General features: G+C 51.1%; 1 protein-coding gene across 3 annotated transcripts; it reads left to right on the forward strand.

The window, feature by feature from the left end:
- Positions 1-6,800: 6,800 nt before the first annotated feature.
- ESRP2 (epithelial splicing regulatory protein 2) lies at positions 6,801-38,165 on the forward strand. Of its 3 annotated transcripts, none has more exons than XM_075576940.1 (17): positions 6,801-6,914; positions 7,817-7,959; positions 9,148-9,276; positions 22,110-22,223; positions 22,501-22,615; positions 23,086-23,184; positions 23,572-23,626; positions 25,618-25,728; positions 26,911-27,043; positions 27,417-27,459; positions 27,551-27,852; positions 28,360-28,581; positions 29,265-29,451; positions 30,945-31,131; positions 31,672-31,837; positions 35,796-35,904; positions 36,901-38,165. In XM_075576940.1, the coding sequence occupies exons 2-16, from the start codon at positions 7,825-7,827 to the stop codon at positions 35,883-35,885; spliced, it is 2,088 nt and encodes a 695-aa protein (XP_075433055.1). In that variant the 5' UTR covers positions 6,801-6,914; positions 7,817-7,824; the 3' UTR covers positions 35,886-35,904; positions 36,901-38,165. The 3 variants fall into 3 exon arrangements, with proteins under 3 accessions (XP_075433055.1, XP_075433054.1, XP_075433056.1); XM_075576939.1 differs by having other exon boundaries at positions 29,265-29,463; positions 36,901-38,164; XM_075576941.1 differs by lacking the exons at positions 35,796-35,904; positions 36,901-38,165 and adding an exon at positions 33,687-35,698 and having other exon boundaries at positions 29,265-29,463.
- The last annotated feature ends 33,924 nt before the right edge of the window (positions 38,166-72,089 follow it).

Genomic DNA, 72,089 nt, shown 5'->3' on the forward strand with positions numbered 1-72,089 from the left:
GTGCGGGGGTTACCTGAGTAATAACACAGCCCAGGGTATTAGTGCGGGGGTTCCCTGAGTAATAACACAGCCCAGGGTATTAGTGCGGGAGTTACCTGAGTAATAACACAGCCCAGGGTATTAGTGCGGGGGTTACCTGAGTAATAACACAGCCCAGGGTATTAGTGCGGGGGTTACCTGAGTAATAACACAGCCCAGGGTATTAGTGCGGGGGTTACCTGAGTAATAACACAGCCCAGGGTATTAGTGCAGGGGTTACCTGAGTAATAACACAGCCCAGGGTATTAGTGCAGGGGTTACCTGAGTAATAACACAGCCCAGGGTATTAGTGCGGGGGTTACCTGAGTAATAACACAGCCCAGGGTATTAGTGCGGGGGTTACCTGAGTAATAACACAGCTCAGGGTATTAGTGCGGGGGTTACCTGAGTAATAACACAGCCCAGGGTATTAGTGCGGGGGTTACCTGAGTAATAACACAGCCCAGGGTATTAGTGCGGGGGTTACCTGAGTAATAACACAGCCCAGGGTATTAGTGCGGGGGTTACCTGAGTAATAACACAGCCCAGGGTATTGGTGCGGGGGTTACCTGAGTAACTGGAACCCTACCCAAGTCTCAAAATCTGATTTAAATGCAGGGGGTGGGGGCACTGGGTGTTCTTTCCAAATCCTAACTATTCATTTAAATTAGAATTCATTATACACAAAGTCTAAAGATTGAAAGGAGCAATTCCACTTAGCATGCAAAAACTAAGTGTTGACTGGCTTCTTTGGACAGATTCGAGCCACCTTCACGGCTACATTGTAGTTGTGGGAAAGGAATGTTTTGTTTTTCACTGGGGTTCCAGTGGGATCCATTGTCATCAGTTGCGTGTTGTGCTGCACTTTTAGCTGTTTGGTCACGATCACTATAAAACGAGCATAGGAATAGAAGTGGTAAACTTCTCTGCAGTTTCCACATAGAGAAAAAGATTCGGTAAAGATTGTACAAACAAAACCCACAAATATTCTGATTTCCAAAGCGTTATGAGCGCTGGCAGTAAACGGGTAATTGTCCTTTGTTGTTGAGGTGGATAATTGACAATCAGAAGATGAGGTGAGACGCCGGTGTTGACATCATAACACCTGGACAGGAGAGGTCTCTCTTGTGATGTTAAACTTCTCTCTTCTCATGTAAATGCTTCGGTCAGTACAAACACCATCACAGACTCACTGTGACCCTCTCCCACATATTCTGCGGGCTGCCAGCTGGAAACTGAACATCTCATGGTCACCCAATACCTGAGTGCCTTACCAGAGAGGTCAAGCGCCACTTAACCCTTTCAACGCTGGAAGGCATAAGGGCCGCTAAAGTGGTCATAGCGAAAGTGTCTTGTAGGGTCAATGTTTGCAGCGAAAGGGTTGACAGTGGGAAAGATGTTGGGTCGATACCAAGGCAGACCTGGCAAGGGGTGATGATCATGCTCATCACATCCACAGGGAATGCAAGCTGCACTCAAGCGATTACTGTATCGGTGTAACCCCGTACTGCCCGCTGTAACCCCGTACTGCCCGCTGTAACCCCGTCCTGCCCGCTGTAACCCCGTACCGCACTCTGTAACCCCGTACCGCACTCTGTAACCCTGTCCTGCCCGCTGTAACCCCGTACTGCCAGCTGTAACCCCGTACCGCCCTCTGTAACCCCGTACCGCCCACTGTAACCCCGTACCGCCTTCTGTAACCCCGTACCGCCCGCTGTAACCCCGTACTGCCAGCTGTAACCCCGTACCGCCCGCTGTAACCCCGTACCGCCCTCTGTAACCCCGTCCTGCCCGCTGTAACCCCGTACCGCCCTCTGTAACCCCGTACCGCCCGCTGTAACCCCGTACCGCCCGCTGTAACCCCGTACCGCCCGCTGTAACCCCGTACCGCCCGCTGTAACCCCGTCCTGCCCGCTGTAACCCCGTACCGCCCACTGTAACCCCGTACCGCCCTCTGTAACCCCGTACCGCCCTCTGTAACCCCGTACCGCCATCTGTAACCCCGTACCGCCCTCTGTAATCCCGTCCCGCCCGCTGTAACCCCATCCTGCCCGCTGTAACCCCGTACCGCCCGCTGTACCCCGTACCGCATGCTGTAACCCCGTCCTGCCCGCTGTAACCCCGTACCGCCCTCTGTAACCCCGTCCTGCCCGCTGTAACCCCGTCCTGCCCGCTGTAACCCCGTCCTGCCCGCTGTAACCCCGTCCTGCCCGCTGTAACCCCGTACCGCCCTCTGTAACCCCATCCTGCCCTCTGCAACCCCGTCCTGCCCGCTGTAACCCCGTCCTGCCCGCTGTAACCCCGTCCTGCCCGCTGTAACCCCGTCCTGCCCGCTGTAACCCCATACCGCCAGCCCCCAACGCACAGGGGCGAGAGTGTTCTCTGTGAGAAATCTGGTGTTGTTTTAAATCATTTTTTATCTTGGGGTTGGGGAAGGTCGAAGGACTAGAGACAATCGCAGCGAGGGGGTACAGTACCCCTATTGCAGCACAATAAATTATAGGGTCCCTGGCAGCTAATCTCCTCCACTCCCCCCCCCAATCTCCTGCTCCCCCCCTTAACCTTCACCCCCCCAAACCCTGCACTCCCCGCCTCCATCTGCCCCCCCTAACCTCCTACACCCCCTGCTAACCTCTAGCACTCCCCCCTGTGCTCCACCTCCTCTCTCTCCCCCCTGTGCTCCACCACCTCTCTCCCCCCTGTGCTCCGCGCCCTCTCTCCCCCCTGTGCTCCGCGCCCTCTCCCCCCCCCCCCGTGCTCCGCGCCCTCTCTCCCCCCTGTGCTCCACCTCCTCTCCCCCCCCCCCCCCAGTGCTCCGCGCCCTCTCTCCCCCCTGTGCTCCGCGCCCTCTCTCCCCCCTGTGCTCCGCGCCCTCTCCCCCCCCCCCCCCGTGCTCCGCGCCCTCTCTCCCCCCTGTGCTCCACCTCCTCTCCCCCCCCCCCCCAGTGCTCCGCGCCCTCTCTCCCCCCTGTGCTCCGCGCCCTCTCCCCCCCCCCCCCCCCGTGCTCCGCGCCCTCTCTCCCCCCTGTGCTCCACCTCCTCTCTCCCCCCCCCCCCCAGTGCTCCGCGCCCTCTCTCCCCCCTGTGCTCCACCTCCTCTCTCCCCCCCCCCAGTGCTCCGCGACCTCTCTGCCTTTCGTGCATGTCACTGACTGGCGGCAAAGAATCAGCTCCTGTAAAAGTGCAAACAGGAACAAAAGGAGAAAAAACTCGTCCTGGTTACAGATTAACTACAATGTCCTTCCCGAGTCTATATCCCACGGGGTGTTACAGGAGGAGGCACCACGGAGACCCCACCCCCTCCATTTGAAAGATAACACAGATACAGTAACAAGGAAACAGAAACCTACATTTATATAAACCCAGGACTGTGTGAGCCTGTCCCGGATACTCTGCTCTCAGGTCACCTTACATTACATATACACCCAGGACTGTGTGATCCTGTCCCGGATACTCTGCAGTCAGGTCACCTTACATTACATATACACCCAGGACTGTGTGATCCTGTCCCGGATACTCTGCAGTCAGGTCACCTGTACATTACATATACACCCAGGACTGTGTGAGCCTGTCCCGGATACTCTGCACTCAGGTCACCTTACATTACATATACACCCAGGACTGTGTGAGCCTGTCCCGGATACTCTGCAGTCAGGTCACCTGTACATTACATATACACCCAGGACTGTGTGATCCTGTCCCGGATACTCTGCATTCAGGTCACCTTACATTACATATACACCCAGGACTGTGTGAGCCTGTCCCGGATACTCTGCAGTCAGGTCACCTTACATTACATATACACCCAGGACTGTGTGATCCTGTCCCGGATACTCTGCATTCAGGTCACCTTACATTACATATACACCCAGGACTGTGTGAGCCTGTCCCGGATACTCTGCAGTCAGGTCACCTTACATTACATATACACCCAGGACTGTGTGAGCCTGTCCCGGATACTCTGCAGTCAGGTCACCTTACATTACATATACACCCAGGACTGTGTGATCCTGTCCCGGATACTCTGCAGTCAGGTCACCTTACATTACATATACACCCAGGACTGTGTGAGCCTGTCCCGGATACTCTGCAGTCAGGTCACCTTACATTACATATACACCCAGGACTGTGTGAGCCTGTCCCGGATACTCTGCAGTCAGGTCACCTTACATTACATATACACCCAGGACTGTGTGATCCTGTCCCGGATACTCTGCAGTCAGGTCACCCTGCATTACATATACACCCAGGACTGTGTGAGCCTGTCCCGGATACTCTGCAGTCAGGTCACCCTGCATTACATATACACCCAGGACTGTGTGAGCCTGTCCCGGATACTCTGCAGTCAGGTCACCCTGCATTACATATACACCCAGGACTGTGTGAGCCTGTCCCTGATACTCTGCAGTCAGGTCACCCTGCATTACATATACACCCAGGACTGTGTGATCCTGTCCCGGATACTCTGCAGTCAGGTCACCCTACATTACATATACAACCAGGACTGGGTGATCCTGTCCCGGATACTCTGCAGTCAGGTCACCCTGCATTACATATACACCCAGGACTGTGTGAGCCTGTCCCGGATACTCTGCAGTCAGGTCACCCTGCATTACATATACACCCAGGACTGTGTGAGCCTGTCCCGGATACTCTGCAGTCAGGTCACCCTACATTACATATACACCCAGGACTGTGTGAGCCTGTCCCGGATACTCTGCAGTCAGGTCACCCTGCATTACATATACACCCAGGACTGTGTGAGCCTGTCCCGGATACTCTGCAGTCAGGTCACCCTGCATTACATATACACTCAGGACTGTGTGAGCCTGTCCCGGATACTCTGCAGTCAGGTCACCCTGCATTACATATACACCCAGGACTGTGTGAGCCTGTCCCGGATACTCTGCAGTCAGGTCACCCTACATTACTTATACACCCAGGACTGTGTGATCCTGTCCCTGATACTCTGCAGTCAGGTCACCTTACATTACATATACACCCAGGACTGTGTGAGCCTGTCCCGGATACTCTGCAGTCAGGTCACCCTACATTACTTATACACCCAGGACTGTGTGATCCTGTCCCTGATACTCTGCAGTCAGGTCACCTTACATTACATATACACCCAGGACTGTGTGATCCTGTCCCGGATACTCTGCAGTCAGGTCACCCTGCATTACATATACACTCAGGACTGTGTGAGCCTGTCCCTGATACCCTGCAGTCAGGTCACCCTACATTACTTATACACCCAGGACTGTGTGATCCTGTCCCCGATACTCTGCAGTCAGGTCACCTGTACATTACATATACACCCAGGACTGTGTGATCCTGTCCCGGATACTCTGCAGTCAGGTCACCCTACATTACATATACACCCAGGACTGTGTGAGCATGTCCCGGATACTCTGCAGTCAGGTCCCCTTACATTACATATACACCCAGGACTGTGTGATCCTGTCCCGGATACTCTGCAGTCAGGTCACCTTACATTACATATACACCCAGGACTGTGTGATCCTGTCCCGGATACTCTGCAGTCAGGTCACCTTACATTACATATACACCCAGGACTGTGTGATCCTGTCCCGGATACTCTGCAGTCAGGTCACCCTGCATTACATATACACCCAGGACTGTGTGAGCATGTCCCGGATACTCTGCAGTCAGGTCCCCTTACATTACATATACACCCAGGACTGTGTGATCCTGTCCCGGATACTCTGCAGTCAGGTCACCCTGCATTACATATACACCCAGGACTGTGTGATCCTGTCCCGGATACTCTGCAGTCAGGTCACCTTACATTACATATACACCCAGGACTGTGTGATCCTGTCCCGGATACTCTGCAGTCAGGTCCCCTTACATTACATATACACCCAGGACTGTGTGATCCTGTCCCGGATACTCTGCAGTCAGGTCACCCTGCATTACATATACACCCAGGACTGTGTGAGCCTGTCCCGGATACTCTGCAGTCAGGTCACCCTGCATTACATATACACCCAGGACAGTGTGATCCGGTCACTCCTGTGTTGGGCTGCGTTCACACGGCGCGGTCAGCACAATCAATTTAAATCTGTCCGGCCACGCTCACGTGGCGCGCGCCTGTGGGCATGCACGTACGCTCGCGGGTGCTGGGCGCTTGCCGAGACAGATTAAATTGCGTTTGAGGCGCGCTGAGGGGTCACATGACTTCAGCCAATCAGCGCCAGTCACTGTTAGGCCACACCCCACGCGCGCAGTTACAGAAGAAGTTGCCGGGCACCCGAAGCTCATGCTCGGAGAGTTGGTGACGTCACCGCGCTCATGAGCGCGCTCAGCGGCAGCGTGGCCGCAGCCTAAGCATGTAAAGAGGGGGAAATAACAATTTTTAATAAAATAAATAACAAATATAAAGGTAAACGGGATACCTTTAATGGCAAGTTTCTAGGACCACTCAAACATTTACCTGAAGGGGGGCCTGAGTGATCCCAGGAGCTTGCACTCTTCCTGAACAGCTAGCCATACAAGGAATCCCTTCCAGTTAACTTTTATTACAAAAAAAAGCCTTTCTCCCCCCCTGTTCCTTTTCACCTACAACTCCCAGATTTAAAGCCACTTCCTGGAGACACAGGCGAGATGGGAGGGTCTCCCCGGGGGGCTTTAAATCACCCAGACCTCCCACCTGCAGTGCATCCAAAAACCTCCCTCCAATCAGGTGAGACTCTGCCTACACCTTTCCCCAGCAGCCAATAGGCAGCGGCCCCTGGGCCTGGCTGGGTCACGTGAGCCAAATCAAGGCCAGGTAACCTGTGGAAAGAAATACCTGTGACATCACAGGTGGCAGAATGTGTGGGTTTGATAATTGAACGCTCAGCCATTGCTGCGAGGAAGCACTGCAGACACAGGTACATGTATTCTCCTCTCCAGCTCTCCTACCCTGAAAACACCTTTCCACACGGCAATCGTTAACCTCTTTGCTGCCAGAGAGGCGTAGCGTTGCTGGGCCTCACTGGCAGCGAAGGGGTTAAAATGATCACCTGCGTTTCCATGCTTTCTCCCTCCCCCCCCCCCCCCCCCCCAGCGACTCCAACCTTTCTCCTTCACGCTCTCGTCCCCGGAACACAGACACACACACGCGGGGCTTTTCTTCTGCTCTCGGGAACAGCGAAATGGGTTTTTGTTGTTTGGTTAAACGTAGCGTGTCTCAGACCCGGTTCATTTTGGAGGAGGAACCGGAAAGCCCGATGTCCAACTTTTTTTCCCGTGGTGTGAGATTCAAACGCGAGTGATTCGCAAAGTCGGAGGAATTGAAAAGCATTAAAAAATTAAAAGCATGCTTGTTTTTTAATGCAGATTTTTAATATCCCTTTCTCCCCCACCCCCCACCCAAATCACTAATTTTGTAAAAATGTTACTTGCCAAACAGTAGACTACTGGTTTTTAATTAACATAATGTGCATTATTCTCACGATATCCTGTGTTTTTTTTTATTTTTGTTAACATTGGTATTCAGGACACCATTTTTTTTCCAGAAATCCATATTTATTCAAATTTGCATTTTTATTTAATTTTTTAAAATATCTACACTTTATTTTTTATTTTTTTCCCAACCAATACATTGACATCAAGAAACCGCTGCTTCCTTCAACCTTATCTTTCCCAACCTCTCTTGAATGTATATATTCCCTATTTCTGTGTGCTTCTTATCCTCCTATATACATCGTTTCCCCCCCTTCTCACCGGGACGGGGCGAGGTGTTTGGACTCGGGTGTCTCCTCTCATGTTTGACCTGTGCTTTTGATTCCAGCTGTGCTAATGGCAGCGTCACACAGTGATTCTCTGGTGGTGTTATTTGGGGCAACAGCTGGTGACAATGGGTCTAGATTGGGCTCGGATGAGAGGGAACTCATTCTCTTGGTGTGGCAAGTTGTGGATCTAAGCAGCAAGAAGGTACGGCTAAGGGTTGGTTACCTCTCCTACCAGATGCCCTCGTCCTCCTCCCTCCCACCCCCCCCCCGGGCTGTTTTTAGAGGCTGTTCTATTTCAAAAACATCATTATCTGGCCTCTTACGCCGCTTACCCCCTTTGCTGGCGGTGAAGGGGTTACGTCGGTAAACTCGCCGGGCCCGCAGCGGACTTTCCTTGGCTTTGGAGATGGTTTAATACATGGACGGCCAACTCCAGGCCTCAAGGGTCACCAACGGATCAGATTCTCAGGATATCCCTGCTTCAGCACAGGTGGCTCAATCGGAGGCTCAGTCTTTGACTGAGCCACCCGTGCTAAAACTGAGGCTGATTGAGCCACCTGTGCTGAAGCAGGGATATCCCTAATACCGGGCCTGTTGGTGGCCCTTGGGGACTGGGGTTTGCTTCACCACAAATACAGTTCACGGTTAATAACACAGGCCTCCTTAAATCTAAAAGCAGCCCTCACCCCCTTCCCCCCCCCCCCCAGGGGTGGAACAGCTCCTCACCAGATCAGTCTTTTCACAAATTAGCCAATAGGCAACACACTTTTTTTATTTTGTTTTTTATTTTGAGGGTGAATTAAAAACCCCTAAATTGGACTCTCTCTGTATTGCACCTGCTCGCTGACGACGTGGTCCCGAATAACACGCCGGCTTCACGCTCCGCCCCAGTGGCGTCTTGACGTGAGACCTTTTTATTATCTAAAGGAAAAAGCCGAGCAAAATTGTAGTAATCGCTCCATTTAGAAAAATGTTATTTTGTTGCCAAATCCTAAATTTGCCGGCGTCTGTTTTAACTAAATAGAAAAGATCCGGCTGATTTTTATTTTATTTTTGAACCATTAATTCAATATGTACTCCTTAATTTGTAATCTAGAAATATAGACGCCTGTGTTTTTATGTCAAAGAAACCCCGTCTCTTTTTTTAATATATTTTCGAACCGCTTCCAAAAAATAAACGTATATTGCCAGTGTTTGCCGAGGGATAAAATTGCAGCGTGAGTTGCCGGTTGGAATTGGTGAAATGGACTAGTCTGGTTTGGAAGTTGATTCTTTCGTGTGTGCGCTGGTGATGATGATGATGATGATGACGCGGTTCTTCTTGGTCGTGTATAAAGACCAGCGGTGTTTTTGTTCCCTCTCCGGTTCGCTATATAGTTGTGTGTTTCAGACAGGAACGTTGCACAAAGCGCTGGTGAAGGCGGATAATTTGGACCTCACGGAAGAATGCCGAGAGGAGACCGGCCTGACGTCCGAGGGGTTAAGCAAAGCGGATCCGTTAGACAGAGTCCTGCAGCAGGTAAAACTTCCTTAGATTCATACATTGTATCACCTGTAAAAACAGTGTATCTGCAGAGTCGTGTTGTGCAATTTGATGACAACATGCAGTGTAAAGTGGTACTAAGTATCGCACTTCTAAAGATCCTTTGGTATACCCCATGGAGACGCCTCTTGGTTTCTATGTAATGTAGGGTGACCTGACTGCAGAGTATCCGGGACAGGATCACACAGTCCTGGTTGTATATGTAATGTAGGGTGACCTGACTGCAGGGTATCCGGGACAGGATCACACAGTCCTGGGTGTATATGTAATGGAGGGTGACCTGACTGCAGGGTATCCGGGACAGGATCACACAGTCCTGAGTGAATTGTTACCTCCTGACTCTGGTCAGTATTGTGATATATTGTGTGTGTGTGTGTGTGTGTGTGTCTTTTTGAGGTGACACCTACATTTTAAGCAAGTGGAGGGAATCCGTTCCTGCATCCATACCTAGAAGTTACACTTTGATATCTGACCTGGTACAGTCAGGGGAAACTCCTGTCATTGTGTGAGGGTTTACAAAATGTGTCCTGGCCATCATTATCCTATTTATACTGTCTAATACGGGTGTTCCCCACCTTAATAACACTCTGCTCCCCCTGCCTAGAAATGTGTCCCCCGAACCCCTAATGAATAAACCTTATTGGCGACCCCTCAGACTGTCGCTAACACTGTGTGACTGATCCCAGGCAGTATATAGTGTCCTGAGCTCGTGGGGGGGACACACGCATAATAATCCCCCAAACTGCCCCTCAGTGTGTGCAGGCAGCATTGGGAGGGCGGGGGGTACAGCTGTCACTCACTGCAGGAGCTTCCAAAGTCACGTCCCACAATGCTTTGCTGCTGTGGATGCAAAGCATTGTAAGGAGCGACTTTGGAAAGGGACAGCTACACCCCCCACGCTGAGGTGCCATTTGGGGCCTTACTAAGTGCGCAGTCCCCTCGCTCGGCGCTGTTCAGTGCGCTGCGTGCTTATGTTTTCCTGTTTGGTTATTGTAACTTTCTATATTATAAGCGGACAACAGAAGCGGCAAATTGTATGGCAAAACAGAAGTATGGCAAAGTGCCTGCATTGTATTGCAAGTGTAATGTGTATTGTGATCCCACAAAGGGTTATTTATTTTTTAACCTGTTCGCTGCTAAAATACAGAACCCCCATTCTTCTTCTTATTTTCTCTTTATGATGATTCGTATGAAAACGTGAGGCAGCAAACTCATTACTTCCTGCACCCCCAAAAATATGGCCAGAGCGTCTTCATAAAAGCAGTGGTGCTGGGCCAGGCAGGTTTCCGCAGCTGCCACGCCTGTTCATTTCAGTGGCCGAGCTTTCCGTGTCTCATTTTAATACAATATTTGTGCTCAAAATGGGAAAGTGAGACTCTTCTTGACATAACCCCTGTCAGCTCGCAGGAGTGGAGCTGCTTGGAGATGATGGAGAGCCGTGGTTCTGTGCCACGGGGACCTTCCCTGCTCGTGGGCGCCGAGCAGAGACCGGTTTAGTGGGAGTGAAGTGGCTTGTGAAGCCTCTTGTTGGGGGGGATTAGTGAGCCCCTCCACCGGCCTGGTTGCATTTGAATGGTGGGAGGGCCCTGTTGTTGTCATGTTGCCGGCACACCCTTTTGTTGGCGTGGCTGGCTCGGCGCTCTTGAAGCTCGCTGGGGCGGAAAAACAGGTTTGGGAGTCTCGCACAATCCCAAAGAAGGGGAAAAATGGCCACGTCGTGAGTGAAAGGCACGTTAATCACCATGAGAATTAACCCCGTCACTGCTGGCAGGCTCTCGCACTGCAGGATACATCTCTGCTCGGTTTGTTTCTATTCCTTACATTTTACTAATGAACCGAGATCTGGACTAAAAACTGCACCTCAAATATCCCCCTCCCCAAGAGACCCCTACTGAAGGTTTGTTTTATTCCCCTCCTGCGTTTAAAAATAACATAAATACTTGTGCGTTTACGCTGCGCGCTGGCAGTGACGGGGTTACGCTTATGAAGCCGGCTGCTTTTCCGAACCAGAATTCATTCACTTTAATGCCCCGGTTTAGATCTATGAATACTTGCCTCTGCGGCGCCCCCTGTCGCCTCCGCGCTGCCCCCCCCCCCCCCCGCCCTGTCGCTCAACAGCTTAACGATAATCAACGTCCCAGAGGGGAAGGATCAGGAGAAGATCGGGGCCCCTGAGTTAGACTCGGAGATGGGAATCGTTGAGCGTGTGTGTGTCGCAGGATGTCGCGTCGCTTCACGAAACCTTTTTAATCCAGACCCTGAAATAGGGCGTTTGGGTTCCTCACTGGTAAAAGCGAAACCGCGCGTTCAGGGCGGAAATGTGGCGATTTTTGCAAAATGTGCGAAATGCGCAGACCGCAAGGTTAGACTCGCGCCACCCGGAGCCTCCGTTACTGCGCTTATAAAGATGACGCTAGTTACCGGAGAGTAAATACACGCTAATGGCGCAATCCTGGAGCTGTGGCGGAGTATGGCGACGTCGGGAGGTTTTGGGGTGTTTCCTTGTGTTGGTAATTAGGCGGAAGAGGGCACAGCCCGGAGTCGGAAAACGCCTGAAAAAAAGAGCGTTGTCATCATTTTTTTTACATGCCCTCTAACCCCCCCCAGACATGGCGCTGTGGAGAGTGGGGGAGGGGAGCTGCAGGTTGCTGCTTGTCTGCCTCTACTCTGCGCAGGTGAGGGGGGGGAAAACACTCCCCCCCTCCCCCCCTTTCCCCCCCCCCTCCCCCCGAAACCTATGAGTTTAACTCCTAAATAAAACAACCGTTTGTTACAAATCCCTGTTTTTCTTGATCTCTGCATTACCGTGGTAACCGGAAGGTTCTGGGCCCTGGAGAGAGGTCCATTCTAGAAGGATTCAGAAGTTGTGCCCCCCCCACCCCCCCTCAAAAAAAAAATCCCCAGAAATGTCATTTCTTCAACTTTTTGGGAAATGGCTAATTCCCCACGATGAAGTTTATCATTCTTTTAAGCGCACCTGTTACAAATTATTTACAATGCATCTTTTTAACGGTGAATACCCGTGGAACAAGCCTTGTTTAGGCGCTGGTCTCTGACGTGGGAGCCCTGACAAATTAAAGAATGGAGACAGCCACAAGACACCCCAAAAAATAATATCTATATCTCCCTCCCATTGTAGTACGATCCCCGTATTATAAACACAATGTGCGAATTACAACTACCAAAATATTACTGTCCCAAGCGGCAGGAAAATCTAGCGGGCCCGACCCCTTTTATAGAGAGACTCTGGGTGAAGCAATCCCTGACTAGTAAGGGAGGGGTGATAACCTCTCTGGCCTGAGGGGGGGCTGGAGGTCAGGAGGTTAGAAGGCAGATAAGAGGGGGGGATTGGTCAGGCTATTTTGCCTTGTGCCGACCTCTTTCCCTTCATTCACACCTCCAAGAAGCAGCATCCTGAGGGGATGAGGGGCACAGAAGGGTTACTGTGTGAATGTATTTTGTTGTTGATGATAAAACTAAGAAATCTAGGTAAATCTGGGCGTGGGATGGGATGGGGATTGGCGTGGGATGGTGTGATGGGATGGGGATTGGCGTGGGATGGTGTGATGGGATGGGGATTGGCGTGGGATGGTGTGATGGGATGGGGATTGGCGTGTGATGTGGTGTGATGGGATGGGGATTGGCGTGGGATGTGGTGTGATGGGATGGGGATTGGCGTGGGATGTGGTGTGATGGGATGGGGATTGGCGTGTGATGTGGTGTGATGGGATGGGGATTGACGTGTGATGTGGTGTGATGGGATGGGGATTGACGTGTGATGTGGTGTGATGGGATGGGGATTGACGTGTGATGTGGTGTGATGGGATGGGGATTGACGTGGGATGGGGATTGACGTGGGATGGTGTGATGGGATGGGGATTGGCGTGGGATGGGATGGGGATTGGCGTGGGATGGGATGGGGATTGGCGTGGGATGGTGTGATGGGATGGGGATTGGCGTGGGATGGTGTGATGGGATGGGGATTGGCGTGTGATGTGGTGTGATGGGATGGGGATTGGCGTGGGATGGTGTGATGGGATGGGGATTGGCGTGGGATGTGGTGTGATGGGATGGGGATTGGCGTGTGATGTGGTGTGATGGGATGGGGATTGACGTGTGATGTGGTGTGATGGGATGGGGATTGACGTGGGATGGGGATTGACGTGGGATGGTGTGATGGGATGGGGATTGGCGTGTGATGTGGTGTGATGGGATGGGGATTGGCGTGTGATGTGGTGGGATGGGGATTGGCGTGTGATGTGGTGTGATGGGATGGGGATTGGCGTGTGATGTGGTGTGATGGGATGGGGATTGGCGTGTGATGTGGTGTGATGGGATGGGGATTGGCGTGTGATGTGGTGTGCTGGGATGGGGATTGGCGTGTGGTGTGGTGTGATGGGATGGGGATTGGCGTGTGATGTGGTGTGATGGGATGGGGATTGGCGTGTGATGTGGTGTGATGGGGATTGGCGTGTGATGGGATGGGATGGGGATTGGCGTGTGATGGGATGGGATGGGGATTGGCGTGTGATGGGATGGGATGGGGATTGGCGTGTGATGGGATGGGGATTGGCGTGTGATGGGATGGGGATTGGCGTGTGATGTGATGGGATGGGGATTGGCATGTGATGGGATGGGGATTGGCGTGTGATGGGATGGGGATTGGCGTGTGGTGAGATGGGGATTGGCGTGTGGTGAGATGGGGATTGGCATGTGATGGGATGGGGATTGGCGTGTGGTGAGATGGGGATTGGCGTGTGATGGGATGGGGATTGGCGTGTGGTGAGATGGGGATTGGCGTGTGATGGGATGGGGATTGGCGTAGGATGGTGTGATGGGATGGGGATTGGCGTGGGATGGTGTGGTGATGGGGATTGGCGTGTGATGGGATGGGATGGGGATTGGCGTGTGGTGGGATGGGGATTGGCGTGGGATGGTGTGGTGAGATGGGGATTGGCGTGTGATGGGATGGGGATTGGCGTGTGATGGGATGGGATGGGGATTGGCGTGTGGTGGGATGGGGATTGGCGTGGGATGGTGTGGTGAGATGGGGATTGGCGTGTGATGGGATGGGGATTGGCGTGGGATGGGATGGGGATTGGCGTGTGATGGTGTGATGGTGGGATGGGGATTGGCGTGGGATGGTGTGATGGTGGGATGGGGATTGGCGTGGGATGGTGTGGTGGGATGGGGATTGGCGTGGGATGGTGTGATGGTGGGATGGGGATTGGCGTGGGATGGTGTGGTGGTGGGATGGGGATTGGCGTGGGATGGTGTGATGGTGGGATGGGGATTGGCGTGGGATGGTGTGATGGTGGGATGGGGATTGGCGTGGGATGGTGTGGTGGGATGGGGATTGGCGTGGGATGGTGTGATGGTGGGATGGGGATTGGCGTGGGATGGTGTGGTGGGATGGGGATTGGCGTGGGATGGTGTGGTGGGATGGGGATTGGCGTGGGATGGTGTGGTGGGATGGGGATTGGCGTGGGATGGGATGGGGATTGGCGTGTGGTGGGATGGGGATAGGCGTGGGATGGTGTGGTGGGATGGGGATTGGCGTGTGATGGGATGGGGATTGGCGTGGGATGGGATGGGGATTGGCGTGGGATGGGATGGGGATTGGCGTGGGATGGGATGGGGATTGGCGTGGGATGGGATGGGGATAGGCGTGGGATGGTGTGGTGGGATGGGGATTGGCGTGTGATGGGATGGGGATTGGCGTGGGATGGGATGGGGATTGGCGTGGGATGGTGTGATGGTGGGATGGGGATTGGCGTGGGATGGTGTGGTGGGATGGGGATTGGCGTGGGATGGTGTGGTGGGATGGGGATTGGCGTGGGATGGTGTGGTGGGATGGGGATTGGCGTGGGATGGTGTGGTGGGATGGGGATTGGCGTGGGATGGTGTGGTGGGATGGGGATTGGCGTGTGGTGAGATGGGGATTGGCGTGTGATGGGATGGGGATTGGCGTGTGATGGGATGGGGATTGGCGTGTATCACAGCCGGGCGGCTGCGGACAGGTCAGTTTTTGCCCAGGTGGGTATTTGTAGGGTGGTTGTTTACAGGCGGTGGTCCTGTCCAGGTGCGGTGGCTGAGGGGGGGTTCTCCTATTAATTACTGTGGGGGGTTCTGGAACCCAGAGTGCTTACTGGGTCAGGAGCGGCGGTCTGCATGATTCGGGGGTCACTGGTTTGGGGTTACTTGCTGACCAGGTCCAGGGATGTGGTATATGGTTAATAAAAGGGTTGAGGTGTCTGGTTATTGGGGTTTAGGCGTTGCACGGCTCATGGAACTGAAGGGTACGCAGGTCAAGGGCATTTGGTACCGAAACATCAAATCTCTAAGGCCAGGTTGGCTAACGCCAGTCCTCAAGGGCAGGTATTGGGGATATCCCTGCTTCAGCACAGGTGGCTGTCTGACTGAGCCACCTGTGCTGAAGCAGGGATATCCTGAAGACCTGTTGGGTGGAGCTGGAGTTGGCCACTCCTGGTCTAAGGTGTCAGCTTGCTATATTTTGTATCAATTAGTAGTATTTTGATATTTAGTTATTCTTTGGTTTGTTTTTACCTATTTTAATATTGATTATTTTAATTACATTGTGTTGAATATTTTGGTGGCTGTCGTTGTTACTCTGTTCTTTGATTATGTTAGTGCTGTTACGGGGGGGATTGAGAGAACGCGTCTCTTTAAAACCTCCTGTCGAATCAATAATAAAAAAATGCAGACTTTCTCCGTTTCCCTAGTGTGGGCTCTGCGATGAAACGCTCGTCTTTGTGATCATTCGTATCTTTGCTGGAAGCCATTTTTAAAATCTCCATCTACAATTATCAGAAAAACAGGCTCGTTTATTATATATAGCTATCTAATCTGTCGTGCTATCTAATCTGTCGCGCTATCTAATCTGTCGAGCTATTTTAAAGGAACAGGATGGTATTGGATCACACACTTTTGTTTATAAAATTGTAAGAAAAGGCCAATAAAACCTAAAGACGTTATAATGGGATAAATGCAGACGCAGGGAATAACTCTGCACTGGGGCCTGGTCCTAGATTGATGGGGCACGGACATTATCCCGTTAAATAATGGGTTCACCTGTGCCCGCCTGGTCCTGTACCCCCAATGTGTGAGCTGCATCAGATTTAACCCCTTCTGCGCTGTATGTTGCTGGCACTGGAAGCCGTGTCATAACCCTTTGGACGCCCAATGTCTCGCGGCCTTGTGCCCTGGTCCCCGAGCGCCGTCTCTCCGCCTGTCCCCCTGTGTGCAGGTGGGAAACAATGGCTGCACAGTCGGGCTGCTTATCTTGTTATCACATGGTCGGGTTACCGGCTTCACCTGCATGCAAATGTCAGGTAACTAGAAATGTGAGCGTAAAGCAGGGACTTCTGGGGCACCTGTGGGGGCTTGCTAGGGGTCCTGCACCCCTCTTCTCCTCTTCCGCCCCCCCCTGGCCTCACTAGGGGACCCCCCCCCCACCCCCGGTCTCACTAGGGGACCGGCTGGGGCACCTGTGGGGGCTTGCTAGGGGTCCTGCACCCCTCTTCTCCCCTTCCCCCCCCCCCCCCCCTGGCCTCACTAGGGGACCGGCCCCCCACCCCCCTGCTGGGGGGCCTCGCTGTGTGTATGGGACGTTTCTGTCCTAATCGCAGCCCCCACGGTCTGTGAAAGCACTCAGCAGTTTACCGTCCCAGGGAAACGCGCCTGTGACAAATTCTTTTTGTGTGACATACGCCTCCCAAATCGCTGTAGGGTCCTGGTCCCTGATGACAGCCGCGTGCAGGTTGTATTTTCTGTGGGGTTTCACTCTGTGCTTTTTGGAGTTTAAGAAATAAAATATTTTAACGAGGGTGAAGGTGTTAAATGGCTGAGTGCTTTCCCCCCTGCTAATCTAATCCACCAGGGATTTAAATCTCTCCTGCTGTGCAGTCTGGGAATATTACACCCCTTATCTCCCTGAGCAAAGCTCCTCCCTATTCTGATTGGGTACTGTGCTGTACAACCCTAACCCCAAGAGCTTACAATCAAACACACACGCTCGCTTTACCCAGCACCACCATAAACTCGCACTCGCTGCGGCCGCCTCTGTAAGACTCCCTATTAGTGCGTGGTGACTTTATCCATCCCTGGATATGGGGCACTTGGCCTATGAGCTGACACTCTAGGTCTCGGCTTGTGCTGGTCAGTGACACGGACAGCCAGAGCTCTGCCCTTGCGAAGGCTGTAGGGACACTGCCCTATTAACCCCATCACTGCCAGACGAGCCAGCCGCCCCCTGGCTGGGAAGGGGTTCATGGTGCAGTTCACAACTATGTGGCGGCGTGGCGTGTTGTGTTGGCGTGTTGTGTTGGCATGGCGTGTTGCCATGTTTATACTTTCACTTCTGTGGCAAATGATGGTGGGATAAGGTGTTGCATGGCTGACTGCTTTCACTATACTATTGCCCGTGTCTATGAGGCTGGGGGCAGTTGCCCTCTGTGACCCCTCCTGGAAGCTGCTGTGAGCCTGTTGGGGCAGATCCTGCGCTCTCGGCATGTCTAGTGATGATCCTAAATCAGAGACATCCCCCCGCCCCTGCCCCAGGGGTGCAGGGAGGTCCCAGGAATGTGTCCCAAAAATGCACCGCTGTATACAGCGGTACAAAGTATCACTGAATGATGCGACACCACGCACATGAAGCACATGAAGTTGGGGAGTCGTGTAGTATGGGTGACAGGCGTCCTGTGTGAAGACCCAGCCCACAATGCAGCAACAAACCCCCCCCCCCCCCTCCTCCTCCCCACCCAAATCCGGCTCATCCTGTTCTTCACATGTGCTGCTTAACCTGTTCCCTGCCGGAAAGAGGCCATGTCTTGTGTATAGCTAATAATACATTCATTAGCGGGGGATTCGGAACCTGTCTGGGCTCTCCTGTGAGTTCTGGTCCCACCCGACATACATTGGTGATACGTGTCATAGAAAGCGCTCAGCAGTGCAACACCTCCTCTGCTCTTAACGGCAGCTCCGGTTCTTTCCAGACGCGTTGGGCAGCTTTATACTGATCCAAGGGGCAAACGTGTGTGTGTGTGTGTGTGTCTGTCTCTGTCTCTGTCTCTGTCTCTGTCTCTGTCTCTGTCTCTGTCTCTGTCTCTGTCTCTGTCTCTGTCTCTGTCTCTGTCTCTGTCTCTGTCTCTGTCTCTGATCAGGGTATGGAGTAACGTGCTGAGGCGGTGTCCGTGCCGTGGGGATGTGGACGTCTCTAGGATCGCCGGATGGTTTTCCACAGAGATGATGATGATATTATTATTATTATTATTCTGTCTCTGGGAGAATAATTACAATGTTTATAGTGACTTTGCTGTAATTGGGTCTGCAGATTTTATTAGAAAGCAGACGGGTTTGGTGGGGCCAGTCTGTGTGGCCAGTCTGTGTGGCCAGTCTGTGTGGCCAGTCTGTGTGGCCAGTCTGTGTGGCCAGTCTGTGTGGCCAGCCGTGGCCCGAGTTGAAGGGACCATGCCTTGTCCCCGGATCTCGCCTGTGTCTACATTCCCTGTCAATATTTGATGTGTCACAAAGGACCCGGCCGCTCCCTGCCGCTCTGACAGGCTCCGATATCCCGATATCCCATTAATGGCGCGTTTACGTCCACGCTGCGGCATCGTCCATCACTATGGTCATTCTGTTAGACTTTCGCCCGTTATTTCCCCGTCTCTCGGAAAGACCTTCTCCAACCGTTCTCTTCCGGGGACTTTTTAAAAAGTGCCCAATTCTGTGTAATGGGTTAAACCTCAAACCTCTAACCCAGCGGTGGGGCAACTCTCGTCCTCAAGGGCCACCAACAGGTCAAGCTTTCAGGATATCCCTGCTTCAGCACAGGTGGCTATCGAAGACTGAGCCACTGATTGAGCCACCTGTGCTGAAGCAGTGGAGCAGTAGAAGATTAAGCCACCTGTGCTGAAGCAGGGATATCCTTAACCTGACCTGTTGGTGGCCCTTGGGGACCCGAGTTGTCCACCCCTGCCCTAGGGATAGAGCGTACGTGTTTATCGCCGAGCAGTCTCCGTCTATTTATTTAGTGTGGGTGAGTAAGAAAGGTGTGTTCCTTTACTACCTACAGGTACAGTATGCACAGGTGAGAGGTCTGGAAATATTAACCAGCCGTGTTTATCTTCCAACAGCCAAGGGATAGGACGGGCTGTTAACCCTTCCACCACCCCTCTCCTGAGGCACTTTAGTAGCCAATTAGAACCCGGGGGAATGAAGGGGTCTGGTTCTGGGGGGGGGGGGGGGGGCACAAGTGAGATTTGGGGGCTGTAACGTAGAAATGTTCCATTCAAAAGTGTCTTATTTTGTCTTCAGAGTGAGCACCTATTGAAGTGTAAGAGTGGGATCCCTAAAATGTGTGAGCCTCGCTAAACCGTATTGACAGGTGTGTAATTATATAGGGTTTAGCGGCCTTCAAACTGTGACACTCGCACGGACTCACCTTCTCCCCACTCGTCACTTATTTGGGGCTGATAAATGTCCGGAACTTATAGAAAGAGCAGCTAAAAGTGTGGTGTGTGTGTGGTGTGTGTGTGGTGTGTGTGTGGTGTGTGTGTGGTGTGTGTGTGGTGTGTGTGTGGTGTGTGTGTGGTGTGTGTGTGTGGTGTGGTGTGTGTTCCAGTTGTAACAATCAGACCCCACAAAATGACACCCTAATACGGGCTGGTGTCAGTAGCTGTGGTATCTGTCGCTGATTTTCCGGCATTCTGACCCTAAAGCGGCGTGTTGGGTCTGAGACGGCACTGCGTCAGTTTGTGAGCTGCTCCAGCATCTTATTAAATTGCGTAAGCGCACATTGCAGGGGGAGTGCTGCGTGGCTGAGTGCTTTTGCTGTGTAGTATCGGAGGCGCAGGTCGGTGAGCATGCTGCACACAGGCGTGACCCCAGGCTAGAAAGCACATTTACACAGGTATGTGGGAGGGACCGTGCCAGGTGTGTGCAGGAGCCCCGGAAGACTTTAACCATTACACTGCTGGGCCAATTTCTCTGGCCTACAAATTCAGCCCCGGAAAATGAGCTGGTCTCCCACTGTCTGTAGTGCCTGAATGGAACATTCTAACAAGTGGCTGAAAGGTGTGGGGGTGGGTCATTCTGTCTCCACAGCAACGCTCTGCACCAATCGTGTCCTGAGCTGAGCTCGGAGCACCTGTTGCAGTGAGATAAGAATTTCCTTAACTGGAGCAGGATGCTGCGTTCCGATTGGTTAAGGCCTCTGCCCTCGCGCAATGCTGCGTTCTGATTGGTTAAGGCCCCAGCACAATGTATAGTTTATAACAAAAGACAAAATTATCCAATACTACCTCCAATGTGACACAATACATAGTTAAATACTTCAATGTTAGTATTCTCATGAGTAAGGGTCATTTAGTTAAACCCTTTGGCCAAAGCGTTCTAAGCCTGCTGCTGGGTTCTGGGGTTAGAGATTGCTGGGATTGTGTATATATATATATATATATATATATATATAATATATATAATAATATTATTATTATTATTATTATTATTATTATTCCCGCAGCTGTACTCTCTGCGCTTTACACATCTTTTGTGTTTAAATATCACCTCTATGCTGACGACACACAAATTTACCTTTCAACACCCGACCTTCACCTGCTGTACAGACCAAAGTTTCTGAATGTCTCTCTGGAATATCATCCTGGATGGCCCTCCGCCGACTTAAACTTAACTTGGCAAAAATAGAGCTCCTTATACTTCCTCACAAACCTGGCCCTACTACCTCCTTCCACATTACTGTTGGAAATATGATCATTCACCCAGTAGCCCAAGCACGCTGCCTAGGGGTCACACTCGACTCCTCTCTCACATTATTCTCTCGCGTTCAAAACGTTTCTAAAACCTGTCGCTTTTTCCTCCGCAATATCACTAAGATACGCCCTTTCCTCTGTTGCTCGACTGCTAAAACTCTGACTCAGGCCCTCATTCTCTCACGTCTTGATTACTGCAACCTCCTGCTGTCCGGCCTTCCTGCCTCTCACCTGTCTCCCCTACAATCTATCCTAAACGCTGCTGCCAGAAACACTCTACTCTTTCCTAAATCTGTCTCCGCATCTCCCCTCCTGAAATCCTTCTCCTGGCTTCCGATTAAATCCCACATCTCACACTCAATTCTCCTGCTCACTTTTAAAGTTTTACACTCTTCTGCCCCTCCTTACATCTCAGCCCTAATTTCTCGCTATGCACCATCCCGACTCTTGCGTTCTTCTCAAGGATGTCTTCTTTCTACCCCCTTTGTATCTAAAGCCCTCTCCCGCCTTAAACCTTTCTCACTGACTGCCCCGCACCTCTGGAATGCCCTTCCTCTCAATACCCGACTAGCACCCTCTCTATCCACCTTTAAGACCCACCTTAAGACACACTTGCTTAAAGAAGCATACGAATAGCACTGTGGATATTCTGAACACACGATACATAAAGCTTGGCCCCCTGCAGACGCACTTACCAGAACTCCCTCCTACTGTCTCTATACGTTCCCCTACCTACCAATTAGACTGTAAGCTCCTTGGAGCAGGGACTCCTCTTCCTTAATGTCACTTATGTCTGAAGCACTTATTCCCATGACCTGTTATTTATAATATTTGTTATTTATATGATTACAACATGAATTACTACTGTGAAGCGCTATATAAATAAAGACATACAATACAACAGTGCAGGGAATTATAATACACAAATTGCAACAAATAAGATCAGACAATAGGAAAGGAAATCCCTGCCCCGGAGAGCTTACAATCTAAGTGGTACTGTATCATTTCTTCCTCCCCTTGCAGTTCACGCAGATTGTGTACTCGGACCTGCGAGCTCTGGGCAGAACTTCTTACACTCTCTGCACCAATGGACAACTTCTCCTGCGCCAGGTTCTGCACCCAGAGGCTTCCAAAAAGGTAGCGTTTCCCCCCCCCCTTATAATTGGGCGTTTGTCCCTGCACACTTCTTATTTATACGGTTTAAGAAAGCAAAGCAAGTCAAATCGGAGGGAGGCGGCGGGAAGCGCGCCGGGGAGGGAGGCGGCGGGAAGCGGGCCGGGGAGGGAGGCGGCTCGTCCAAGTGCTTGAACGCACTCGACCAGTTCTCCCACTTCAGAGACCAGTATTTTCTAAGTTTTTTTTTTTTTTTTTTGGTTTTTCTTCTCTTGCACATTGTATTTCTCCGCTATCGCAGAATTTCCTCCTGCCGGACGGATTCTATTCCTTTTATGACCTGGGCAAGGAGTTTAACGAAGCGTGTCCGGATTCTGCCGCCGTGAAGGAAGAAACCATCAAATCCATGGCGGATTGTATCCTTGGCGCGGAGGGAGGGGGTCAGCGGGTCACGGCATGTACCTCGGACAGCCTGTGTATATCGTCTTATTCTGGGTGTGTGAACCTGACCCCATATAGGCTGTACTCGTAATATTGCCCCGCCAGCACACAGAGGGTTAATGGTTCGCTCCCCTGCCGACCCCTTCCGAATAATATGACCACACCCTCTAATTTTATATCTGGACATGCTGTTCCAATCTAATGTGGGGTTTCTGGGTCACGGGGAAGAATTTGTTTATCCTATTGGAATCCACGGATTACGTATCTGCTTCTGGACGAATCCGGTAACCGCCGCGCCCAGCCACACCTCGCCAGTGGGCGCCCCCCTGATCCATACAGCATTTTAAAAGGGGCAATTTGCGACTATTTGCCGGGATGAGAAGTGGCGGGATATTTGGGGAATTGCACCTTTTTAGGGGATAAAGTCCCTTTACTAACAAGACAGATATGGAGATTGCGGTGGATGACGCAGATAACGACTTTGGCGTCTGGCAGGTGACCGCCATGGTGAATATCGTCCTGACTCTCCTGCTGGAGCCGTACAGTAAGTGAAGTAGATATATTTCGTTAATGGCTCAGCACACCATATTATACCGGAGGGAAAAAAGGAATTCTAAATGCAATTTATTTTAATATTCAGAATACACTAGTAGAAACAGAATTTATTTAATGTGTTGTATTTATTATTTAATAGTGTATTGTTTTTACTATGTATTATATTCTTATGCATGGTCTTATTATATTATATATTTAGATTGCGCACCGAGGTTTGTTAGAACTGCTGTAGGATTTGGCACGTTACAATACTATATCGCTGGCGTTTGTATAGAAGTCCGTCTCTGTGCGATTCGCGGTGCTTGTTTCCGGTGATACATCCAGGCCCCGTGTGTTTTTGGGGACACTTTTCACCAATGTGTTTTATTTTCTGCAGGTCACACTTTTTTCGGCCCGGAGACTGTCAAATATAAATATGAAACGGGACCCTGGTAAGTGACGTATTTAACCTTTTTATATACGCTCCGTGAATTTGGGCAATAATAACCTGCGTTACCTTGAACACAAACGTTTCTGCAGCAATTAATGTTCTATGAATGTAACTGAACATCCGTCTTGTTAACCTACATACCGCGATATAAGGCTGAGATTATAGTGGGCGCGTGTGCCACGGAGTGCATGGCGTCGCACACGCCCGTCGCCCGAACGATGGGTGAACTGAGCTTCCAGCGATTTGGGGAGGCGTGGCAGACGCGTCACCAGGTTGGTTAGCCCTCATTGGCTGAACCGCTCACGTGACGCAGCCGCCGCGCGAATAGACGAAATAATCTGCCTTTTTAAAAAAATCGGCCACGTGGTCGCTCTGCATCGCTTTGCATCGCTTTGCATCGCTCTGCATCGCTCTGCATCGCTTTGCATCGCTTTGCATCGCTCTGCATCGCTCTGCATCGCTCGCACTATGGGCGTCCTCATAGCGGTCCTGCATTTTGTTCACGACGCGAGCACCATTGCACCCGCTGTCGCGCATACTATAATCTCGGCCTATGGCAGTGTGTCTCTGTGGAACAGGTCTCTGCAAAGCTTCGCAGGCCTCTGTATACTTCTATTCCTTTTTATTTACAATATTGCTTATAGTTTTTGTGACATCCTCCTGTGTTTTTAAAAATTTTTGTTTTTTATTGTAGGTCATTTTAAATATGGCCGCCGCTGCGATTAGTTGTTTACTGTTTGTGGCAGCCACACCATAAAAAGCAAACGGATACGCGGCAGAATTGGAAAGGGTCCGGTTATTTAGTGGCACTTGGGGGGGAAAAAAAGGGAGATATAACAAATAGAAATAAAAAAATCATCTCTGCTTCAGCACAGGTGGCTAAGTCTAAGACTGAGTTGAGCCACCTGTGCTGAAGCAGAGATCCTGAATACCGGATCTCTTGGGCCTTGAGAACCCCCCTGCTGTGAGTGACAGGTGCTCTGCCCCCACATATGTTGCCTCTTATCCTAATTGTAGCATGTGTAGTATTTCCTCGTTCCACGTGGCGCTGGTGAAGAGTAAACACACCGCGGGGTTAATAAGTAACTGCTCTCGTGTATTACACCGCGGCCGATCTGTTCCCCTCTCACTCTGAAGCCGCGTTGCAAACGGAACGGGCGATTATTAGTTGTGTCCTGTTTCATTTCGGTTACTCTGTCTGGACACACAAGCAACAACGAAATATTAATAATATTAGAACAAAACGGGCTGTTCGTAAAGAGATTATCCAGCAACAAACCAACGTGGAACATACAATCGTTGCTAATTAATTCGTTCTTTCCTTAATGACTCATATTTTTCCAGATTTATAAATCAAAAATAACTAGCTTTCTAATTTAAAGAAGCAATATCCTACGTGTTTTATTTTTAAACTAAAACTGTTCTGTAGTATTAGATAAAACTTGCTACATTTTGTTTCTTGTTTTTTGTTTTAATCAACTATTAATATACTGAGCATCCTGTGATTTCTCTAGCAGGCTTTAGCTCACCTCCCCAGCAGTGCAAGATCTTTGCAACACTTTCCTGTTTTTGGATAATTTGTTGCCAATGTTCCCATCAGTTTGAGCTGCAATCTGTAACAATAGATAAGGATGCCTTGGTAATAAGAATACATTGGATCTGCTGAGTTACACTGACTGAAGGGTTGATTGCAAAGGCAGCCATTTAGTGAACCCTGGAAAACAGGATCTTTGCTGATCGATCATTTGAGAACCAATCGATCAGCAGCTTTTCGTTTTCAATAAAGGTAATCAAAGGCGGCATATATTACAACAACAAAAATATTTATTTTGTTTTAAGTGCCGCTTGGATTGCCTTAGCCGTTGAAAAGTTTTGCCTTGCTGGGCCGTCACTGGGAAGTGTCGCATGGGTGAGCGCTCCCACGCCTGGGGTGTTGGGGTGTTTTTCATGGTGTCCCCGGGTGTCTGACTCTGCGTTTTCCTCCCTCTGCAGCAGTAAATCGGAGCTGGTGGACAGCGAGACGGTTATCCGTGCCCGTGGCTTACCGTGGCAGTCCTCTGACCAGGACATCGCTCGCTTCTTCAAGGGGCTCAACATTGCCAAGTAAGAGGTCCAATTCCCCCGTCCCCCATCAGGGAGACAGGTGGGAGCCTTGGGCCGCGATTTATAGTGGCCACAGCGGCGCACGCCAAAACAATTACCTGCATTCCGTGAAGGGGCGCATAAAGCGCGCGGGGGCGTGACGGAGAGGCAGAATCCTCCATGCGATGGCCGCGTGACGTCGGCGTCACGTGAAGCGGTTCAGACAATCCTGGGGAACCGCTCGCGTGACGTCATGGCACACGCCCCCTCTTGCCTCCTGCCTAAAGTGCAGGTTTTGCGCGAGTGACGTCGCGCGCGCGCCCTATAATCGCGTCCTTAAATGTGTGGATGTGACCAAAAGTGGTTTGCTCTCTTTCCCCAAGATACCTGGGAAATGAGCTCATCTGCATATGCAAATTTGCTTATTTCCCAGCTGTGCTCACCGATCTCTCTCCCCGAGTTGTATAGATGAATGTTTTGGGGGAGATGGGTAATCTGCTAAATGAGTCCCCCCCCCCCTCTCTGTGCGCTCCCGAGCAAAAACATTATTTCAGGGTCTTAATTAAAAAGTTCATCATATGAAGGCAGTGGGGGCTCCAACAGTCCTGGAATGATTTTGCATCTTATCATAAGTGAATCCTAAAGGTGTGGCTGGTCTATGAAGTGGGTGTACTGTGAGTGATAAAGCACTGTGTTGTGTGAAACGCGTAGGAGGGTTCAAACCTTTTTTTTTTTTGTAATGTTTTGTATGTGTTTTTTTTATTCGCCGGTCTCCCCGGGCATTGCGCTGCCGTGTGCATTTTTTTGCATACTTTGTTGCTGCTTGGATCTTAATTTAAAAAGGTTTTGGCTGCAAAAAATGTTCGCGCCTCAAATTTTTTTAAAAAAAAGGCACATTTCGCCACTCGCGAACTTGCCCGAAACTTTTTGCACATCTCCCAGCGGTGCCTGAAACAGGAATATTATAGGGGGCGCAAATACCTCACCCGCCGCGCCGTGCGGAGCAAGGAAATCCTCTCCGGCGCAGAATGGGTTAATAAGATTTCCATGAATAACGGAGGAAAAAATAATAATCTGTAACGCGGAGCGTTACAAGTCCGACCTTCTTCCGCTGAAAGGTCGCGTTATGAATTAAACGGGTGTGATTAGCTCTGGACGGTAATGATTATTCTACGTAACGTCGTCTCTCCCCGTCGTTCCCAGGGGCGGCGTCGCTCTGTGTCTGAACGCGCAGGGCAGGAGGAACGGCGAGGCGCTCGTACGCTTCGTAAACCCCGAGCAGAGGTGCCTGGGTCTGGAGCGGCATAAACATCACATGGGGAGTCGGTATATAGAGGTAACGGGGCTTTATTATGGCGTTTTGGGCACTGCAGGGAGTGGGAGACCATGAAATGAAAGTTGAAAGCGTCGCCTCGGCGAGCCTAATGTGGGGGTGATTTGGTGTGAATGTCCTACTAAAGTCTTGAGGGCAGGGGTGGCCAACTCCAGTCATCAAGGGCCACCAATAGATCAGGTTCAGGATATCCCTGCTTCAGCACAGGTGGCTCGATCTTGATCGAGCCACCTGTGCTGAAAATGGGATATCCTGAACCTGGCCTGTTGGTGCCCTTGAGGACTGGAGTTGGCCACCCCATGCTGTAGGGTTTGTTTGGTGCATTCTTTTATGAACCGACTTGTAAGGTCCTCTTGTTCCCTCGTCTTCTCCACAGGTTTACAAAGCAACAGGTGAAGAGTTTCTAAAAATCGCGGGAGGTGAGTCATAAACGTATGTTCGGCCCCAGAAGTAATGGCAATAATGGTGATGCCAACCTAGCACCTTCACACAACCCTGTCCTCCTTCCAGGGACGTCGAATGAAGTCGCCCAGTTCCTGTCCAAGGAGAACCAGGTGATTATCCGAATGAGGGGTCTCCCGTTCACGGCCAGTCCGGAGGAGGTGCTCACCTTCCTGGGTCCCGAATGTCCGGTCACCGGGGAGAAGGAGGGGCTGCTGTTTGTGAAGTATCCGGACGGGCGGCCCACGGGAGACGCCTTTGTGCTGTTCTCCTGCGAGGAGTACGCTCAGCAGGCCCTGAAGAAGCACAAGGAGATCCTGGGGAAGAGATACATCGAACTGTTTCGGAGCACGGCTGCCGAGGTGCAACAGGTGAGCACCATGGGGGACCACGAGAAGTGGGAGAGCAAGGGGGGCCATGAGGAGAGTCGGGTAGACATATGGGGGACCATGAGGAAGGGGGAGTGCCAGGGAGGAGGTATGGGGGAGCACGAGAGGTAGGTGGAGGAAGATGGCATGGGGAGACCACCAGATAGAGAGGAACACATGGGTGGTGGGGGGGGGGAGGGAGGGGAGAGGAGTAAGGGAGACTTCATTGGGACAACAAAGGAGGAGGAGAGTATGGGGGGGGGTTGTGGATGAGGGAGGAAGGCTTGAAACAAGTGAGATGGAAAGATGACATGTTGGTAACAACTAGAAAGTGTGTGTGTGTGTGACACTGTGTGTGTGTGACACTGTGTGTGTGTGACACTGTGTGTGTGTGACACTGTGTGTGTGTGAGTGTGTGTGTGTGTGTGTGACACTGTGTGTGTGTGTAACACTGTGTGTGTGTGTGACACTGTGTGTGTGTGTCTCACAATGTTTCTCTGATGCCCACAGGTGCTGAACAGATATATGTCAACTCCTCTCATCCCAAACTTTCCTGCCCCCCTCATCCCTGTCCTGCCCCCTCACTACCCTCTGGGCTCCAGCAGCACCAGGGACTGTATTCGCCTGCGGGGGCTCCCGTATACCGCCGGCATTGATGACATCCTGGAGTTTATGGGCGATTCCACGGGGGACATCAAACCCCACGGAGTACACATGGTCCTAAACCAGCAGGTAACGTGCTGGCACTGCCCTCGGGGGTGGGGGTAAGGGGCAGCTCCCTCGGGGGTAAGGGGCAGCTCCCTCGGGGGTAAGGGGCAGCTCCCTCGGGAGTAAGGGGCAGCTCCCTCGGGGGTAAGGGGCAGCTCTGTAAATCCGACTACCTGCGAGTGAGACGCCCTCTCAAACTAAAGAGAGAGGGCAAAACGTCCACAACTTCCCAAAATCTGGTGAAGATTCGGACATGCGCGGCTTAAGTGATCGTCTGAAATCCAGCTATGCGGGTCCCGGCGATCTCCTTGATAATGACTCGCCCGTATTTTTTGCAAATACTAAAAAAAAGTAACTAGTTTGCAAGTTATATCGTGTTAAAATAAAACTAAAGTGTGAGATGAACAGGTCTCTGCTCTCCGGTCTCCTGGTTTCTATCCGTTCTTCCCTCATCTCTGGCTGACTCCTGTACGGGTTGCCCCCTCTTCTTGGGTCGCTCCTCATCTCACTCTCACCCTCTCTCTCACCCTCTCTCTATTCTCTCTCACTCACACTCTCTCACTCACACTCTCTCACTCACTCACTCTCTCTCTCACTCTCTCTCTCACTCTCTCTCTCTCTCACTCTCTCTCACTCTCTCTCTCTCACTCACTCTCACTCTCACTCTCACTCTCACTCTCACTCTCTCGTCTTGTTCTCCGCCTCAGGGCAGGCCTTCAGGTGACGCGTTCATCCAGATGAAATCCTCCGATCGGGCCTTCCTGGTGTCTCAGAAATGCCACAAGAAGATGATGAAGGATCGCTACGTGGAGGTTTTCCAGTGCTCGGGGGAGGAAATGAACTTTGTGTTAATGGGCGGCACCTTAAATCGTAGTGGCTTATCCCCCCCGCCATGTAAGTTACCATGTAAGTGTGCGACCCTCTGCTCTCCTCTGCTACATGCTGGTACTGTGGTAGGTGCTGCCCGCGCTCTGCGCATAGTTGCCAACTTTAGGGGGAAATGTCACTCCAAACCCAAGCTGGCGAAGTGTGGGTAAAAGGGGTGTGCGGAGGGGCAAGACGTGGGCAAGCCCAAAATACTCTGTGCAAACAAACGGGGTCATGTCACCCTTCAATTTATACCCTCCCCCATTCAATGCAGGAGGCGTCGGCAATGTGTTGGTGACACTGAAGGGTTAACTAAATCCCACACAGTAAAGCTCTTCCGCTCCCCCCTTTTGATCCGATGACTGTCCCTGTCTGTCTCTGTCCCCCGCTCCTTTTCATTGTATGTTTAATGTTATATATATATACTGCCAGTGTACACGGCGCTTTGCTAAATTACAATACAAGTGCACGCAATGAGAAGCGGGACAGGAGACTGGCAAAGGGAAGCCCTGTGCCGAAGAGCTTACAATCTGTGTCGTAGTGGGAGGGAAAGTGCGTTCTGAAGGTGCAGTCACAGAGGTCAAGCGCATCTGGGTCAGTTGCAGAGGCTTATATCCTGTAATAAGGTTCTAATTGTGAGTCCGACCCTCTGGCCGCGCTCTGGGCCCCTCTGGCCGTGCCCTGCGCCCCTCTGGCCGCGCCCTGCGCCCCTCTGGCCGCGCCCTGCGCCCCTCTGGCCGCGCTCTGCGCCCCTCTGGCCGCGCTCTGTGCCCCTCTGGCCCCCCTCTTTACTGCCACGCTTGGGTTGACGCTGGAGGATGGGAAGCTGCCGGCATTTTATGGCGGCCCCAGGAATTTCCGGCAGAGTTGGCAACTATGACCTGGTGACCTTGGACCATCGCCTCTCTGCAGCGAGCTTGGACTTCCGCGGGTGGGGGAGGGGTGGGGGAGAGAACGTGGCCAGCGGTTATGGTCGTCCTGACTATTTTAGACGGGGCTCGTTAAACCGTGAGGTGGGGGGGGGGGCTGTCATTGATTTTCTCGCGGTGTGCTTCCTGGGCGCGCGGTTTCCGCAGCTTTGCCTTCTTCCTGCGGCGGGGCAGCTTGGGAACGCGGTATATTGAGGGTCGTGGTGTTGGTGGGACCTGCCTCGTGTGGCGCACGGGATTCCTGGGAGAGACGCCGTCCGCGGCTCCCTAACCACGACGCGGGCGCCATTAACCCTACAAACGGTTACGTTAGGCCAGTGTTTCCAGGTGTACAGAGACCCTGATACTTTGCGTCGCTGGGGCGGGGCGCTGGTAGCAGAGTGCCTAATCCGCGGGGAATTTAACCACTTATATGCCAGCGTTGGGTTTCCGAAGAGACCCCTCTTAAGCAGAGATAAGAGGGGTACTGAACCGTGGCTTCTGATTGGTTAACTTCATGTGCCGTAACCCCCTCAATGTGTTTCTGGTACTAAAGGGGTTTTTGATGCCCCCCCACACCCCTAATCTCTCCCCTGTCTGCATCACCATCAGGTCTCTCCCCACCAGCCTACGCCGCCTACCAAGCCGCGGCAGTGATGCCGGCGGAAGCCGCCGGGCTTTACCCGTCGCCTGGGCTCTTATCCACAAGGAGCGGCCAGACCATGGGGCAGCCGACCATGGCGTTTTACCCCGCCCAAGCCACGCAGCTGTACATGAACTACACGGCCTATTACCCCAGGTACGGGGGGCAGCTGTGTGCGTGCCGGGTATATCTTTCAGGGGAACCTACCCGGGGTACAGAAAAAGCAGTGGTACTGGGGTTCAGTGCGTGTCCCTGCACTCTGCTGGGGGGGGGGGGTGTATCTTTTTTTGGGGGGGGGATGGTTGTTTAATTAGAGATTTGGGGTGCTGCTTTCAAATGACACTTCCAGCTGCCCCCCTCCTGCTGTCACCAAATCCCTGTCGCCAGCAAAGGGGAGGTGACCTCACGGGAGGTGTCAGCGGGACGCAGAAAATGGCAGCACACAGGGGGGACCATGAAACCCATTGGCTGGATCATCTTGTACATTCTTAATACGAAACTGTTCTAATCCCGCATGGAAACATCCGGATGATGGGTATTGGAGTATAGCTGCCTTTAATAAGCCCACTTTGTAAAAATTCTGCCCGCCTTTACCACCTTCGCTGGGCGGCGGCGACACGTCTCCACTCCTTGCGATAACACCTACAGGTTTTTTTTTTACATTTTTTTTACATTTTTATCTGTCTCCCTTTCCAGCCCGCCCGTCTCTCCCACCACCGTAGGTTACATCACCGCCCCCTCTGCCTCACTGGCGTCCGCTTCCCACGCCATGTTACCCCAGCCGGGCGCGCTGGTGCGCATGCAGGGTCTGCCCTACAATATGGGCATGAAGGATATTCTGAGCTTCTTCCAGGGTTACCAGGTGAGTGTCTGCCCCCCTCCCCCCCTACCCCCCTCCCCTTCAACAGGACCTGCTGCAGTGTAAATCTATGCCGAGTACTACTACTACTCTGCATTCCTTTAACATGTTTTGCCAAGGGGGATACAGTGAGACGTGTAGTGGTACAGAGTATCACTGCTCCTCCTTTACAAACACTCGGTTCCAATAGTTCTGTAAACTTGCCACGCCTCTGGCCTTTTATAGCAATGGGGGTTGTTTTATACACAGGTCCCCGTCCCTGCCTGTTGTCGGACCATAAATATTGTATAAACCCTAATAAAATACGCCCCAAATGTTTAACGGGCCCCAATCTTCCCGATGTCCGAGCCCAGCACCGCGGCTTTCTCACACACAGCAATTCAGGCCAATCTTATTTTTCAACATTTGGGTTGGAGCAGGGGGTCTCCGGGGGTGAATCCCATTCATTTCAGCTCCGGGGACCCCCCGAGATAGACCTCCGAAGGGGGCTCCACACTTTTAAATCTCCCGCGCCACGTGAGCCAATGGGAAGCCGCAGTGGATGACCTTGCGGCTTCCTATTGGCCGCAGGGCGCTCGAGCTTTGAAATGCCGCCATTACGTTAGCCCAGCTGGCTGAGCGGCTACCGGCGCCCCCTACGGAGGTATCTCCGGAAGCAGGGGGGTTCCCGGAGCTGAAATTAGTGGGGTTCACCTCCGGAGACCCCCTGCTTCAATGCTTTGCGACAGAAATGGCGCGCCTGGATTGCTGCTTTTATCACTGGGTGTCTCTTGCTGTCTCTTGCGTCCTAATGGTTTTCCGGTCACAAATTTATTGCTGACCCCCTCCCCTATATGGCCCTATACGTGCCTGGTTAAGGCGTACAGGGTAGGGTGCGCAATCCATGCATTGGGAGGCGGGGAAGATTTCTTGACGCCATTTTGTTATTCACACGTTTTCGGAGTGTTCCCGGGCCCCTTTGGCAGAGAGAGGGTTGCGGAGATGGGTTTAAAATGCTACTTAACCCCTTCACTGCTGGCTGCGGCTGGCCATCCAATACGTTTGTAGCTACGTGTGACAGGCGAGCGGTTAAGTAGGTGACCTAACCTCTGGGGTGCTCGCATTCACAAGTGAGCCTGATTATTATTTTTTTATTTAATAAAATATATATCTATATATATTTATAGTATTTGCCCCATTTTATCACCAGTGTCGGAGTCTCCCGGAGACTGCGCAGAATGGAGCCCTCTGATTGGTTTAAAGGGCAGTTCCTCCTGTGCGTTTTATTTTTACAGATTTTTCCCTTCCCCGTCCTGTACAATCCGGGCTCTGTGTTCACCTATTTATTTTTTAATAAGTTCGCTCCATTTTTGTAAAATATAGAGATCACTGGATTTTATTCCTAAAAAAATAAATTAAAAAAAAAATAGCTGGAAACCTGTAATCCGCTCTCACACGGGGACATTAATAGACCTCACTGAACCTTATCTGAGAAGAATAAACGAAGATTATTTTTTATTATTTTTTCCCCTGATAAGATTCTGTGTAGGCTGCAGGGAAAGCACCTCTGTGCTGCCTGTTCAGAGTGGAGAAAGTGAGAATTAACGGCAGGAGTTTTCGTGTCTCGTGGGGACACTACGGCTGCCTTTGGGCAATTTGAATCTGCTATAAAGGGAGGTGGGGGGGGAGGAGAGTCACATGGAGCTCACTTGGTTTTAGAAATGGGTCACACCGAGGGAACTCCGCCTTCAGCGCCACAAACTCTGTGATACGTGCAAGTGTTAAATCTCAGGGCAGCGACCGTCGGAATCTAACGCCCTGTTTTTTTATTTCTCCCCCTTCCCGCCCCCCTTCTCCTCCCGCTGCTCCTCAGGATCCTGTGTCCCCCCCTCTTTTGGAGGGGTACGGTCTGTAACCCTTCCCAGCGTCCAATTGGTGCCGCCCTTTTGATTGGAATGTAGCAGCCGAACCAATGGGGATTTGGGGGGCCGGGCACACGAATGATTTTGGGGTTGTGTGTGCGGCGTCCCCGGTTAATATTTGGTCTCACGGTGGGGTGCATGGATCGGAAACACTGCACTTTTTAATTCTGGTTTAGTTCATGGCGCCTTCCCTCTTACCAGACCTGCCGGGAAACTGGCGTTCAGAAATAAGAAACTTCCCTTCCCCCCCCCAAATTGTGCCGACACAAATGTATATTTATACACCGGGCCCCATACACGGCCGGTACCAGATTCCTGCTGGGATCAGTCGCCCCGCGCCAATTTGGGTACCACCCTCTGTTGCCCCCAGGTGGCGCTGTGTCCTCGCACACGCCTCCCGTGCCCTGCGGGGTGACTGTGTGTCTTTATTTATATAGCGCCATTAATGTGCACAGCGCTTCACAGCAGCAATGCCCGGGACCATCGTATAAATAACACATAATATAAATAACAGACCGTGGGAAAACGCGCTTCAGACATAAAACTGAGATAACTGCCCCTCTTATAACCCAGGGAAGGCTCGTGGGGTCGTTCTTCTCGCGGGCAGGTCTGGTAGCCGCGGGTAATTGTGTGTTTGCACTGGGAGGCTGCGCCCCAGGAGATTAGGGGGTTTGGGGGGGGGGGGGCCTCCGGACGTCCCGTGTTTGTGTTTTCAGGTGGTGGATCGCTGGTAATTTGGGGGGACAATGGCTGCTCTCGCGGGGTGACGGCTTTCTGGCTCTTGGAAATGATTCCGGGTTGTAATTTGAATCTGCCCCCTCGCCCGTTCTGTGCCGGAGGGTCCGGTGGGAAGGCTGGCACCATGTGGGTTAAATGGGATGGCTTTTTATTTGCGGTTTTAACCCATTCACTGCCAGGTCAGACAGCACATCGTGTGGTGTGTATAATATGTACAAATATATATTTATTCACACTGCAGCAGTGAAGGGGTCACTTTCTGCATTTTACCCCCCGGCTGACAGGAGACGCTGCACTTTGTCTTTTGTTTAGGCTCACGTGATCACCTGCAACACACACACACGCTCACTTGCAACACACACACACACACACACACACACACGTGCTCACCTGCAACACACACACACACGTGCTCACCTGCAACACACACACACACACACACACACATGCTCACCTGCAACACACACACACACACACACACATGCTCACCTGCAACACACACACACGTGCTCACCTGCAACACACACGCAACACGCAACACGCAACACACACACACTCACCTGCAACACACACACACACACACACACACACACACATGCTCACCTGCAACACACACACACGTGCTCACCTGCAACACACACACACACACACACACACACATGCTCACCTGCAACACACACACACACGTGCTCACCTGCAACACACACACACACACACACACACATGCTCACCTGCAACACACACATGCTCACCTGCAACACACACACGTGCTCACCTGCAACACACACAACACACACACGTGCTCACCTGCAACACACACAACACACACACGTGCTCACCTGCAACACACACAACACACACACGTGCTCACCTGCAACACAACACACACACGTGCTCATCTGCAACACAACACACACACGTGCTCATCTACAACACACACACACGTGCTCACCTGCAACACACACGTGCTCACCTGCAGCGCGCACCCGCTCACCTGCAACACACACCCCTGTAATAGAAACGTCTGGTTTGTGTATGAGGTTTTCAGACTGGACTCATGTGAGGAGGAGACCTGCGAGGTCTGGAAACCTTGTGTACAAACTACACGCGTCTGGTTCTCGCGCTGCTCCATCCGGCTGTGAGCCTGCCCCAGGACAGGTCCAGCTGCTGAGTGACCCGTGTCTCCGGTCAGTCTGTAGGGGGGGGGGTGCAGGGGGGCGGGGAGGCCTCCATGATGCTTCCACCTGTGGCGGTGAAGGGGCCGGCATGGTTTGGCACAGGAGAGCTTCGGGGTGCTGACTTGTCCTGTGTCACCTCTGCAGTATTCCCCCGAGGATTACAGCGGCCTGGTACAGATGGGGGACCAGACACGGAGTGTGCTACAGGCACCTAAAGAATGGGTCTGCTTATAAGAGGGACACCTCCAACAAGGTAAGATCGGGGCACCTGGGTGGCAATTACCCCTAAAACTCCCCTTCCTGCTTCCTAACCACAGGCCATCAAACTCTGCCAGCGCGGTGGGTAATGGGTTTAATGCAAGGGTGGCCAATTCCAGTCCTCAAGGGCCAGCAACAGGTCCGGTAATGGAATATCCCTGCTTCAGCACAGGTGACTCAGACTGACAGCCACGTCAGCACAGGTGGCTTGGTCAAAGACCGAGTCACTGATTGAGCCACCTGTGCTGAAGCAGGGATAGCCTGAAAACATAACCTTTTGGTGGCCTTTGGCCTGGAATTGGTCACGCCTGGTTTAAGGCGTTTGCGCTGGGACGGGAGAGGTAATAACATAAAGTCTGGCTGCGTCCTACTTGCACTGCAAAGTGCCGCGTTTATCATCAAGCAAAGATTGCATATATTCCCACTTAGAGTGTGAGCTCTTTGGGGGAGGCTCTGCCTCTGCCTTGTTGTTTATCTATCCCACTTATCCCCATAGTTTGTCATTTACATACCTTGTATCGCATATAGAATATATGTGACCCTCCCTGCCCGGCTCCCTGGGGGGATTACCTTGGGGTGCTATATATGGCTGCCCCGCATGGGATACCGTGACTCGGGGGCTGGATTCAGGCAGCTGGGCGATGAGGCAGCAGGTTGCAGGATAATGGGCGGCAGGAGCTTTGTAGTAACAGTTACTCGCCTTCTCTTTCCCCCCCCCCACTCCCCCCTCTAGTCTCCTAGAACCCCCCTCCCCCCACCCCCCCCCGCCCACCTGCCATATCGCCTAAGTGCTGGCACCTGAAGTGGGCCTGTTGGGGGGGGGGGGGGGGGGTTTAACCACTGGAAGACATTTTTGCATATAAACCGGATTCGAAGCGTTACAAATCTCCCTGGCGCTGAAAGTTACGCGTCACCTGTTTAACCCCTCCTTGTCTGATGTGGGGGAGTCTGTTCCTCATCCTTATCCTCTCTTCTCGCCTCCATCCTCCAGCTTCAACCAGACTCCTCCATCCTGCGCGGGCCATCGGTGAGCGCCTGGAAGTGGCCGTGGCCGAGAAATAGGGTTATGGGGGGCCGCAGCGTGGACCTGTGGTGTGAGCGGACAGAGCCTGGGGGCAGCGGGGGGGGGCAAGAGCATCCGGATCTGCACCCCCCCCCCCAAAAAAAAATACAGAGCGTGGCACACTTATTTTGGCAGTGTATGTGGGGAAGTGGCCGTGGCTCCAACCCGTGGCTCCTTTCCCTTTACACTGACTCCCAGACGCAAAATTCCTAAATAAACTGGGATTTTAGTTTTTTTTTTATTTCCCGCGCCCCCTCCCGGCTGTTACATTACTAATATTATTTTAGTATTATTTTAGTGTTTCTCCTGTGGCCCACGCACCCCAATTTCTCCCACCCCCCCACCCCCCAACCCGTGTTTTATTTCTGAGGCTGGATAGAGTCCCAGTCATCCTGGCGGCCATATTTGTGGAGCCCGTATTAAATGGTGACGTCGGCAATGAATCCCTCTGGGTTACCGCGTTCGCTCGAACCTTTCCGCACCGTTAACTGCCAACCTGCTCTTCTCACAGCCAAAATGCTTCTATATACCACTAAGTTATACGACTTATTTTTTTTTTTTTTTTAATTTAAAAATATTAACTTTGGAATATTCCCTTTTTCTACTTGTTTACACTGTTTAACTATTTTGATGCTGGAGAGATTCCTGCGCTTGGTGCGTGTGTGTGTATATAGATGTGTGTGATATACAGTATATATCAGGAGTGACCAACTCCAGCCCTCAAGGGCCACCAACAGGTCAGGTTTTTAAGTCAAAGACTGTGCTGAAGCAGGGACTGATTGAGCCACCTGTGCTGAAGCAGGGATATCCCCAAGACCTGGCACAATGTGGACTGGAGTTGGCTGTATATCTATATCCTTCAATGCATTATTTTCCTCCAGTTCCAAAATGGCGAGCCAGCCAGACGAAACTGAATGAATTTGTGCTGTCTGCAACTCCCTGTTTTTTATGTATATATGTGTATAAAAATATAGAAGAAAACAGAAAAATAAGTTTCAATAAAATAGGTAAGTTTGACTAGCCGCCTGCTGACTAAGCACTAATGTTCTTGTTTTTTTTTTTTGTTTTTTTTTTACTGTTGATTAAAATAAAGTGCAATAGCAGCAGAATGTCACTTAACGGCCTTATTTCTGGTTCTATGTATATTGACTTTTTTTTCCTTTTGAATCTGTTGTGTTTTTTTTTTCTTTGTGTAATAAAATAATAAATAATAAAGTGTGTCCGTGTGCTGCCCATTGAAGTGGGATGGAGGAAGCAGAGCGTGTCTGCCTATACTGGCTTTTTAAGGGGGCTCGAAGCTGAAGAAAGGGGCACAGATTTTAGTACCCGGAGATTTATAAGATTGTCGTCCATTTCAGAGACCAGCATCCACTGTACTTACTGCTCCTTTACGTCTCCCCCATGTGGGAGGTTCTGCTTCCGATTTTAAAGAAAAAGTCCAAGCGGCACAAAAAAAAAAGAAAAACTAATTACCTAAGCTAACGATTTTAGTTCTCCCGCAATCGATCAGCAAAGATGCTGCTTCCCAGGGTTCACTAAATGGCCGCCTTTCAGTTTCAATCAATTCTTCAGTCAGTGTAACTCGGTAATATAAGGCTACATTGTAGCTGTTAAGGTAACATTATCTATTGTTACAGTTTGCAACTCAAACTGCTGGAAACATTGGCAACAAATTATCACAAACAGGAAAGTGTTGCAAAGATCTTGCACTGCTGGGGAGGTGAGCTAAAGTTTGCTATAGAAATTGAAGGATACTCTGTATATTAAAAATGGCATTAAAAGTTGAATAATAGGGACTTCCGGTGGTGACGTCACACCACATGCCAGCCTGATTCGGAGCTCCCTATTCCCCTCCATGAAAAGGTGCTAGAACGAGCATAAAAACCACCACAAAAATAACCAAAACGAGAGGGCACTAAGAGCTAAGCTCAAGGATGGCTAAGCACCAAAAAAAGGGACCCATGCAGAGTGTCTCAGCTTATTTCACGCCGTCGAAGCGCCCGGGAGACCAGGAGGAGCTGAGCCAAGATGGCGCCGACCCCAGCGTGGCAAGCACTCCCGCCCGCGAGCAGCAGATCCCGGAGAACATCACAGCTAGCCACCTGATCACTAAAGATTTTTTGGAGGACTATATGACCCAAATGTTCTCCAAACTCAGAAAAGATGTCAGCCAAGACTTTAATAGTGCTATAAATAAAATGAAAAAGGATATCACCGAAATCTCCCAAAGAACAGATTCCCTGGAGAGCAGGGTGGAGGAAATAGAAGCGGTTCAGTCCTCGGCCGAGGACGAGATTAACCGACTTAACCAGGAGATAAACCGCCTAAAGGATGGATTAGAGGACCAAGAGAACCGGGACCGACGTCAGAACTTAAGGTTCCGGAACATCCCTGAGTCGGTTCCCGCAGAAGCACTCACATCTTACCTTCAGGATCTCTTCCAGCACCTGGTACCAGACCTAAAAAAGGAAGACATGGAGCTAGACCGAGCCCACAGAGCCCTCGGTCCACGACGAGAAGACCCAAAGAGACGCAGAGACGTCATCGCTCGCTTCCACTCATACACCACCAAGGAGAAAATAATAAACAAAAGCAGAGGAATGAACCAAATTCCGTTCCAAGGCGAGCAGCTTCAAATATACAACGACTTATCCAGAATAACTATCCTCCGTCGACAAGATCTTAAGCCGCTGACCCAGCACCTGCAAAACCACAATGTGCGCTATAGATGGGGCTTCCCCTTTAAACTAAGCGTTCTTGCTAAGGGTAAGCTCCATTCTATCACCCACATCGATGACGCACCGGGTTTCCTGCGACTCCTGGACTTACCACCCATCCAGAGACGAGGCCGAGACGAGGACGACGAGGAAGCCAATCTACCCCCACATCAACGCGGTTCCAGGTCCTCAGAACGCCTAGCCCAGCAGAAGACGTCCAAGACCCCATCAGGATCCTAAAGAGGAAAAGACAACAGCACAAGACAAGCCGTTCTGACACCCAGCCCAGCTGAGATGACATCACCAGAAAGCTCGGGACTGTATCACTTCCCCCTTTACCTGTTCCCCTGAGGCTTCTACCTACATAACTCCACGATACCTGCAGAAAGAATCACGCCCCCCCCCCCACCCCAACAACCTCCCCCACCCCACCCCAACAACCTCCCCCACCCTCCCCCCTCCCACACCCCCCCACAAACAGCTCCAGGCTACATGCATGTACTTTAGCCCTTCTCCCCCACCCCCACCCCTGTCCCACCTCCCCTCGCGTCCCCCCCCTCTCTCTCCCCCCCTCTCTCTCTCCCCCCCTCTCTCTCCCCCCCCTCTCTCTCCCCCCCTCTCCCCCCCAGCAGAACACTACCCCGATTCAAAACCTCACCCTTGAGCTTCCCATAAGCTTACCCTAGCCCCGCCCCCCCTCCCTCCCCCTCTGCAACGAGTCCAAAAGCAGGCATCCCCCCCCCCATGTCCCCTACTTACCTTAACAGGAGACTCGGGGAGCAGGACACGCAGAGGGGAGGGACGGAGCCCTCTTAGGGACACAGCGGAAGAAGGGTAAAGTACGGCAAAAGAAATAAATAAATTACTAAACGCAGCTCCACAGTGCTAGCCCTGGGGAGTCCCAGACCCCCAAAGAACACTCCCCAGACCCCCCCTCCCCTCCAACCCACACTCCGTAATGCTCCCCCCACTGCCAATCCCGCACCAATCCCGCTCCAGCCGAATACTCAGTGCACCCCCCCTGCCTAAACCTCCCCCCCCCACCACCCCCCTCAACGCCACAGACCCAGCTACATGCACAACACATAGAGAACATTTGAACGCCCCATTTCCCCCACCCACACTCCCTCCCCCCCTCCACCGCCCTAGACAATCTCCATCCCCTACCAGAACCGAGTACCCCAAACATCTCTGCCCCCCTTACCCTCACCTCCCCCACCCCCTTCCCTTCTTCTCTCCCCCCGCACTCGCTCTAACCCCCCCCCCCCCCCATCTCCCCCTCTGAGACCACACAGACGCTGAAGAAACTCCGGTCCCCCCCCTACCTACCTGGAGGGCGAAAACTGAAGTCCAGCCGGTGAAAGAACACAGGAGAATGAACAGCACCCAGCACCAGCCTAGGAGTCCGCCGGGTACAGTAAAATTGAAAGGAACAATACATACCAGACTTGACCATGTGAGGGCGCTCTCCCATTAGATTTCAGACGGAGACTTTCAGTCAAAAGAACCTCACAGATATAATGTCGCCTAAACTCTCACATAATAAATACTCCCCCCTCTTTTTACTACTATCACCCCCCTCCCCCCTCCCCTCCTTTCCCCCTCCTTCTTCCCACCCCCCCCTCCTATACCCCCCCTCCTCCACCCCCCCCACGTATACGAACTCAACAGGCGTCCCACCCCCTTCCCCCCCCCCTCCCCCTCTGCACCACCCCACCCCCTCCTCTGCACCTCCCCACCCCCCACTTTTCCCCCCCATATATGAAACAAGAAGTCAGCGACGAGACGACAAAATGCAGAACTAGAGGGGAGCCAGTATATTAAGAGGTCCCCCTCTCTCTCTCAATATTAGTAGGAGGATATACAAATGTACGATACTGTTGAAAATGTTATGTGAATATGCATCCCCTGCGGATTCCCCTCCCCCTCCCTACCCCCCCCCCATCCTCTGCCCTAGTACCCCTCCTGCTCCCCCCCCCTCCCCCCTCCCTATTATAAGCTATTTAGCGAACTAAGTGATTACATATGCTTAACCCAGGTAAACACATACAGAGCCTCAGAGTAAGCGGGTCAAAGAGTCATCTCAGGTACTTAGTATACCAGGACCAATCTAGATAAGGGTACGCCCCTGATTACCACTAGAAACAAAGAAACTACCCATGCCCACCCCCCCAACTAGTGGTCCCCCCCATTTACAGAATGGAGGGTCTAGGGACTAACACAGTGCTCCGAGACAGGCCCATGTCTCCGGAAGTCCCCCCAGGGGCACCCCGCCCCACCTCCTTTTTCACGAAAGTGTCAAAGGTTACTTCTTATAGGCCTACTCAAGGCCCACCCAGTTTTCCCCCCCCTTATATGTGTCCCTCCCCTACTACCCCTATCCCCAGCGCAAACCCTCCCTCCGCGACCCCCTCTACCGAGGGTTCAGGTCTATCCGTCGCCCCCCGGTTCCGAACTCCTGACATGGGAAAAATAGGAGTCACAGGGCCTAGTGCCCTGAAAACACCATAAGAAAAACAATGGCCTCCATTAAACTAATTTCAATCAACGCCAAAGGCCTTAACTCTGTAAAAAAAAGGAAACTAGTCCTCACAGATCTCAAAAGATCCCGAGGCGATATAGTCCTAATACAGGAAACTCATTTTAACACCCAGACGCCCCCCAACACATTTAAAAATGTATTCCCCCAGGCATACTACGCCTCCTCTCCTAGCAAAAAAAGAGGAGTAGCTATCCTCTTTAGGGCTGGGGTCCCATTTGTTCTGACAAAATCTCACCAAGACCCCGAAGGACGCTCGCTCATACTCCAGAGCACCTTGGCAGGGTCCCCGATCACAATTGTCAATGTATACGCCCCTAATTCCAATCAAATTCAATTCCTGAACAGCCTACTAGAAACCCTAGACCAACAATCTCTATCCTCTCTGATCATTGGAGGAGACTTTAATATGGTGGCCTCATACAAAAATGATAAATCCGGCCCTGGCCAAACAAGCCCAGACCACACACTCTCCCAGAGCAGCACTCAGGCCCAGAAAAAGGCTAAGCAATTCCGGGATATTATGGAAAGTTACTCACTGATCGATATATGGAGGGCTCAGCACCAGGGCCAGAGGGACTACACTTTCTTCTCCACCCCTCATCAGTCCTACTCGAGGATCGATTATTTTCTGGGCACCAGCAACGTCTTCCAGGCCTCCTCCCAGTCCAACATCGGGCCGATCACATGGTCCGACCACGCACCCATTGATCTTTTATTATCCCTCCCATTTATCAAACATGCCCAATATAAATGGAAGCTCAATGACTCCCTTCTTAATTGCCCCGACACCGAGACCTCAATTCGCCAAAAGTTGGTATCTTTCTTTAAGTATAACAAAGGCACTGCTTCAACCCCAGCTATGCTATGGGAGGCACATAAAGCCACTATCAGGGGAGACTTAATTTCTATAGCCTCATACAAAAAAAAAAAAAAACTCAAACTCCAAAAAGAGCTTACAGAAAAAATCTCCCAGTTAGAAGCCCAACATAAAATCTCAACCTCCAAGACGACACTAAAGCAACTAACACTAGCCAGAGCTGCCCTCAAACAGACACAGCTAGAGGAAGTTGAAAAAGCCCTCAGATGGTCTAAACAAAAATACTTTGACAAAGGCAACAAAGCCGACAAGCTCCTGGCCTCGAAGTTAAGGGGTGCCAGAGCAAAAGCCCAGATCGCAAAAATTCAGACAAATAAAGGACAGGTCACATATCTAGAGAAGGAGATAACACGAGAGTTCGCGAAATTTTATTCAGACCTGTATAACCTCCATCCCCCAGGCCAGGACCCAGTTAATATCACTAAAATAACCCAATACCTAGAGCAGTGTAGCCTACCCACACTCACCCCAGAAGAGACTGAGAGCTTAAACAAAGCAATAAATCAAGAGGAACTGTCCCTAGCCATACAATCCCTCAAGATAGCAAAAACCCCGGGCCCAGATGGCTTTTCTAATAGCTATTATAAACTGTTTTTACCTATCCTATCCCCCTACCTCCTCCAAATGTACAACTCGTTCCTACAAGGAGAGCCGATACCCTCTACTATCACAGCGGCAAACTTAGCGATTATTCACAAAGAGGGAAGAGACCCTCTCCTCTGCGGGAATTATAGGCCCATATCCCTGCTGAATACCGATCTCAAAATCTACAGTAAGATCCTGGCAAACAGGCTAAACCCAATTCTCCCTAGACTCATACATGTAGATCAAGTAGGGTTTGTGTCCGGAAGACAGGCCTCCGACAACACACGTAAAATAGTGGATATAATAGACCACGTGCATCTCACTGGGACCAGGGCAATGATTCTAAGCCTCGACGCTGAAAAAGCGTTCGACAGGATCAAGTGGTCCTTCCTAGACCAGACCATGCTGAGGTTTGGATTCTCAGGACCTTTCCTGGAAGGAGTGAGAGCTCTTTACCATAACCCAACAGCATATGTCAAATTGGCAGGTGGGTTTTCGGACCCAATAAAGATCAGAAATGGGACTAGACAGGGCTGCCCACTCTCCCCTCTATTATTCGCCTTAACTATAGAGCCCCTAGCAGCCAAGATCAGGGACGAACCCAACATAAAAGGTATCCAAATTGGAGATAGAGAACACAAAATTTCGCTGTTTGCAGACGATGTGATCTTGACCCTCGCGAACCCCCATACCTCCCTCCCCAACCTTCAACGACACCTAACTCAATTCGGCCAAGTATCTGACTACAAAGTAAACATGGACAAGTCTGAGGCCCTAAATTTATCCCTCCCCCCCCAGGACTGGACCCTTATTCAAGCCAACTATAAATATCGATGGAGCCCCACCCACATTAAATACTTGGGTGTTAAAATCTCCAATTCCTACAGCTCCCTATACCAATATAACTACCCACCTCTATTTAACCAGATCAAAAAAGACCTAGAGATCTGGAAAAAACACCAAATATCGTGGTTTGGGAGAATCACGGCAGTAAAAATGAACGTTCTCCCAAGACTGTTATATAACTTCCAAACCCTTCCAATCCCGGTCCCACAAACAGCGCTTAAAAACATGCAGTCTCTAATTCTCCAATTTATTTGGAATGACAAAAGGCCCAGAGTCCCTCGGTCAGTGATGCTCTCGTCTAGAGAAAGAGGAGGTGTGGGGGTCCCCGACATTGCAAAATACTACATCGCAGCACAGCTGAAGCAGGCTGTAGTTTGGAATTGCGACCCGGCCCTAGCTTCTTGGTTAGAGATAGAGTCTCACTACGCCTACCCCCTCTCCTTCCAAATGGCAATGTGGCCCACTGGCAGCAGAGGGGATAAACCACCAAGGTTTGCCCTGGGAGCAAGGAGATGCACGTGGGAGGTATGGCTTAAATGTAGAGGGAAGTACGGTCTGGTAGCATCCCCCTCACAGCTCACCCCCATCTTTGGAAACCCCAAATTCCCTCCAGGGTGTTCTCCAAGCCAATTTGACCAATTTCAGGGTCACAACATTAGGATGGTGGCCGATCTGCTGCGGAAAGATGAGATCGCTACTTATCAGGTGATTAGGGACAAATACGAGATACAGGGCCTCCACCTATTTAAATATCTGCAAGTGAGACATTTTCTCCTATCCCTCTCACCAACTTCCAAATTTCCTAAATTAACCAGATTTGAAACCCTCTGCGCCAAAACAACCTATCAAAAAGGCCTGATCTCTCAAATATATAAAGGATTAGTACCCCAGTCTGGCCCACCCAACCATAGATATATGCAACGATGGTCCGAGGAATTGGGCCTCTCAATAGATCCGGAGGACTGGGAGGAGATCTGGGAGCAAGCCTCTAAAACCTCAATTTGCACAACAACAAAAGAAAATATATACAAAATTCTATTCCAATGGTACCTGACCCCCGCTAGGCTGAGCCAGATCTACCCAGGCGCAGTTGATCTGTGCTGGAGGGGATGTGGTCAAAAGGGGGACATGGCCCACATTTGGTGGTCATGTCCGGAGATTCAGAAATTTTGGGCCATGATCCAGAGGCTCATACGAGAGGTCACGGGACTAACCCTACCCCTAGACCCGGTGACCCTGGTGCTGAACAAACCTCTTGATGACCTCCATCCACCGATGTCCAGACTTATAACGGCCATACTGATGGCAGCCAGGTGTTCCATCGCTGCCGCTTGGAAGCAGACTAAAGCTCCCTCTAGAACCACTGTCACTAGCAGAATTAACGAAGTTATGTCAATGGAGAAACTGACCGCTCTGCTCCAAAAGAAAATACCCCAATTTCTAAACACCTGGGACCCGTGGCTAACAAAATAAATATACCCATAGGCAGTCGCGGAGGTAGGAGCGCGCCCCCCCCCCCCCCCTCTCTCTCCTAGGTTCCCCCCCCTTCCCCCCCCTCCCATGTGAGTCTTCCCCCCTCCCCCTCCTCCCCTCCCCCTCCCATCCAGTCACCACTCCCAAGAAAATGGAAAAAGTTATTGGGTCCCTGTCAGATTGTTGAAAGCACCACTGTCATGGGATCATGACACCCTTGTATGTACTGTTTGACATGATTGTACCCAATAAAAAAATTGAGTTAAAAAAAGTTGAATAATAAAACAAAACGGTAGTAAATATCTAATACTAGGGGACTTTTAATTTAAATTTAAAAAAAAAAATGGATTGCTGCTTCAAGAAGATATATTTTTTTTTTTTTTTTTTTTTTTAAGTGATGTCATTTGTTTAATGATGTGCCCCGGGACATTGGGACAGGCGGATAGGGGGGGGGTTGGGGGGGGAGATTTGGGCCTCTGCTGCTTTATTTCCGAGATTTCCGCAGTATTTGTGCTCAGTCGAGCGGTGTCCGCAATAAACCGTGGAATCATGTGGGCGTAATGGTATCTGCTGCCCTAAGTATCGTTACATCGAGCTGCGTGGTATAGATTAGTGGGGTATATCTCAGTTCCCCCAGCGTAACCCCCAAAGTTGGCTCCCCCATAATGCTTCACACTGCTCCTGTTGGCGGAGCCAGCGTGGGCAGAGGTATACACCACAGGGAAAAGAGGCACAGATTTAATGATGTGAGGATCCCCCCCCCTCTATCCACTCTCCTGTTCTCTCACACCTCCCTCTCCTTCCACCCCCTATACTCCCTCCCCTCTATCCAATCTCTCTACCCCCTCTCCTGTTCTCTCTCTCTCCTCCCTCTCCTCTCCCCCCTTCTCTCTCCCCCCCCCTCCTTTATAGATTGTCAGCTCCTGGGAGCAGCGCGCTCCTTACCTGCTGTCGCAGGTAATGTTACTGAGTGCTGTGTAGCATGTATAAATACATGATGATAATATAAGGTCGGAGACCGCTCGCTGCCCCTCACACGGCTAGTCCTGTCCCGGAGGAAAGACACGCAGACGCTTTCCAGGAGAGTAGTATAGTGCACGCACGTCCACAGAACTGAATCCCTGGCCCGCAGAGCTGGCAATCTATGTAAATATAAGTGAGGCGTGCGTTTGGTTAGAGGAAATGGAAAGTTAACTCTTTCGCAGCCAGAAGGGTGTTGCAGGGTAAATAAATCTGCAGAGTAGCCGTACCCAAGACATGCTTTAGTTGTATGTTCTATCTACAGGTCGTCCTCGTCATCCAACGTTTCACTTTACAACGAACTGCATATCCAACGCGAACGGATTCCATTGGTTAGCCGAGGACTGCCTGTATGTGATCCTGTATAACCGGGGACTGCCTGTATGTGATCCTGTACAATATAACCGGGGACTGCCTGTATGTGATCCTGTACAATATAACCGGGGACTGCCTGTATGTGATCCTGTACAATATAACCGGGGACTGCCTGTATGTGATCCTGTATAACCGGGGACTGCCTGTATGTGATCCTGTACAATATAACCGGGGACTGCCTGTATGTGATCCTGTACAATATAACCGGGGACTGCCTGTATGTGATCCTGTACAATATAACCGGGGACTGTCTGTATGTGATCCTGTACAATATAACCGGGGACTGCCTGTATGTGATCCTGTACAATATAACCGGGGACTGCCTGTATGTGATCCTGTACAATATAACCGAGGAACTGCCTGTATGTGATCCTGTACAATATAACCGGGGACTGCCTGTATGTGATCCTGTACAATATAACCGGGGACTGCCTGTATGTGATCCTGTACAATATAACCGGGGACTGCCTGTATGTGATCCTGTACAATATAACCGGGGACTGCCTGTATGTGATCCTGTACAATATAACCGGGGACTGCCTGTATGTGATCCTGTATAACCGGGGACTGCCTGTATGTGATCCTGTACAATATAACCGGGGAACTGCCTGTATGTGATCCTGTACAATATAACCGGGGACTGCCTGTATGTGATCCTGTACAATATAACCGGGGACTGCCTGTATGTGATCCTGTACAATATAACCGGGGACTGCCTGTATGTGATCCTGTACAATATAACCGGGGAACTGCCTGTATGTGATCCTGTACAATATAACCGGGGACTGCCTGTATGTGATCCTGTACAATATAACCGGGACTGCCAGTATGTGATCCTGTACAATATAACCGGGGACTGCCTGTATGTGATCCTGTACAATATAACCGGGGACTGCCTGTATGTGATCCTGTACAATATAACCGGGGACTGCCTGTATGTGATCCTGTATAACCGGGGACTGCCTGTATGTGATCCTGTACAATATAACCGGGGACTGCCTGTATGTGATCCTGTACAATATAACCGGGACTGCCAGTATGTGATCCTGTACAATATAACCGGGGACTGCCTGTATGTGATCCTGTACAATATAACCGGGGACTGCCTGTATGTGATCCTGTACAATATAACCGGGGACTGCCTGTATGTGATCCTGTACAATATAACCGGGGAACTGCTGGGTGTTGGCGCTCCCTGCTGGGCTCCCTGGGGAATTGCTGCTGTTTTATTCTCGGACACAAATTGGTCAATACATATATATAAGTATCTTTTCTTAATACATTCTAACCGGGTGTCACCAGCGGGCGTTACTGCGCAGTGTTACCCCCGGGTGTCACCAGCGGGCGTTACTGCGCAGTGTTACCACCGGGTGTCACCAGCGGGCGTTACTGCGCAGTGTTACCACCGGGTGTGTTACCGCAGGGTGATACTGCCGGCCACGCGCAGAAACAATCCCAGCGTCATCTCTTCTTGTGACACTACGAGCAGATTTAATAAATGGCTGTGCAGCTCTGGCGTACTTACTGTGGAATTCTGCGCTGTGTGCGGCCGTTCCGGTGTCTGCCATTATTATTAGTCTTAGTATTAATCATTAATATTAATTACTCGCTGAGAGACCCGGCGTTGCCCGTGAGTTACATTTCCCGCTAGGAGGGGAGGGGAGAGAGACAGTGGACAGGACGAGGGGGACACAGTGGACAGGAGGGGGGGGGGGACACAGTGGACAGGAGGGGGGACACAGTGGACAGGAGGGGGGACACAGTGGACAGGAGGGGGGACACAGTGGACAGGAGGGGGGGGCAGTGGACAGGAGGGGGGGACAGTGGACAGGAGAGGGGACAGGAGAGGGGACAGTGGACAGGAGGGGGGACACAGTGGACAGGAGGGGGGGACAGTGGACAGGAGGGGGGGACAGTGGACAGGAGAGGGGACAGGAGAGGGGGACGGAGGGGACAGGAGAGGGGGACGGGGGGGACAGTGGACAGGAGGGGGGGACAGTGGACAGGAGGGGGGGGACAGTGGACAGGAGGGGGGGGACAGTGGACAGGAGGGAGGGGACAGTGGACAGGAGGGGGGGGGCAGTGGACAGGAGGGGGGGGACAGTGGACAGGAGGGGGGGACAGTGGACAGGAGGGGGGGGTTGCTTAAAATTTCCGTGTCCCTCCTCTCCACTCCCCCTGTATGTTTCTTGGCTCCCCCCTCTCTCTCCGCTCCTCCCCCCCCCCCCCCCATGCGCAGCTCTGGTCCCCACCCTACAGTGTCTGACACACACACACACACACAGTGTCCCCCACACACACACTCACAGATATGTCACCTCTCCTTCCGGGCGCCGCCATCTTAGGCACTCAGCGCCGCGAGGGAGGAAGGGGGTCCTTCCGGGTGCTGCCATCTTAGGCACTCAGCGCCGGCTGAGGACCAATCAGATTCACCGCAGCTAGTACCAACCTTTCGATTTTATATATTAAGATGTTAAAGCCACAACCCCGCCATAAACCTATATCCAATTAACCCCTATAATGTTCGTATCTCCCAGAGAAAGTTCTTCTCTTTTGTTTTAAAACACTTTCTTTTTTTAAATTCATGCGGTTACCATGAGAACCTTTACTCTGCGCCGGGCTCTGGAGAGAGCTCCATTTTAACCTCCCGGACACTTTGTATTTTAAACACATCTCCTGAAGGCAGCATTAGCAACAAAAACTATGGCTTCCAGCTCGGACTGCGGCAATAATATAAGATGTTATTTAGTAAGTGGCGTTTGTCACACCTGGCCAGGCCTAGGCAGGATCTATGAATATAGTTAGTGCTGCATGAACACCATGCGGATAATGTGACCCTATAAATGTATCATTTCCATGGGAGCCTGGGATGTCTGTGATATTGTATGTATAAATAAGAGCGCGCATGCACATTATTGACTCACTTTAAATAAATGATATCACAATATTAAAGACCTGCGAGGGCCTGTGGATATCTTCTTACCCTTATATACACCTATACATATCTATATGTATGTAGAACTGAACATTATATATGCTCATAGGGCCAGATAGAAACGTGACTCGTTTTTATTGTTGGTATTGTTTCATACTGCTTTGGACTTGGACTCCGGTCGCGTTCCATCTTCGTCCAACGTTGGGTCGTTTCTGGTGGCGATGTCCGGCCCGCCACCGTTTTAATTTCTTCCCCCCGTGTGATGAGGTCACAGACTTTTGTTTGGTGTATGGTGCCGTCGCCCAGATAAGGGCAGATGTGCCTCAGTGAGAGTTTAGGCTAGGTCCCCGGTGGTGACGGCGACGTGCACCAGTCACTCACCTCAACAAGGCAGGCCCCGGTGACTTCTCCCGTGTTTTCTCACGCAGTGCGGTGGCGTGTCAGCCAGCAGGGGAGACAACACGATTGTGTTCCCGTGCGGCGACGCGGTCACGTTGTGCACTGGGAGCCGATAGTAATGATGATTGTGCTGTGGGTATATTTAGCTCCCATTACATTATAAGTAGTAATGCTGCCTCCTCTGGAAGGGGTATTCTGAGCAGGTGTGAGGGGTGGGGGGCGTAAGGAAATCAAAGCTGCCGTTTCCACACTGTGGTAATGGAGATATGTTAGGGATACAGCACATGGATGGTGTAAAAAGGTAATTTGTGCTGGATCATAGTGGGAAGCGATGATCCCCCCCATGTTTACAAACTACTTTTACTTTGCAGCACCTGAAATTATGAAGCAAAGTTATAATCGCAAGTGACGTGTTATAGGAGTGAGTGCTTTTATTGTGTTGCAGTTCTAGTGTTGTGCCTGACGTCATGGCCTCTGTTTTGGCCACGCCCCCCGCGGCGGATAAATAATGTAATGCGGGGGGAGTGGGGAATTGAGAGCGTAATTGTGTGTGTGTGTAAATTTACAGAAGTAATTTGTCAGTTGAACAAACGTGTTGACGCGTTTCACATTACAGTATGTACAGTTTGAAAGGACTGTTCAAGTAAGACTGAAAGACATCAAAAGTGCTAGGTCACATAGAAAAAAAAAGAACAAAGCCAAGAGAAGACAAAAAAAACAAAGAGGCGGAGAACGTTTAAAAGTCAAAAGTGCCTTGGTTCCCATCTTGTGTGTGTGTATGTGTGTGCAGGGAGCTCCTGAGTGTGTCCGCTTTCAGCAGCAAATGCATTGATTGGCTGCTGAAAGTGACGTCGCGCTGCTGTAGCCTGGAATCACAGTTTTGAAAGACTCCCGCGACTGCAACAGCGACAGCGCCGCGCTTCACAGCCAATGGTAGTTTCAACAATGAACACTAATATTGGCTGGCAGGGGTTGGTCACACACACACACACACACACACACACACACACACACACACACACACACACACACACACACACACACACACACACACACACACACACACACACACACACACACACACACACACACACACACACACACACACACACACACACACACACACACACACACACACACACACACACACACACACACACACACACACACACACACACACACACACCTCTAGTGGGTTTCACCACGGATAGGATGAACTGAGGGTTGAGCCGGCGTCGTAGCCCCACCCCTTCGTCGTGGCCACGCCCACCTGACCCGTTTTGGCCATGCCCTGCAGACCGCGGTGATGCGCTATGCACGCGTCGCCAGTACGCCAGGCGCGCGTGCAGTGGGACATTGTGCACGCGCCGCCAGGACGCTAGGCGTGCGGCTCCCCCCACCCTCCCCACGCCACGAGGCATTCACTATTTTCGCGCGCGCGGCACTGCGGGGAGCGGAGTCGGCCAGGCGCGGGGTATTTAAACCCTGCGCGCGCTCAACTCCAGCACAACTTTCCTTTCTCTCTCTCTCTAGGTTTCCTGAGTCCCGGCGGCGCCATGCATCTCCCCGCCGCAGCCCAGCCGCGCTCCACTGGCCGCCGGACAGCCCAGAGGAGGGAGCGGCGGGGCCGGGGGCCGGCTTCTCCCTGCACGGGAAGCCCCAGGGACCGGAGAGGAAGCTCCGCCCCCCAGCCTGACTCTGGTACCTGCTCTCCCCGGGCTGTGCAGGGAGAGAGAGCAGCGCGCAGGCCGGCTCCGGCCACGGCGGCAACCGGGGAGGTGAGAGGCACCCCGCCTGCACTGTTACCCCCCTCCGCTCCGCTGTTACCCCGCTCCGGTCCGCTGTTGCCCCCCTCTGCTCCGCTGGTCAGCCCCACGCCCCACCCGGTCGTAAATTCCCTGCAGGAACTGTGTTGGTACTGCCACCCCCCTGCAGGCTACCCCTGGGGCCAACCACCATTTCAAGCATGGCCCCCAGGGCACACAGCAAGCCACCCAGGCGGTCTGGCCATGCAAGGGTGGGCGAGTTCCCCCCCTACCACAGCACCATGGGTGGCCCCTGCCCTCCCATTGCCGCAGGCCGTGTGGGGGCACCTGGTCACCCCCCTTGCTCCGGCCAACCCCCCAGCGGATATGCTGAAATTGGGGGTACAGGGAGGCGTCGTCGAACCAGTGACCGGCAGCAGAAGCCGTGCGGCGCGCAAGAGATCCGCGACTGGTCAGCCAGGTGTCCAGGCGGCAGGATCCGGTGAGCATGATAATGCTGTGATTAAAAGTGAGGGCGGATCTGTTGTCACGGGGTCAGGCTGTGAGTCCCGGGGCTCGGATAGTGAGAGTGCTGCGTCAGACACGAGCAGTGGCGCAGACAGCGACGAGACCCCAGGCTTAAAGCGGTTGAGGAAACAGTTGGACGTGTTAAGCAAGGCAGTGAAGCGACGTAAGAAGGAGAGGGGGCGGAAGGTGGATAAACGCAAAGCGCGGCGGGACAAGGGGGTAGCTTCCTCCCGCAGCGATCGAGATACGCACACTAACTACCTGTACGCACACCTGTCCAGGAAAACCCAACGAGATATAGTAACAAGGAAATATGTGGATATATTTAAACTTTCCGTGAAGGGGCAGTTAGAGAGGAAGCGCGCGCGGGAGGCGGGTGCGAGTGGGTCAGCGTGTATAGTGAGGAGCATTGGGAACTGGGTGCTGGGGTTCACTGTTTTCGGGGACTGTTTCCTTACAAAACATCCGAAGCAAGTGTCGAATGTACTGAAATACTTGCATTTAATAGTGACAATACATGAAGAATACGGGGGGTCAGCATGGCGAGATTACGACGAACGGTTTAGGCAAAGGTGGCAGGTAGATCCACTCCTGAGTTTGGGGGGAAAAGACATGGATTTGTGGATGGACCTAGTGTTGGAGTCTGCAACCTTTCAAGGAAGAAGAGCTATGTTATAAAAAATATGTTGTCCACATGCATGAATATTACACCACCACACACATACATATACTGTACACACACTAATGGGTATATACTGTACTAGCTGATATACCCGGAGTTGCCCGGGATTGAATTTTCCCGCTCCCCCTTCCCCTCTCTTCGCTTCCCCCGTTCACAGCAATCCGGGTTCCCCCCTGCACATGAATGTCCCTGTCCCCCCCCCCCCCCCCCCTGTGCACGGCTCAGTTCCACCCCCTTCACATCTCCATTCAAGAGCAGAGTTTGCATATACTGTTGTTCCCAAATGAAAAATTATGGCTATTGAGATAAGATGGCATGTCTAAATAGATCATATTTCAATTAACTGTCTCAAGAGTTTCCAACTACATAACATTGTCATGAAAACCAGTGAAATAAATCTCCAATGCTTCAATGAATCAATGTTCAAGTGCATAGCAATGAAAATGCTAAATATAGAAAAATCTTTGCATAAAAGACGTTCCATACTTTAATTGTGATTAGTATAAATAGGTGCTGCATACTACAGCAGATTTAACCCCTGAAGAAGCCAAGTATCTGGCGAAACGCGTAGGGTGAGACAACCTAACCTTGTGAGGATTTTGTGATTGCACTGTTTCAAGCTACTCCTAGTTTTTGGCACCAAAGCAGAGAACTGACACAGTGGGGAAGCAGGGTTCATTGCCCTGAGGGAGTCCGCTGGAGAGATGGGTGGCCATGTCGCAGTGGGAGGCTACGGAAGCCTGCAGGTGCAAACTGTTACCGTCGGATTGTCGACACTTTTGGCTCCAAAGTGCAAAGACCGACATTTCTCAGGCATCAGACCGGAAAGCAGTGGGGAGGGACAATTGCCTCGATGGATTTATCGAAGGATCTGACACTCCAACCGGCAACATAAAGGCTACAACAGACGTACCAGAAGAGGCACCAGTGCAGCACCGGGCCGGTGTGGGAACTAAGGATTCTTGAGTTCCGTGGAGCGGTGCCTTGGGGTAAGACTGCACTTACAAACTGCCGGCTCATTCATATAAAAAACAGCAATGAAGAGTGCATGTACAATTACATTATCTTATTATTCCAACTAAAGAGAGGTATTGTTAATATACCATTTTCTGGACACTATCAAATACTCCATCATGGAGTTTGTGCACATTGTTTTACAAATATAATCACAAGGTTTGATCTATTTGAATTAAAAAAAAACGCAAATACCTATTCCCCTGCAAACAGGGAGGAGAGAAGTTGAAAGTTTGAAACCCTTTCTGAAAGATGCAAAGTGGAAACAGTATGCCTCAGTACAAAGTGGAAACAGTATGCCTGAGATACAAAGTGGAAACAAGCTATACTTCCAGATTGGACACTTTTTTTTTTAACTTGAGTTGTGCTAAACATATAAATCACTAAACAGGGAGGACTTTTTTTTTTTTTGGTGAACCAATTATCCACATGCCATAACATTGCATAGAAAAGTCCATCTGTTATTAAGAATATGAGGATATGTTTGTTTTATTAATTGCTTGTTGCTGTTAGTTAATTGTGTTCAAGCTTGAACAAGGTTTACCAAACGCACAGTGTGGTGTCATCAGTTTTTGTAGTGATAGTGTATTTTTAATACATTTTATACTTGAATCTGCATATTGTATTTTCCTTGGAAATCTCGGTACTAATTGTTTCTAAGGAACATTAAGGGTTAATATAATAGGTATATTAGGGTGTTTCATTCCTATCCATTCTTTATCCGAGAGGGGGAGAAAGTGTCTGTGTCAGGGGTGGGGAGGAAAGAGAGAGAGAGTGTGTGTGTGTGTGTACACAGAAGTGTGGGAGACAAACTGTACAAGGGTTGGGGTTCCCCAGAATTTCCCAATCATTCTGGGGTTCCCTAACCAAAAAAAAGTTGAAAGCCACTGTTTTAGACAATCGTGCAGTTTTAACATGCTTTCTGTCTTCACAGTGTGTACTTGGCATAGGTGGGCGCGGTGCATCTGGCTGACAAAAGCATGGCTATTTTGTATGAGTAACATTTGCAAGCAGTAAGAGGTCTGTCAGGCCAGTCAGTTTAGGGACACCGTGAGACATCCGAATTGAGGCTCCATCCTATACGGTTGGGTTTCAGACGTTAGTCCCCCCACCCCCTCCCCGAAGAGATTGTGCAGGCCGGAGGCACAGACGCAGGCGCCCTGTCTGTACAAGTCTTAGGCCGTGCTTATACCAAATGCGGCCAGGCAAGCGACTCCAAAGCAAATGCATGTTTCCCACTGAGCGTGCACTAAGTGGCCAAGCGCACCATTTTAGAGCAGATCTCAGAAATTGAATTTTCCTGAGCGACGGCCGCATCACGTGAGCGGTTCCGCTAATGAGGGCGAACCGCTCACGTGTCATGGCGTCGCCTCCCTGATGCCTGCCGGTTTCGGGCGTGCGCATCGCCCTGAGGGAGGGAGCGTGCCCTGCCTGATCAGGTATAATCGCAGCCTTGGGAAGCTGGGCTCTAACCTGTGCAGTTAGGCCCAGGTGGCCAGAAAGGGGGACCAGGTTAAGCAGATAACAGGGCGGTTTGTAGATGGGCTCCCGCCAGACAACATGACTATTGACTGTCTGCCAGTTTATTTTCAAATGTTAAAGTAATAAAGCTGTTACCAAAATGTTTACTTCCACAAAACAGTGTTGTCTCAGTTTGTAGGTGGGGGTAAGTAATCCTCGGGGTAAGCACTCTAAGCCTTTAAGAACACATTTCCCTCTAGAAGTGTCTTTTCGTGTAATACCCAGCAGGCATCTCTCCATGCTTCTGAATTATCTTTGCATTTAGGGTTCGAGTGTCACATTCACACGTGAGCAGCACGGGCAGAATATACTGGTCATAAACTTTCTTCTTGAGACACTGTGTAAGATTCAATCAAACAGGACAGGACTCCCAAAGAGAGGAATCCCAGAAACTGCACAAAATGGGGGCACTCTGGGTCAGGTGCAAAAACAGAAAAACACATTTTATTATCTTAGCAAAAAATGGGGACAGACACAAGAACATTTCTTTAAAAAAAAACAGAGTGAAAAACCTTACCTCCAAAAAGTCAGGGCAAGTGCCAGCGCCTCACACAAAATGTACTATCAAAATCATAAGACTAAATGCTAAGGAGATATCAATAAATGTTCAGCAAATGCTGGGTATAAGACCTACAGAGAACCATACATCACAGAGGGGGGTGGTCTTGCTGATCCTGGTGACACGATGTCTCCCTGCTGCACTCCCTTACTGATCCTGGTGACACGGTGTCTCCCTGCTGCACTCCCTTACTGATCCTGGTGACACGGTGTCTCCCTGCCGCATTCCCGCACTGATCCTGGTGACACGGTGTCTCCCAGCCGCACTCCCTTACTGATCCTGGTGACACGGTGTCTCCCAGCCGCACTCCCTTACTGATCCCGGTGACACGGTGTCTCCTTGTCTCTTGTCTTTCCCCCTGCAGCTCTGCACAGACCGGGGAGCATGGCTGCACACGCTGCGCGCCTGGCAGGCGTGCGTGCAGCTCCGACACCGGGGCTGTTGCCTTGCTGATCCTTATCTCGCTTGTATCTTCATGTCATCTAATGGTTGATGTGGCTCTCCTTAATGTTCTTTATAATATGGGAGTCCCAAGTGGCAATCACTTCTTGTACGACTTGGATGTGATCCATTGGGTTAAATTCGCGGCAAAATCCCGCGTGTGCTCTACACCGGATTTGTGGCAGGCGGTTAGTGAGTATTTTAGTAATAATCCTGTAAGTGATTGGAACACATTAAAATATATATATCTATATATGGGCCATCTCTAGGGCAAGGCGGCGTGACGTCATGACGCTGCAGGAGTGCGGGGCTCGCAGCGGGCATGCCGGCTTGTGTCCCGCCAAAGGTAAGATTTGTGTGTGTATATGTGTAAATATCAATGTGCTGCATTGAAGGGGTTAATAACCTTTTCAGACAGCGTAGCTGTAGCTAACATTGTCTGTGAGTGGCTCCGGTCAAACCACGCACTGCCCTGATCCTACACACAGCATCCTCCATTATTAATGCGTTCCAGGAATATAGGACGCCGTTTCTCCCCTGCAGGACTCCGTCCGGGGGCCCCGGTGCCTCCACGCCCGGCGCGCTCTTCATTACTCTTAACGAGCTGCTAAATGTGTTTCTGGGAAGAGAAGCCCCCAGGTGAGGGGTTAAACCAGCAGTTCAGCCGGTCGCCACAAGAGGGAGCCCTGGAACTAGTCTCTGAAGTGGGAGGTTACAGATTGAAATGGCAGATGTCCTGGTTCCAGGAGCACTTTGAAGCCAGTGCAATGCGTATGTGTATTATATATTCTGCAATACATTGATTATATACACTGCAGAGCAATGCGTATGTGTATTATATATTCTGCAATGCATTGATTATATACACACTGCAGAGCAATGCGTACCATATACTCTGCAATACATTATTATATACACTGCAGAGCAATGCGTATGTGTATTATATATTCTGCAATACATAGATTATATACACTGCAGAGCAATGCGTATGTGTATTATATATTCTGAAATGCATTGATTATATACACACTGCAGAGCAATGCATACCATATACTCTGCAATGCATAGATTATATACACTGCAGAGCAATGTATATTATACTGCAATGCAGATTATATATTCAAAGTGGCCCATTATAAGTGGCATGACTATTGAACAACTGAAGTTTAAAAGGAAGTTCAAAAGAAGTGAGGAAGAAGTGGACACCCCATCTGGCCCTGATTCCTGCATTTGAACTACGCTGGAAAGGAGGATATCATCAATACCAGACGGCATCATTACTGCTGTGATGCTGCCCTTACCATTTATATTTGCTGTGACTTCACTTCTTCTCAAATTATGCACTTCTTTTTACCAGCCTCAGTATGTCTCTAACTCTATTCATATATCTCCATCTCTCCTTCCTTCACCACTTCTCTGTTCACATGAACTCCTTTCTTACCTGCGTCCTCTGACACCACACAGCTATATCCCCAGCACTAAAAAACACCCCTACAAATCATCCTCATACATCCTCTTTCTATCCATGCTTCTCCTCCTTGCTTCTGGGGATATCTCTCCCAATCCTGGTCCCTGTCTTATTTCAACTTGCTCTCGTCCTCGCCTCCCACATGCAACTTCTACTCCTGGTGTCAACCCCTCCAACCTCATACCCATCCCCTGCCACCCTCCCTCCTCTCTCCCATTCTCCTGTGCCCTTTGGAATGCTCGCTCCCTCTCTAACAAGTTCCTCTCTGTACATGACTTCTTTCTCTCTCACTCTCTGCTCCTATTTGCTATAACTGAGACTTGGCTCACTCAGTCTGACTCTGCTCTGGAAGCTGCCCTCTCCTATGGTGGCCTTTCCTTCTCCCACACTCCGCGCCCTGATGGCAGGGGTGGAGGCGTGGGGCTCCTGCTCTCCTCTGTCTGCCGTTACCGAACCCTTCCTATTCCCCCCTCTCTTGCTTTTCCCTCCTTTGAGGCTCACACTGTCCAGATCTTCTCTCCTCTCCCTGTTCATGTGGCGGTCATCTATCGCCCACCTACCTCTACTCATCCCCCTTCTGCCTTTCTCTCTCACTTTGAATCCTGGCTCTCTTTCTTTCTCTCCTCAGACTCCCCTGTTCTTCTCCTTGGGGACTTCAATTGCCACATTGATGACCCCTCTCTCTCTTGGGCTTCCCGCTTTCTTTCTCTTACCTCTTCTTTTGGCCTTCAACAGTGGACTGCAGCCAGCACCCACAAGGATGGCCACTACTTAGACCTGGTTTTCACTAAAAACTTCTCTCTCTCTGATTTCTCCATTTCCCCTTTTCCTCTCTCTGACCATCATCTCATCTCATTCTCTTTATCTCGCTTCTCCCCTTCTCCACCTCCATCTACACCCCGGTTCTGCAGAAACCTGCGCTCTATTCACTTACCTGACTTTGAGTCCACTTTACACTCCTCCCTCTCCTCTCTCAGCTCTGCTACAGACCCTGACAACCTGGTCAGAAAGTACAACTCTGTCTTGTCCTCGTCTCTTGATCTACATGCCCCGCTTTCTCTCTGCCGCCCTCGCCCTTCTAACCCTAGACCCTGGCTAAATTCCCACACGCGCATGCTGCGTTCCTCCACTCGTTCCTCTGGAGGAAGTCTCACACTCTCGCAGACTTCCTTCACTACAAATTTATGCTATCCTGTTTCAACTCTGCCCTCTCGCAAGCTAAACAAGCCTACTTTTCTGCACTAATCAACATGCACAAGTCTAACCCACGCCGACTGTTCTCTGTCTTTGATACTCTACTCAAACCACCCTCAGCTGCCTCTCCTTCCTCCATCTCCGCTCAGGACTTTGCTGACTATTTTAAGGAAAAGGTGGAATCCATACGGCAGAACATCCCCTCTGTTTCTTCCCCCCATCCTACACCTCTTCCTAACTCTCCTCCTGCCTTCCTTGAGTCTTTTTCCACTGTCTCAGAGGAGGATGTGTCGCTGTTGATCTCCTCTTCTCCCTCTACCACTTGCCCTCTTGACCCCATTCCCTCCCATCTCCTAAAACCTCTAGCTCCTACTATAATCCCTACGCTTACACACATTTTTAACTCCTCCCTCTGCTCTGGAACCTTTCCATCCTCCTTCAAACATGCAACAGTCATACCATTACTCAAAAACAGCAAGCTTGACCCTACCTGTCTTTCTAACTATCGACCTGTCTCCCTCCTGCCTTTTGCCTCTAAACTACTTGAACGTCTTGTATTCTCTCGCTTGCTCCATTTTCTCAACACCTATTCTCTCCTAGACCCTCTACAATCTGGCTTCCGCACTGCTCACTCCACGGAAACAGCCCTCACTAAAATAACTGACGACCTCCATGCTGCCAAAGACAGAGGTCATTACACTCTGCTCATATTACTCGACCTCTCTGCAGCATTTGACACCGTGGACCACCCTCTTCTCCTCCACATTCTCCATACTCTAGGTATTCAGAACAAAGCTCTATCCTGGATCTCATCCTACCTCTCCCATCGTACTTTTAGTGTCTCTTCTGCTAACACCTCCTCCTCTATTGATCTCTCTGTGGGGGTACCCCAGGGCTCTGTCCTGGGACCTCTTCTCTTTTCTCTGTACACACTCTCTCTAGGTGACCTAATAACATCTTTTGGGTTTAATTATCACCTCTATGCCGACGACACACAAATATACTTTTCAACACCTGACCTTACACCTGCTGTACAAACCAAAGTTTCTGAATGTCTCTCTGCTATATCATCCTGGATGGCCCTCCGACGCCTTAAACTCAACATGGCAAAAACAGAGCTCCTCATACTTCCTCCCAAACCTGGCCCTACTACCTCCTTCCACATTACTGTTGGAACTACAATCATTCACCCAGTAGCCCAAGCACGCTGCCTAGGGGTCACACTCGACTCCTCTCTCACATTCGCCCCTCACATTCAAAACATTTCTAAAACTTGTCGCTTTTTCCTCCGCAATATAACTAAGATACGCCCTTTCCTCTGTTGTTCGACTGCTAAAACTCTGACTCAGGCCCTCATTCTCTCCCGTCTTGATTACTGTAACCTCCTGCTGGCTGGCCTTCCTGCCTCTCACCTGTCTCCCCTACAATCTATCCTAAATGCTGCTGCCAGAATCACTCTACTCTTTCCTAGATCTGTCTCAGCATCTCCCCTCATGAAATCCCTCTCCTGGCTTCCGATCAAATCCCGCATCTCACACTCCATTCTTCTCCTCACTTTTAAAGCTTTACACTCTTCTGCTCCTCCTTACATCTCAGCCCTAATTTCTCGCTATGCACCATCCCGACTCTTGCGTTCTGCTCAAGGATGTCTACTTTCTACCCCCTTTGTATCTAAAGCCCTCTCCCGCCTTAAACCTTTTTCACTGACTGCCCCACACCTCTGGAATGCCCTTCCCCTCAGTACCCGACTAGCACCCTCTCTATCCACCTTTAAGACCCACCTTAAGACACACTTGCTTAAAGAAGCATATGAATAGCACTGTGGATATTCTGAACACAGGATACATAAAGATTGGCCCCCTGCAGACGCACTTACCAGAACTCCCTCCTACTGTCTCTGTACGTTCTCCCTACCTACCAATTAGAATGTAAGCTCCTCAGGGCAGGGACTCCTCTTCCGAAATGTTACTTTTATGTCTAAAGCACTTATTCCCATGATCTGTTATTTATATTATCTGTTATTTATTTGATTACCACATGTATTACTACTGTGAAGCGCTATGTACACTAATGGCGCTATATAAATAAAGACATACAATACAATATACACTACAGAGCAATGCGTATGCGTACCATATACTCTGCAATGCATAGATTATATATGCAGAGCAATACGTATGTATATTATATATCCTGCAGAGCAATACGTATGTATATTATATACTCTGCATTGCATATATTATATACCCTGCAGAGCAATGCATATGTATATTATATACTCTGCAATGCATAGATTATATACACTGCAGGGCAATGCGTATGCGTATTATATATTCTGCAATTCATAATTATATACACACTGAAGAACAATGCATATGTATATATACTGCAGCGCAATGCGCGGGGGGGGGGGTTTGATGCGTCCGTCGTCTTCCAGGCGCTGCTTTTGTTGTGGTGTTGTGAAACCACGTCATGTACATTTCCTGGTTGATCCAGAATAACATGAGCCCGACGTCGGTGTTAAACTTGCTTTTTCCATTTTCATACTGTATACTGATCCATTCAGCAACTTTGCTGTATCTGTCTTGCTACAATTTGTTCAAATGGCAAACGCCTCTAATTAAACATAGATTCTCTTTTATTGAAGTAGTTTTTAACTCTTGTTTTTAATATAATATATCTTTATATAGTACAGTGTACAAAATCAGACAGAGCAGAAATCGCTTTCCTGGAGAGCTTACAATCTAAGTGGTATGTTGGGGGACAGCACGCGAGGGAATAAGTGCTGAGCTGGTTGGTAGGAGTGACTGTGGGTCAGTAACCATGAGTCTATTTAAATATTTAAGAGGTGAGCTTTAAGGTTTGAATTTTAAGGTGGGAGAGACGGTGCTTGGCATATACGGAGTGCGAGGGAGTTCCACAGGTAAGAGGCAATGAGGGGAAAAGATTTAAGGCAAGAGAGAGCAGTAGAGATGAAAGGCATGGAGGAGACAGTAAGGGCTGTTATATAGTGTGCCTGTGCGTAGGCGCATGCACGTGCCGCACACTTTTTGTGTATATACTGTGCGCGACTGTGTGTATGTATGTGTTTTTAAAATAAATCCTGAAATAATTTTTTTAATATGTTGTACACACACACACACACACACACACACACACACACACACACACACACACACACACACACACACACACACACACACACACACACACACACACACACACACACACACACACCTTTTCAGCGGCGCGATTTCTTTCTTTTTTCTTTCTCTGTTGGCCGGTTCTTCTCTCCTTGCCGTGCGCGCAGCGCCATCATAAAAAGGCTGACGGACGTCAGCCAACTAAAATTCCGCGCGCACCCGGCACTATAGAACGGGCCTTATAGGTAGGGAGCAGGGGCAGAACGAGTTATCAAAGCCGATATGTAGAGAGGCGCAGAGTGTTAAAGGTAAGAAGAAGTATATGGGTGATCCCGAACTCGATGGGAAGCCAGGAGGGATGTAAGGAGGTGAGCAGACTGTTTTGGGACAAAGTGACAGTACAATACTCTGCAGGTCTTTCTGTTCTTTGGAAATGTAACGGGAGCTTTGCTGTAAAGCGCATGCGTCCTCGTCTTTGCCGAGTACAACTCGGAGTACTGTTTTTAGGGTAACCAATGACGATGGTTGCGATTAAGGTTGCAGAAAATACTGCTCCCTTTTTCAGGTGGCAATCAATAACTTAACTCCAAAAATGACTGAGTGATGCATGTCTCCAAGTTCTCCCTACTTACCCCTTGGATTGTAAGCTCTTTGGGGCAGGGGAATGCTTTCCTAATGTAACTTGTCTGTAACACTTATTCCTATTGTCTCCTACTATTTTGTCCAGTGTATTACTGCGGTGAAGTGCTATATTCATAGATGCGTCTATATAAATAAGATATACATCATGTTCAAAGATACTGATTTTATGTATTTCCTCATTCTGCTGGGAAGCCCCTCCCTGCATTTACTACACCTTCTACAACCGAGGTGGGCAACCCTGTCGCCAATCGCCACAAGTGGCGAATTGGCCATGAAAGTGTGGCGAATTTGAGTTTCCCACAGTAAAATACATTTTTTCCTGTCGGCGTGTGCTGGTTTCCGCTTTCTCAATGAGTCAATATAGTTAACCAACAGCAGGTGAGTGCGCTGAGGTGAGTGAAGCAACAGGTGATAGTGCTGAGGTGAGTGACGCAGCCTATTTTGATCTGGTTCAATACTGATTGGCCGGCAAAGCCGGCCAATTCAGTTAAACAGCAATTCTACTTGTTGCCAAGTAGAACAAAGAAAAACCAGTCAAACAAATATATAAGGGAATCAACAAGTGCACTAAAAAATGCACTTAAAAAAGAAGGGTTAACTCAGAAGACCCCATGATGGGGGATACCGAGCAGAGCACCCCGCCTAACGCCCACTGGGAGGCAAACTCCGAAACCGTCCCAGCGGACTCGGCGTACGTGAACTCTGCCCTAAAACGGGAGTGCACCAGTGCCCGGAACACTGCCACGATGTTCGTTGGGACCCCCCTCTCCAAACGCTGCTTCCTGGTCTTGTAAATGGCTACCTTAGCCACTGCCAGGAGCAGGTTGACTAGGAGATCCCTAGGCTTATTGTCTCGGGACACTGGGCACCCAAAAATAAAAAGATGAGAGAAGTTTAACCAGAACTGCAGAAGAAGGCTCCTCAAGGTGGATAAGGGGCTGCAGTCTGGCGCAGCTCAGATAAATGTGGAATACGGACTCCCGCTCGCCACAGAAGGGACATTCGGCGGGGGAGTCCGTGAAGTGTGCCAAATACTCTCCTGTGCTCAGTGCACCGTGGAGGACCCTCCAACTCAAATCCCCGGCGAGACGGGGAACCAAAGCTGAATAGAGCTCTCTCCACCGGGGTCTCTCGTCCTCGTTCCCAAAAAATACCCGCCTCCAGATGGTATCTGGGCGGGTGACAAGGGTGAGGTAGTGCACTATATGGAGCTCCAGAGAATACAGGACTTTCCTCGGCATGCCGCGAAAACATGCCGGGGACATATCCCCCAACCTGCTGAGGTTTGGGGAGATAGGAACTCGAGGGGGTTGCCTTGGTTTGGGTTCTACGCAAAGATTCGGAGAGCTGAAGTTGATAGGTTGACAAAACCCCCTCGATGAAGGTGCGTGAGTCGGGGTGGATGGCATCTTTAATCTCCTGGATCAAACGACGAGGGATGCGGGCAGTAAGCAGACCCATACGGGGCGCGAGCTCCTCTGCTCCTACCCAGTCTCGCCGCTCATAGTCCAGGAGATCTCCGACTCTGGTCACCTGCGCCAGGATTAGTCGGCGGCAAATAGAGGGTGAATCCAACATCCGAGCCCCCACTGCCGGATTATACAGCAGGGGCTCGGCGAGGAAATCAACCCCCACCGCCTGTTCCTTCCTGGTCGCGGAGACCAATTTCCAGGCCTTCAGTAAGTCCCGGTAGTATGCCGGCAGCACCGAGAGGTCTCTACCTAAACCCTCAGGCCTGATGATAAACAATTGCCGGTCATACCTCATATTGCGCAGCTGGCGAAAGAAACTGGTTGCCAGCTGGCACCAGTGCGGAGACGGATCTGCGAATAGGTATCTCTGCAGGTACTGGAGGCGGAAAGTGTGTAACTGGGAGCGGACACACACCACTCCCTGTCCACCCTCCTCCAAAGGGAGACACGCAACTCCCGCAGAGACCCAATGCTTCCCCATCCAGAGGAAATCCATCAACCTCCTCTGGATCTTGTTGATAAATTCGGGGGTTGGACCCATGGCTATCAGCCGGTGCCAAAGCTGACTGGCCACCAGCTGGTTGATCACCAGGGTCCTTCCCCCTAAGGGAAAGCATTCTCGACAGATACACCCATGACCCCAGACGAGCAATGACCCGTTCTTCAAGATCACTGAAGTTTTCTGGTGCCGGGTCCTCCGCAGCAGACAGGTAGACTCCCAGATACTTGAGAGTATCGCTCTCCCACGAGACATTCCGAAACGTGGGGGGCAAAGAGTCCACCTGTAAGGGACCCACCAATATGCCGGAGCACTTGGACCAGTTGATCCGAGCAGAAGAGGCCGCGGTGTAGACCTCTTGGCACGCTTGTGCCCGCTCTAGATCATCTAGGTCCTGGGCCACGAGGAGCACGTCATCGGCATAAGCCGACAGGACTACTCGCATGTCGGGTTCCCGCAGCACCAGCCCGGTGAGCCTCCTCCTCAGTAGGCAGAGGAAGGGCTCAATGGCCAGCGCGTACAGTTGCCCAGACAGGGGGCACCCTTGACGTACTCCCCGACCAAACACAAAAGGTGCCGTCAGGGACCAGTTGATCTTCACCAGACACTCTGCAGAGGCGTACAGCATCTGGAGAAAGCCCACAAATTGTGGGCCAAAGCCAAACGCCCGCAGGGTCTGCATAAGGTAACGGTGATCCACTCTGTCAAACGCCTTCTCCTGATCTAGGGACAGGAAGGCGAGTGATAGACCAGTCCTCTGCGCGTAGTGCATCAGGTCCCGGACCAGAAAAATGTTGTCATGAATGCTCCGGCCCGGGACAGTATAGGACTGGTCGGGGTGAATCACCTCTGCCAGCACGGACTTGAGCCTCAGCGAAAGCGCTTTGGCTACGATCTTATAGTCCGTGCTGAGCAGTGAGACCGGTCGCCAATTAGAGATCTGACGGAGATCCCCCTTCTTCGGCAGCAAAGACAGTATTGCCCGCCGACACGAAAGTGGCATCTCACCGATCTCAAGGGCTTCGGCTAGGACCTCGGTGAAATCAGGTCCCAGCATCTCCCAGAAAAACCGGAAGAACTCCACAGTCAGCCCGTCTAGCCCCGGCGCTTTTCCGTGGGACATGAGACTGAGGGCTTCAGAGAGCTCGGCCAGAGTCAAAGGTAACTCAAGCGGCTCCCTTCCATCCTCACTGACCGTGGGAAGCCCCTCCCATAAGACCCTGCATTTATCTGGCTGGATGGACTCCGGAGAGAAAAGATCTACATAGAATCTCCGGGTTCTGTCCCGGATGCTCTCCGGGTCAGTCAGAGGGGTACCGTCCTCTGCCAACAGGCATGTGATATGTCTACGGTTTCCCCTCTTTTTCTCCAGCGCGTAGAAGAGGCGCGACCCGCGATCCATCTCTCGAAGGAAGTTGATGCGGGATCGTACATACGCCCCCCGAGCTCTCCGATCTTCCAAGTCCCGGAGAGTGCACTTCCTCTCCACATACATACTCTGCAGGTATTGGTCTCCTGCCACAGACAGCTGCTTCTCGAGATCGAGCACCTCCTCCCTGAGGGCCTCGATCTCAGCATCACGCCGCCCGCTGGCACCCTTTGTGTACTCCTGACACACGACGCGCAGATGAACCTTGCCCACGTCCCACCACTGCTCTAACGTGGCAAAGTCTGACCTGCAACCTCTCCAGGCCATCCAAAAGTCTCGGACCGTCGTCGCAAACCCCTTGTCCTCCAACAACGTATTGTTGAAGTGCCAATATGCGGCCGAGGGTGCTGCAGGTAGCAGCGTCACCGTCACGGACGCCCAATTGTGGTCCGAAAACGGCGCCAGCCTAATGGCATTGGCATTGCCTCAGGATGTTGTTCTCGCCAGACGTCTACCAAGGAGTAGCGGGTGATGACCTCCCGCAAGGCCGACGCAGAACACGGGTGTGGCTCCGGACCATTCCGATCTTTGCGAGCCTCGAGGGTACAGTTAAAATCATCCCCGAGCACCACGTATTCGTCTGCGTCGACTGTCTCCAGGTATTCAGACATTCTGACGAAGAACTGCCTTCTCAGGGGTCCGGTGGCAGGAGCATACACGTTCAGGAAATTAAACGTGTAGTCCTCGTGTCGGACCCTGATATGCAACAGGCGACCTGGAACAACAGCTTTGGCAAGCAGCAGCTCAGGTTGAAAGGATTCGGAGAACAGGGTCACCACCCCACAAGATGTCGAAGTGAGGTGGCTGAAAAAGACCTTGCCTCGCCACTCCAGATGCCAGCTGGCTTCAGCCTCTGGAGTGGTATGGGTTTCCTGCAGGAAACTCACAGAATACTTTCCCTTTTGTAAAAAGGAGAGTACCTGGAACCTGCGAAACCCGTCCTTACATCCATTTACGTTTAGCGTACCGATGCTCAAAGCCATTGGTAATCAAGAGTCTTGCTTCTCATAGGCGCTCAGGGTACTATACCCCGAGAAGCCTTTACGTGCTCTCGCATCACTTTGTTAAACTTTAGGACCCGAGTATGTTCGATAGTCCCGGAAAGTTTGGCCTTGTGGTTAGCCTTGATATATACTCTGAGAGAGTGGAGAATGACCGAAGCATCCTTCCACCTCTCAAGGGCCAACTGCACCTTCGTATGTCCGTGTCTACAGAGGGTATCATCCAGGAAACTATCTAGCTCCCGGGCAGGGATAATGGGGATCGAGGAGTCCACCGACTCCATGGTGCCAGAGGACTCCCCTCTGAGCCCCAACTCCCCAGGCTCCTCTTGGCTGGAGAATTCAAGACCCCCGTCCTTCTCTGCGGGGGCCTCTCTCAGCCCTAGATTGGATCCCCTCCTCGGTGTTTCCACGAGGGGGTCCACTGTGCTCTCCACCTCCATCCCCGAGTCAGGATGTTCAGGGGCAGCTGGTGGCGGCATGGCAGAGGCAGTGGTCTCCCGAGAGTCCTCGGGGGCCACAGAAGCACACATGCCACGGGTGTTCGCATCACCCACGGGAGGGCACTCACCAACCGCGGGAGGGCCCCCACCGTCCGCGGGAGGGCCCTCACCATCCGCGGGAGGGCCCCCACCATCCGCGGGAGGGCTCTCACCAACCATGGGGGGGCACTCCTTAGCAAGGGCTTCATAGGGAAGGTCCTTCCCAGCATTCACTCCCAACAAAGTGCCTGCCCAAAACTCTGCACCAAGAGGGTTCAGGTCAGACAACTCCCAGATGTAATCAGAAGTGCTCACCACAACACCCTCCAAACCCTCATCCACGGGGGTCAGCCCTAACCCATCTCCTTCCTCTGGTGACGCAAACCGGGGCTTTTTATCCCTATGTGCGTCACCCGAAGGCGGTACAGCCGAAGGGGGATCTTGGTTGGCTCTGAAGATAGGTGCATTCGGCATGTCAAATTTACCGAAGCACAACTCTCCAGGGGATGCTCTCCAACCGAGAGGGGCGCTGGGAGGTTCCCCAACGTCCCCAGAGGCATCGGGTACCTCCAGCTGCATTCCTTCCAGAAATTCAAGGGGGGGGGGGCTGTACATTTGTGGGATCCGGCTTACACTGGTTAATCCCAACCAGTGGGTCGGACAGGACCACCTTGTGCGGAACTGATTTTTCTTTCCGCTTCCGAGACTTCAGAGGGTAAACATAATATGGTTCACGCTCAACCTCCTCAATCACCCTCTTATTGGTTTTAGATTTGCTCTGCCTGGGGATTGATTTCCCAGGAGAGGGTGCCGCTGTCTCCATAGCAGGAGTTTCCTCCCGCTCCCCTTCACCCTGTACAGTGCTTACAATGGGGTTAGGGGGTTCTTGGGGGGGGACAGCGACAGAGGGTGACTGTTGTGGGGTGACTTTGTTCTTCCCCCTCTTTTTTTTGAGGAGAGGTTCAGATGTCACTGTTTGAGTTGCGACAGTGACATCTTCTGTGGTCCCAGGGGGGACCTGGGCCCTCGAGATCTTTTCCTTCTCCCTCTGTTCTTTGGGGAGAGGTTCAGATGTCACTGTTCGAGATGGGGCAGTGACATCTTCTGCGGTCCCAGAGGGGGCCTGGGCCTTCGAGGGCTTTTCCTTCTCTCTCTTTCTTTGGGGGAGAGGTGTAGACGTCACTGTCCGAGATGGGGCAGCGACATCTCCTGTGGTCCCAGCGGGGGCCTGGGCCCCCGAGGGCTCCGCTGCGGTGGGCGCAGCGGCACAGGGTGTTTCCTCCTGGGGGGAGACAGCGCTAACAGAGGCTGGCCGCTCCAGGGCGACCCCCTCTCCTTCCTTCCGCTCTTCAGGAAGAGGTGCAGAAGTCACTGTTCCGGATGGGACAGTGACATCTCCTGCGGTCTCAGGAGGGACCTGGGCCCTTGAGGGCCCCGCTGTGGTGGGCACAGCAGTACCGGGTGTCTTGGCAGAGGGAGGGGCGGGTGCAGGAGTTGGGATGGGTCCTCTGTTCCCTCTGAGGCAACTCCTACGAGTGTGCCCCAGCTCTGCACAGATAACATCTAACCCCCTCCGTGCCATAAAACACAGTGTAAGCTATGCCCTCGTAGGGCACCCTAAACGAACCCTCCACAGATTCAGTGCTCGCTGGCAGCAGCAGTTGTACCTGCCGCCTAAATGAGAGTACATGCCTCAGCGCCCTATCTCTGCAGCCCAAAGATAATTTTATTATGGGGGACTTAATGTCTCCCAGGGCTTGCAAGTACGGCTTCATGAGGCAATCTGGGATGAAGGGGGGCACATTTGACAGAATGACCTTTGTGCCTAACCCCTCCATGGGTTCTATAGGGATGTATTTCCCCCCTACACTGATGCCTTTCTGCACCAGGTTGTGAGTGGCAGCCAGCGTACGGAGGAAGAAAATGCCCCTCCCATACATTTTGCTGGCCGCCACCACAGCAGAGGGACCCACCACATCAGCCACAGCCCTCACATATATCTCCATGTTTAGGCCAGGTGACATTGGGCACCTCACCCCAAGCTTCCTGCTCAAACAGGGCGTGGCCCCAGCATTGTTGTTGCTGGGGTCAACGCCTGCAACTGCCACATGCGCCCATGTTGGACCTGGGACTGCAGGGGTTATGCTGCTAACAGGTGCTGGGGGAGGCATGGCCAGGGCACTGGAAGGACCAGGCCTAGGGCTGTGACTAAGAGTGTTGCTCCTAGGGGCCACAGTTTTTGGTGTTCTATATCCGGGCGTCGCCTCTGTTGCCGCACTTGTCCTATTCCCCTTTCCAGGCATGATAACAAATAAGCCTCTAAGTCAGGGGAAGGTATTGCTTAGTGAGAGAGGTATTGAGAGAAACCTGTCCCTTTAAGAAGAGATCTCTCTGCAAGGGGAAAAAACAGCAGCTTTTAAAACCTGCTGCAGTTTTAAATCTTTTTCCTCTTATTATTAACTCTCTCTCTGTTATAGTAAGCAAACACCACAATTTACAAGTCTTTATAGAAAAGACAGAGCTCTCAATAGCAAGTGAGAAAAGGAATCAGGCTTAAGAAAAACAAAAGAGTGAAATTGGAAGTTTAAACAACCAGTAAAAACCTCCAGTAGTGAGGGAGGAGAGAGGGGGTGAGACTGCAGTTTTCCAGCCAGCTAAACTGCAGCTATGCTGGGTTAAATCACTGCAGCCCCTGGGTGAAAACCAAAAACGGTTTTTAAGCCTGAAAATACACCCAAAACCCTCTATAAAACTCCCAGTATACTCACAGTATACTCCCCCACAGATCCACAACAAAATATACAAAATAAAGAAAGAATAAAGCCGATTGCTTACCAAATGCCTGGGAGCTCTGTACATACACTTCTGAGTGAGGCGGCAGCAGGTGATAGTGCTGAGGTGAGGGAAGCAGCAGGTGATAGTGCTGAGGTGAGGGAGGCAGCGGCAGGTGATAAGTACCAAGGTGAGTGAAGCAGACAAACAGTGCGTTTTAAATGTTCAATTGAACCTAATTTCCCAATTTTTACATGGTGTGGCGATTTTCACTTCTCATTAGCAACTCTCGTGGCTACATTGAAAAATAGGTTGCCCACCTCTGTATCTACAACATTTCTATCACCTTTCATATTCGGAGCCCTTCTCATGGGCGGGATATCACCGGCACCCGGTTCCTGGAGAGAGGAGTTAGACGTGTGTCTCAATGGCCAACTTGTGATTAACCTTTTTGCTTTTTGAGCCACAAAACGCAGGCATAAAAATATCGCAACAAGGACACAATAATGTGGTTTTCTTTATTTCAACATGATTTAAGAGCCTCCGATACATTCCTTTTTCCCTTTGTGTTTCTCCAATCCGAAACACTACAAAATGTTTTATTTTATTTTTTTTTAAATACAAAAATGTACAAGATATTACAAGGGAAACAGGCTCTGTCAACATCGAGAAGACTTACTGCTCCGTCCTGTGTATAAAACTTTCAACTTTGGAACGCGTTTTCATTATTTCTAAAAAGCCTCGAGGAACAAACAT

The sequence above is a fragment of the Ascaphus truei genome, chromosome 19 (assembly GCF_040206685.1).
Source record: "Ascaphus truei isolate aAscTru1 chromosome 19, aAscTru1.hap1, whole genome shotgun sequence".
NCBI classification, from domain to species: domain Eukaryota; kingdom Metazoa; phylum Chordata; class Amphibia; order Anura; family Ascaphidae; genus Ascaphus; species Ascaphus truei.

What these genes read in the sequence shown, in the direction of transcription:
- ESRP2 (XM_075576939.1), top strand. Translation starts at nt 7,825, where the DNA reads ATGGCAGCGTCACACAGTGATTCTCTGGTGGTGTTATTTGGGGCAACA. An exon ending in AAGGGGCTCAACATTGCCAA is followed by an intron (nt 25,729 to 26,910) that starts GTAAGAGGTCCA and finishes CGTCGTTCCCAG; the next exon opens with GGGCGGCGTCGCTCTGTGTC. An exon ending in ACATGGTCCTAAACCAGCAG is followed by an intron (nt 28,582 to 29,264) that starts GTAACGTGCTGG and finishes TCTCCGCCTCAG; the next exon opens with GGCAGGCCTTCAGGTGACGC.